General features: G+C 42.2%; 1 protein-coding gene across 2 annotated transcripts; it reads left to right on the top strand.

Moving 5' to 3' along the window:
* Nucleotides 1-51,239: 51,239 nt before the first annotated feature.
* On the top strand, nt 51,240-59,176 carry NRSN1 (neurensin 1). Of its 2 annotated transcripts, none has more exons than XM_042806950.1 (3): nt 51,240-51,696; nt 56,383-56,580; nt 57,599-59,176. In XM_042806950.1, the coding sequence occupies exons 2-3, from the start codon at nt 56,392-56,394 to the stop codon at nt 57,995-57,997; spliced, it is 588 nt and encodes a 195-aa protein (XP_042662884.1). In that variant the 5' UTR covers nt 51,240-51,696; nt 56,383-56,391; the 3' UTR covers nt 57,998-59,176. The 2 variants fall into 2 exon arrangements, with proteins under 2 accessions (XP_042662884.1, XP_042662883.1); XM_042806949.1 differs by having other exon boundaries at nt 51,244-51,621.
* The last annotated feature ends 12,913 nt before the right edge of the window (nt 59,177-72,089 follow it).

Raw genomic sequence — 72,089 nt, 5'->3', positions numbered from 1 at the left:
TTGAAAACCAAAACTTGAAGTTAACTAACGTTCTGAAATCCTTGGTGGAGGAAGTTTCAATGGCTTCTGATCTTTAAATATAGATGAGAAACTTGACAGATATCCATTGTGAATTTTGCTGATTTAACTAAACAAAAGAGGGAATACAGGGTATCTTGGTGTACCTGCAAGTACTCCAGCTGAAGACAGAAGCTATGACCTTTTATGGTCAATAAGGAAATGTTACATTTAATTCTGGCATACTACTCCCTTATGAAGCAAAGAACATCCCCATAGAGGACGTAACTGCAAATCTGAGGAGACACTAGAAATGAGGGATGCACTGCTCCCTCTCCCCAACTCCTATTTTTTCACCTTCATGTTAATATACTCTGTCATGGATATACTGTTCAACAGTTCTTCCCTATGAGATATCACCTCTTGAAACAGCCAAGGTAGCTCAGCGAAACTCTCAACAGCATCTTCATTCCCTTGCTCTTACAGCAGGTTGAAGCTGAGCTTACTTTTCCATATAGGATTGCCATCAGTTGGAGAATGGACTGACTGAGTCAGTTTGCAAGTCCAAATACATTCATTCAGCATTATTTGTTAGAATTCAACCCTAGAGATGTCCATTTGGGACCCCCCTATTCTTGTGTATTAATTTTTCCTTCAGTGTTAAAGAGTCAAATCACGCTTCCACAGGACCCATATAACACATACACTTCTTAGTTAACCAAGATGCCAGGTTTAAAGCTCTCCTCCCAAAGGACTGAGATATAAACATGCATTAAAAATGCTTGGGGTTTTTGGGTATAGACAGATTGATACATTGTCAGGACACACATTAAGCTGCTGACTAAAGGCAAGTAAAACATGTTGTGCCTGGCCTGGCAATTGGCTGGAAATACATTGTTTACCCCTTGCAATTGAAGTTGTTTCTGGACAATTTCTCTTCAGAGTATAGAGTTCAACATTTGAAAACCACACACTCCACAAACACGTAAAGGATAGAAATTAATACAGCTTACTAAATATTGAGATAAATCAAACATGATAATGTACAAGAAAACTGGCATTATGGGGATTCAGGCAAGCGTGAAGCATAGTTTGCTGAAATACAATTGTGTATTCCTGATCTTTTCAAGGTGGAGAGTTGTGCAATTTGTCTATTAAAACTGGTGATAAAATAAAATCAATGAGGTCAAGAGTTAGAAAATTTCAGATAAATTATATAACCATCTAATCCCAATAAGAATACAGAAAACTACATTCAAGGGGCAGGGGGGAGGGGGAGTATGCATATTATTCAGGGGATAAGTCAACTTCTGAAAAAAATCTAGAAAAAAAATCAGATTATTTCTCATAATTGCCTGTATTTAATTCCACTAAAGCATCAGTCATTATCAGAAATAACATAATCTGAAATTTTAACGCAATTTCTATGTTCACACATGCCAGCCTCCCTCTAGCAGAGCCCACAGAGCAAAAGTAGAATAATATGTAGTCATGCAGAATGAGAGCAGCAAGTGTCAGCATTTACATTAGTAATAATCCCTTAGAAGACAACTACTGCTTAGAGACAAAATACAACAGCTCACCAATTGGACAGCATGTGCAAGCTGACTTTGATACATCACATGGTTCCATATTCTAGGTGCTGAATTTTTTAGGTTTCTAAATAGTTTTCACTAATTTTGAAGCTTGTAAGTACATTAAGATAGAAGTTTATTACTTTCTGTTTAATCTAGATAATATTAAGTACATGAAACACTGAAAAAGGAAGGCTCACTCAGATTATCAAAAGTTGTTGACTGAAGCAGCACCAAAAAAGGCCAGTAGGTTAACAGGAAAAAAAAAAAAAAAAAATAAAAAAAAACAAAACAAAACAGAAGTTAGGAAAAACCTAAGCAAGAAGAGGAAAACAAGTGAAAGTCACTGTGGTGACATTCAGATTGCAGAAGGTATCTTCTACTTCAATTGTTATGACTAGGAGTGAAGGTGTACTACCCACCACCTGAGTGGAAAACAAAAAAAAACAAACCAACAACAACAAAACAAAACAAAAACAAAACAAAAAAAAAAAAAAAAACACAAAAAACACCCACCAAACACCCACCCACCTGCAAATAAAAAACCATCACACAAAATCAGAAACATTGGCCCCATGAACAGGGCTTGGACACACAGGTCCAGAAACAATTGGATCCACTCAGAAGAGGAGTAAAAGCACTTCTGGGGCTGACCAGGTTTGGAGAGATAGTCAACACAGGGAAAAAAAAGATGGGAATAATTTCACAGAGAAACTTGGGCTCATTTTTCCTCATTTCTCTATGGATTTGGCCCACAGAGGAGGAAAAAAAAAAAAAAAAAAAAAGACACCCTCATCACTTCAGAAAAATAAGCAAGAAGTAATAATGGAAGATGGAGCAGGAAAGAGAAAACAAGAGTTCATTTTCCTACTAAGTTTCGGTGAGGTTGTTTAATATACTTTTGAACCTTACATGGGAAAAATACTTGGCATAATTGAATTCACTTTGAGCTTGTAAGCCTCGGGAAAGTACCTAATTCCCTAATTGATTATAATGGGAAATTGACTGGTCTGTGCCTGGGTTTTTGCTTGTTTTGATATCCACTCTGAGGGAAGGAAAAACAGATTTTACTTTAAAGCCAAATACTCATTTCAAGTCAGTGGAAATATGTAATACTTGTTAACCATTTTCCTTTGTGCGTGACTGAAAGGTGATTACATATGCTATGCTATTAAAGGCAATACGTGGCAATAAAGAAATATCCTGAATTTGAAGAAAGAAAAAAAAAGTTTTCAGCTACCTTCAGCTCTGGAATTAATCAAAACACATTCTCAAGATTTTCTGACTACTGCCCCCCGTTACAGTTCATTAAACCTGCCCTTTGGAAATGCTGTGGCAGCTGAAGCAAGAGGCAAGGCAGAGAAGATAAAACACAACTTGCTCTCTACCCGGCTCCAGGCTGCCCAGCCAGCTCCTCTGACAGCATCTGCTGCCAGACCCAGACGGGAAGGGTCAGGCACACTAATGATCGGAAGGGGCATGTGTACAGGGAGATTCAGACACTGTTTGGATGCAAAGCCATTTGACCCGGGCATTTATACATACAGCCCAGATTTCAGAAAGACTGAGGCGTTGTTTTTAGTTTCTCCGAACATGTAGGTGTTCTACATTTGTAAGGGTGTCACATTTAGAAAGGCACAAGCTACCTTCACCCTCCCTCTGAATAGAATATTGCTTATTTACTGATCCTCTGAGACAGGAAAACTTAAAGAAAAGCAACTATGGTGCAGAATTCCCCCAAAAACACCTGCCACATTTGGATACAGCTAGAAATGCCCTCATTGGTACTCTTATTTGCTCTCAGTATGAAGCAGCTGTCAAAGAAGATGTAAATGAAAAATGTCACTCCCTTCACAGCCGTTTTGGTGCCACACTACAGCACTGATGGAAAACTACTTTAAATACATAGCACTGCGAAAAGCTTGACAACATTGGAGATCACGGCAAACATGCTGCTGCACAAGTCTCTGAGAACAGGTGCAAGGAAAAAAGGCCAAAGAAAACAAGATGAGGAATTCCAGTAGCAAAGCCATATGAAATATGTCATTTTTGCACATGCTGACCAACAGGCCATCACCATCACCCTCCTGCTTCTTCCTCAGTGCTCCTCATCCTTGACCTTCTGGCTAGGTTACATTTACAGTCTCAAACACCACTAGGGCAAAAAAAAAGCCCCACAGAATTCAGCCTTCAAAGCCACCATCCTTATTCCTAGGCCTATCAACATACTGATGGAGACCTGCTCGGTCCCCACACCCCGAGGGCCTCTAGGAGACCCTACAACCTCCTCCAGTCTTCTCACTCTCGCCTCTCTGACCTTCTCTCCAGCTAGGACACAAACTCTGGTCCTGACTAGCAGACAGAGGTAATTAAAGGAGCGAGAGCAAGCAAGAGAGCATGTACATACACATGCTCAAAGCAGCTGCCTCCATAAAGATGCTCAGAAGCAGCAGACTGGGAAGACTGGAGTGGGAACAGTCAACAGCATTAATTACCTGCAGAGTAAGGATTGAGGTTTTGTGTTTCTTGGAAAAGAAAAACGAATTGGGGATTGTGCAATAGGGTAAGTCTGAGATATAATCAAGCAAAACATGATGTAAATGGAGGGTCCTTGAAATCACACACATAGTAAGTTTTACAGAAGGAATACTGATTTTAAATATGACACTTGGAGCATTATGGCAAGCAATGACACATAGCTCTTTGTAAGTCACTGCAGTAATGTTTCACTATATTGTCTGCTAATAAGTGATCCTTGTCTGGATTTTCGGCAACTACTTACTCACATGTATCATGACCATGAAACATCAAGCTTACATTGGTTCAAAGGTATTAATGGTCAACTTCTCCCTACAATTAAATCAGTTTAAGAGAAGCAGTTCTGGGATCTTTCTCCAGCAACCTGGATGGTCAGTGATAGAGTGAAGGAACCAGCCCCTTTGACAGCACAACCTTCTTCATGGTAGACAGCAGTGTTTTGGGAGATTTGAGAGGGAAAGCAAATGTTGGAGTCCATTTTCCACAGCTCCACTTCATGTTTCTATCTTGAGACATGCCTAGCAGTAGAAATCAGCAGACAGGATGTTTTCAGCAAGTGTCCCAGGAACAATTTTTTTGCTATGACATTTCATGGCATTTGGTGATTCACTGGAAATACTTGATTATGCACATTTTTATGAGCTTTTGTCACAGTGCAAGCTTGAGAGAAAAAGCACACACGTAGAAGATAAATCGCTCCTCTTGCTCTTTGACAATATTGTCCTAACTTTCCCAAGTCACTCCATTAATTTGGGGAACATCAGTTTTGATTATTGTTTTTCAGCTTCTCCCAAATGTAAATAGCTCTTAGGTTCAGTAGCATAAGTTGCAGGTGGGTTTGAGGAGGGGGAAAGAGTAAGATTTACTCTATGTGAAAAATCCTCCCAGCATCAATCCAACATCAGATTTAGGAAGTCAAGCTCCTAGTGTCACAACTCAAGAGATAAGGCTGAAATCACTTACAGCATCCACTAACATAGCACAACATCCAGGAGCACCCCTGGCAAAGCCTGTCTGAAGTTGTGAAGTTGCTGGAGAGTGTGGAGACTTCTCCCTTTAGGAGCAGGCTGTGGGGTACATACAAAATTGTTTCAAAGGCATTAGCATTACTAATTTACAGTTCATATATCTTCATATTTCAAATCCATCAGTCACGCACCACTATTTAGACATCTCTAAGTCTCAGGGTACTATAAAATCCTCCAGACTGTTTCTTTTCTACAAACACCCATAGGCAGCAAATGCAAAGTATCAGTTTAATACTACATAATGGGAACTGAATTCGGTCCCAAATACAGGGCCAAAACTAAGAAACAACTGCCTGATGGCTGAGTTACCTCCTAGTCATCTTGGATGCAGTAAAAAATAAGCTAGACCCAAGTCAGGATTATTTTAATTTCTTTGCCTTTTGTTCCACAGGGTACTGGGGTACTGAAGCTTAGCCTTAGACTGTGTGCCATCCTGAAACTGCGAGAAACATTTTCAGGGACTGTTGCATTTTTGCCTGCCATAAGTCTTACTATCAGTTGACAGACTAAAATATTTGAGAGAGATGCAAGAAATAATGTAAAAACAGTCCTGTTACAGACACTAGACCATGTTTCTGAAGAGCTAACTGTAATGCCAAGATCTGACACAGACTGGGTATCATGATTTGAGCAGAATGCTCCCCATTTTCTCAGAGTAGGATTAAGCTTCCACCTATTTTACACAAGAAATGCTCTGTTAAAAGTGGAAGTATATAGAAAAAGAGCTGCAGATAAAGAAGACAGGGAAAAGTATTACACACACTTCCCTGCAGATATGGATCCCACTTCAGGGGACCTTGGCTTGCACGAATTTTCTTGGCAAAAGAATATTGTCTGCAGCTGCTAATATCAACTTATTGCCTTTCATGTACCCTGTAGAAGGACTCACTGCATCCAAAGAAACAGAGTACTGTTTATTCTAACTGCATCAGTTAGCTAAATAAAAGGGTAGCACTTCTATAAACCTGTCCTCAAACACATCATGACTATACTGTAAAATCGCTACCAAAATAGAAGAAAAAAAAAATCCCATTTGCCCCTCAAAAATTGCAGATCATAATAGTACCTAGACAAGAGGATAGAAAAGAGAGTGCACCCTTTGATCTCATTTAATTTCTAATTACAAAATGACACGTGAACAGAAATCCAGTGAGTCGTAGCCGAGGAACACTATTTTGCACAGCAGCAGGGAAGAATTATTAAGGAAACCAAGCCACCATAATACCCAAAGCAAAAATTTACATGTGGATGAATTTAGGTCCTTTCAACTGCAACAGCAAGCATTGCTGTTTGGCTAATTAATCATTAGAGAGAAAGAATGAGCACAGAATACTAAATTAGAAATAGTCTCTTAAATGCTCAGATAGCAATTGCTCTAGATGAAATGTCCTTGTTTACAACCTTTATTTGAATATTTTTAATGATGTTGCAAGAGAGGCAAAGCACACCTTTCCACAGCAATTTTTCACCCAGACTTAATGATCTCCACAGACCAGCAATGCTCAAAACTTGGGAAATAAATAATTGATGATTTTACACAGTCTGAGCTGGCTGAGTCATCTCCAATAGACTATTAAAACAGCATCATGAGCCCAGCTGGTATGAAATGCCTAGAAATCCCCAGTTCTTCCTGCAACCAGAGCCTTTATTCCACTTAAGCTGAGACACTGAGAAAACAAACAATTTAAGGAAAATCTGATGGGGGGTGGGGCTTTTTTTTTCCCCTCCCCCTCTCTTTTCCATAAAGTTCCTTCTCTAGTTTGCACAGCTTGAGTCACAACTTTCTCTGCACGCTGTGAGAAACAAGCTCAGGTATATTAAAAAAAAAATACAAATGTTTTATTCGGGGACAAAGTCAGTGGAGCAAAGAACACAGCGCTGGGCAGGATGGCACACACCCCGCCCCAGCTGGGGCTTCTTTTGATAGAGCAACCAGGACATTTCATTGGTTAAGCGAAAATGGTGGGTTTTCTCCTCTTTACACCTGCGCAGCTCCTTTTTCTTTGTTTCTCCGAGGCTGTCTCTCTCAGTACTTTGCCACTGCCCTCGGAGGGGGGGTTGGGATGGAGGGTGGTTGGGCTGGGGGCAGCGAAGTCGAGGTTCCTCTCCATCTTCGCTTCCCTTTCTGCTGGCTTCCCTTCTTCCCCAGCCCCCCATCCAGGTTCCCCTGTATGTGACACCTAACCACAGACCTCCCCCCCCATCCTATTGCTTGCCCAATTCCACACAATGCCCAGCCATATGCCTGATTTGTGATCAAAAAAGGCTTGCTTAACTTTTACAATTTCAACAACACTAATTTAATAACACCTTTAGCCTAACTCAGTAAAAGTAATTGTTTAATTACTTTTAGTGAAAGCAAAATTCTTCTGTTATTTTTAACAACACCTACAGCTCTCATGCAGGTGAGGAAAACAGAGCTGTTCCAACAGGAGAGGCAGGCTCCCAGCTCACGACCACAAAGCCCATAGCATTGCCTCTGGGACATGCTGCAGTTACAGATCATGGCACGGTAGCTAAGAGTTCCCCTCTCCATTTGTGAGCATAAATACCATACTGGGGGGAGCTCTACTCCCCATGTTGTAAATGGCTTTAACAACTAAAAAAAAAAAAAAAAAAAAATCTCACTTGCATCTTTGGAGAGGGAGGGAAGAACTAGCAGACCTCCTGACACAGGACTTTAGGGATGCACTGTACCTTTTATTAGCAGGAAATTGAGCTATCTGGCATTTCAGACCTTGTCCAAGTACAAGGTTTTAATGCTAAGAAATAAAGCGCACAGAGGTGGAAACGATTTATCAAACAATGTCTGCAAAATGGCCCAAATAGATGCTTTTTTTTGCAGAACAATAGGTTTACATACAAAGATCTTTACTGGTTGAACCCTAAGAGAATCTAACAACAGAAGTCTACTAGCAAACGTTTTCTGGTGTAGACCTGGACTTAAGTGAGACTAGATCTGACAATTTCAGAAATCTACTAGATCAGTCAATGTTATGGGCCTGATTATTTGCAGAAAAATAATTTTATCCACATGTGTATTGTAACTTGCCTTGGTGGCTTCAAGGAAGACTGACATCTGGTTGTCCCATAGCCTGCAGCTTATCATACTATTCTGGATACACACATCCCTAATGAGTCTTCATTGCAGGAATTGTACGAGGATAAAACTGACATTGTAAAAAAATAAAAAATAAAAATAGCCTGCCTTTCAGCTCCAAGGTCAGTTCTTCAATTTGTGATCTTCTTGGAGCACTGTGTGTAGAAACTGCTAAGAGACAGAGGACGGAGGAAACACCAAGTTAAGAAACCGAGAGGTTAAATGCAACTTTCACATCTTGATGAAGCACTCTGAGCTAAGCCTTTCAAGAGCAGTTTTACCTCTACCTAAGACAGTCTAGCAGCAAGGTGCCACCAAAAGGGGCCCTGGTCCCATCCTCCATCCCTGGCCACAGCTTCTCCTGATCTCCTTTCTACAGGCCGGAAGCTAAATGGCAAATACTCCTTACACATACAAATATAAATTTTCACTGGTTTAGCAGGCACGTTGCACCCAGTTTGGTGTAAACAAACCAGAGAAACCACCCTTTTTGTTGCAGTTAGATGCTGGATTGGCTTTGCCACACTACAAAACCCCATCTTCAGAGGTACCCTGGGAGCAAGTTGGTACGTCTATATGACACGGCACAGCAAGGAGCAGAATTTCTAGCTCAGATCACAAAAGCAGATCACTAGCTGCCCCGCACCCAGGTGTGCTAGTCTCTACTCAACTAGACCTAACAGCAGTAGTGATTTTACTTTCATGACTGGTCAGACAGCCTGATGCTGACAACCAAACGGATTATTCCCAAGGGAGTGAAAATAAGATACCAACGACGATTTTGCACTGTCATGCTTGGCTCTCCAATTCTGGTTTTCCATTTTCTCTATTTCCTACTTAAACATCCAGAAATTAGAGCCAGACAAATTAAAGTCAGGAAACAAAATACTATATTTGAATTTCTTCAGTGCAATTCTGCATTTGAAGAATTAACAGTTTCTATGACAGAAACTGAAAAATAATTATAAAAAGACTAGCACCCCAATTGATGAGGTTTTCACCCTTCTACCTGGGAAAGGTAAAAACTCTGGAAAATTCAATCACAAGGAAAAAAATTGTCTTTAAAAAACAAAACACAGACATTTTACATTTGAATGGAAAAGATTAACCAGTTCCACCTAAAGAACTACAGTAAGACATCCAAAATCCAGACAACTAAGCACAGGAGTCATAACATCCTAAACTAAACATTTAGAGACCTGCTTTAAGCCAAGATATACGTCTCCAGTGGTATCATCTACCTATTCAAGGTCTCTCAACAATTATATAAAACACTATTTTTATGCTGTCATTTACAGATTGAGCATGGGAATATTTTATGTTATCCCACAGATCTAGTGATCAAAATTGATTACACTTTCGTTAGTGCAATGATGCTTGCAGATTAGGCTGGGACCAAACAACTGGAACAAGTGGGTACATCTAACAGAAGCCAGTGCTGGCTAATATGCTTAAAAAGATACCATCCAAAAAGATAAATAAGAAAATATTGGTGTCTGTTTATGGCAACTAGTCCTTATCAAATTACTGCAAATTAATGATTTAAAATGAGATGGTACATCCAGATCCCATTTTACTGAACAACATTGTAAGTTTCTCTCCCTGACTCATCTGAACAGAGTACTTAATGAAATTCCTCCCTCCTCAAGAAAAAAAAAAAAAGAAAATCCAATATGCAAAGCCCTCTGAGACAGAGAGAAGATGTAGGGACTTGACAAAAAATGAATCACTTTTGGAAACCTGAATAGTAAAAATACTTTAAAAACAGCAACTTTTTAATGACTGAGAACTCTGTGTAAAGCAGCACATTCAGAAAATACCAAAGTATTGAAGGGAAAGGGGAACTGAAATGGCCAAGATAAAAATCTGGATCGTGAAGATAATACTACCACTGCCTAGGGAAAAAATATTACACTTTTTAAAATTATTTGCCATCTTCCAAACAATCTTTTCCTATGTCCTGATAGTTTCTCAGTACAAAATGCGCACTGCCAGAATTACTCTGTTTTCTAGTGCTTCTGATAGGAAAAAAAGATATTATGCTATAATGAATCTAACAATCTTGTATCTTCTATTCATAATGGACCCAGAAAGATCCCAAAAATAATTGGACTAGTTTCTCAGCTTAAAGTCTTGTATTATTACTAGTGCTTAGCAGCAAAGAGTATTGAACACTTTACTAAGTAATAATATGAAAACTCAAAGAAAAACTTTACAACATACAATGAAGCTGTTTGGGTTTTTTTTTTTTAATCAGCTGTTGTGTGATTAAAGTTCAGTTCAGACTGTGGTCATCTGAGGCAATATTCTGCACCTGATTTATCAGAGGTAGGTGATATTAACCACTATATATTAAAATACTGTATTGAAAGAGAGCATTGTTGTCTGCCGTAAGACTGAACTAAACTAAATAAATCTCATTAAGGTGATCAGAATTTACATATCTTCCAAAGTTAACTTGTAGATCAAATCCTTCCTAGCGAATGGACTAAGGCTTATTTTTAAGCATAACTGTTACATGGGCAAGGAAAAATGGATCAGCAACATTATCCAAAAATCTAATGTTGAAGTTAAGTCCTAAGTCAGAATTTGTGCAGCTTGACCATACAAAAGTAAACCAAGTCATCTATCTATCTTAACATGAATTAAACTTTAATTAACCCTGAAATAAATATTCACTGTAGATTTCCATTTTGCTGCATTTCCCAAGGGCATTGTCACTCCCCTCAAGCTCTGGTCTTCCTTTGACTAACTGAATGCTTCATACCTTACATCCTACCTAAGCAATTAGAAAATCTACTTCGATGTCATTATTTGCAAGACAATTAAGTCTAATGGGTTTAAATGTTACATAGAAACAACGCTTTCAGGTGTATTTGTTAGTTCCTTAAGCATCTACAGGCATTTCAGGTTTGCATTTTTTCAGAGCTCCTACTACACAATCTGAACTGGCTATGATTTTATGTGTCACACTTAGCTTGTTTGCTATAGCTTTATAAAAGCACTGATGAAAGGCTTATTACAAAAATGTTCCATCTGATTTTTTTTAACCTGGAACAGCTCTAGTAGACAAGATTCTTTACTCACAACTACTCAAACTGCATTCTTCTGCAGCTATACTTGCAAAAACAGTATTCAACTGCACATGATTTCACAGATACATTTCACACAATGAACCTTAAGAGCAGACTTCATTTCTACCATCTCTAAAGAAATAAGGGTTTAGGTCAGCCAGGACTTCTGATGGCAACAATGATTTCCCTTTCATATCACTCATTTGTGACTACATAGTACTTCAAATTCCAATTTCTGTGTCTTAGGACATAATTACTCTACTTTAATCCTCCCATGCTTAAAAAAAAACAAAACCAACAAAAAAAAAAAAAAAAAAACAACAACAAAACAACAAAAACCGCAAAACAAACAAACAAAAAAAAACCAGATGTACTGACAGGTCAAAATCCTGTTTATTCTGAAAGAGTAAAAATGTTCTTTAAGAAGATTTAAGGGCATTTTTTACATAATAGAAAGAAAACAATTAAAAAGATTTCTCTTTTTTGTCTTAGGAGATGCAATTTGCTATTCCTTTCTGAAATAAAATACAAGTCCCTTGGATGCAACAGGAAAATTTCCAAGAACTTATTTGTTCATGAACATATTTGATTGTTTACCAGATGATGCTTGAGCTAATGGAAAAAATAAGTTTGGAGCAGCAAAATTTAATTTAGTAATTAATGATTTTTCATATCTATTCCTTTAAAGATGTTTATGCCTCAACAGAACTTACATACTCAGAAAAGTAAGTCAAATGAAACACACTTTGTAGCATAATTTCGATCCAAAATTTTATAGCATCTTATGTGTCATCCTATTTCTTTCATCAGTAGATACTAAGGTACTTCACAAAAGAGATCGGTCCTATCATACTCAACTTACATGTGGAAAAAGAGATTCTCATTGAAATACACTGGTTTGTCCAACATGATATGATTTGGCCCCTCCCTGCATTAAGGGACTGCCAGTCCATATACCAACTATCACATTGTATTCTTTCCTGGCTATAAACTTGATATAAAATAGAGAAATAGAGTTATTCTATACAGGAACCACGTGGAAGTCAACTGTAATTCGAACTTGTTAGCACATTGGAATTGGAGCTTTATGGACTAAGTTTACTAGGTTTTACAGAAATGGTATACAGTTATCTATCAAGACAATACTAGAAGTTAGAAGAGTGCATATGATCTCTCAAATCTGATAACAAAAAAAAAAAAAAATAATAATCTAATTTTGTCCTGGCAGAAATGTCTTCATTCTTCATACTCAGGCATTGGGTCTAATGCCAAAAGGAAATGCACAGCCTGTGCATCACATCTGTACCTTTGTGTGCTGTCACACAGCCCTTGGGCTCTCTCACCTTTGCCTCTCAGTTGCTGCAGATGTACAGCCATGTATAAACAAATATCAACAGATGTCATCATTCAAAGGGGGCATTCATGCAATTGCTTGCAACATTACAAGGTTTAATGCTCTTGAAAAATGCTTTTACATTGGCTTGAGGTTAGAGAATGAATTAAACGCTATAGAAGGCAATTGCTGAGGAGTATCTAACAATTCTTGCTTGTGTAAATGTGTATTGCCCTCATAAAATGTTTCCAAGTAGAAACATCTTGGCTTCTGTGGGGAAAAAGTTACTGAAGAATGGTCAATAAGCAGGTTTCTCCTTTCTTCTGCCAATCAGAAAAATTTATGTGCACCAGCCAGTTCAGTTGCCAGTCTTTACAGCCACAACAAATACAGTCTTTGTTGGGAGGGCAGGGAGATTAAACAGTGTTCATGATACTTGCCAAGTATTTCATGACAACATACTTCAATGCTGATAATATTTTCTAGTAGAAAACAAAGGTTTAGGGAGTAAAAACGATCATTACATTATCTAAAATGCACCGATTGCAGCTCTGAGAGCCATCAGACATTCTATTTATTTTGGAAAGGACTATTAGGAACCTCTGTTGGAAAACACCTCATTTCATTCAAGTTACTCTGCAAAGCATGTCCCTGATGTTCACAAGCATGAATGAACCCTGACATAGTCTGAGCAAGAGCACTGTGTTCTCAGGCTGGATGTAAAAGGTAGCAACAACAAACTTTCAGCGCTCCTCCTTGGTCTAGGACTCTGAGTGAGACAGCCTCCCCTACCCACCCTCCCCCCCCCCCCAAAAAAAAAGTCCCTGTAATCACTGCCAAGATTGTTTCTAAAATTTAGAACCTGTCTTCTTTGAAATCCTATTCGAAAAAAGAGCAGGGAATTCCTATGGAAATTACAGGTTATCACTCTGTTAAACGCATAAAACACTGATGGTTTCTCTGGCTTGCTGAGACCGCAAGCACTTTCACATCACTAGGACATGAATGCACTACAGCTATTAGCAATCCAAAATTAAAATACTTACTCTGAAAATGGATGGTTTTGCTGTTTCATACTGTCAAATGAACCTGTAGGAGGGCAATGATATTTCACTGGGGGCTGGAGGTGAATGAAAATGAAGCTGAACGCTAAATTTAGCACTATCCAAAGGAACGCAGGGTCTCAAACAAAAACTGATGAATCTTGCAATGACTAAGTATTGGATTAGCAGCCTGAATGCTTCATCAGTTTAATTTTTGTTGTTGTTGTTGTTGTTTTACCAATGTTATATAAGGAAAGTCTCCCCACTCAGTTCCTGCCTGTCAAATAAGTGCTGAATAATCAGCTCCATATCAAGCAGGTTGTGGATGGATAGCAGTGAAATCACCTTATGAATATGACACACAGGTTTTAAGCGTCAAAATATTAATTTAATGTATTATGGGTTTTCTTTAGCAGAAGACTACCTAGCTTGTGGTATATGAGTCATCACCCAATTTTACCTTTTCTGTTGCAGTTATAGGAAAGCAATTTGCTACTGCCACTTCTAACAACCCATCTCCAAATCAGAAATGGATTAATTAACAGAGCTGCAAGGACAGTTAGTTGAATCTTCACCAGTAGTTTCAGCAAAATTAATTGACAGGGTATTTTGAAACCCCCTTTGCCAACCTGACAGCAACACAAGTTGAGACAAGGGACTGTCCTGTTTTCTCTGTGCTCATAAAAATGCCAAATACCATGCTGCACAGAGAGGAGGGAGGCAGCAGAGCTGACAAGATGCTCCCTCCCCAAGCACATCAGGGTGGTACATGGCAATCTTCACCCAGCCACAGACTGAATAGAAAGTCAGTCATGAAAGCCAAAGCAGAAACACCCCAGCAAATGACACTCAGACTGCAAGACAGCCACTTGCAGAGAGCACAGGAACAAGAAGATGTGTTTGCTGGTACCTGGGTACAGCTCATTCACCTAGCAGCAAAACATGTTCAAGGCTCTTAACAGCAGAAATGCAGTAACTCCCACTTTTACCAGGTAATGACTTCCTAAAAGGAAAAAAGTTTTTCTTTTTTTCTTTCTTTTTTTTTTTTCTTTCTTTCATTTTTAAATCCACACCACTTTTTTTTTTTTTTTTTTTCTTTGATGAAAATGTTTTAGAGATCAACATGGGAGATGCCTTACAAGAAGAGAGCTGTTTACAGGATCATTGCTCTGCTAATGGCATCTCTTCCCCAGCAGAGCTCTTTGCTAAAAAAAAAGTGGCTGTGAACAAGCTATATATTTCTACTACACTTTTCCAGATTAGAATTGAATCCAAGTACACTGTCAAAGGAGGGGCAATGACAGGCAACTAACCCATTCCCTATTCCAGGCTGTTTGCTTCCAACAAGCTCATTTCACAGCAGAGTTAACAGAGCCTCTCATGATATGGATGACAACTCAAAGCACTTACGGTGATGTTGTTTTAACACCAAATCTATACTGAGGTTGCTGACAGAAGTAGTGCCTAAGATTTAACATAGACACCTAAGATTTAACATAGTTCCCAAGAAAAAAAAATGGTTTATAAAGGTTACTGGAATAGAACAAGACATGAAACATTATCTCAACATTTCTCTGTTTCTGAAAGCCCAATTACCTATTACAGTCAATCTCTTGATGCTGTGGGTATTTCTCAAACACAATGTTTTCACACAGCACTTTGTTTACAGTAAATATAACTACGCCTGCAGATTAATTTGCTGGATAAAGATTTCACATGTGAGATTAGCTAGTATTCTTCCAATTTTTTTGGTCCTTGCACACCTAGTATATTTAGTGATATTTATGTGGTATAAGATTATTCTACTTTATTTCCTTGCAGGAAAACCACCTGAAAGGGGGAAAACAAATCACTATATCACCAATTCAATGCATATGTCCCGATTTTATGTGCTATATAATTGTTTATATAATGAGTATTTCTAATGCAAGGAAAATAAAGATTATACAAAGCTACTACAGTGAAGATATTTTTAAGCATTAAAGATGAAAATGGAATAGAGCTTGAACAATTCTCCAACATTGAATTTTTCCCTTGTGCTTTCCAAAAGTGCTTGTGACTTGAGGCCATCACATTTGAACTTGTCCTGGCTGTTTCCACAACTATTTCTGAAAATCTCCTCTCTCTTCTGCCATAAAGATCCTTTAATTTTATTACTTCTTGGATCCTTTGAATTCTTTTTTCCAGGTCACAAGGTATCTAAACATAACAGAACACCCATAATGTGTGGTTTGATCCTAATTATCAGAAGTCATAAGTATCGTGATGGCTGATTCATGAACCACATCTCTAACAGCATGAAAAATATTAGCTCAATTAAATTGGTTGTGAGTTCTTTCTGCAGCCTTTATTTTAAGAGATATACACACACAATTCCCTGTCACTTGGTTAATAGTGCATGAGTCACTTGCTGTTACGCTGCTCACACTTTCACCCTCTACTTGCATTAGCAATTAAAAAGTATTAATTGAGCATATGGATTGCACTGACGGTCAAGACCCACTTTAGCTCATACCTAGCTATTTATGAGGAGCAACCACTGAATTGTGCCATCACTATGGTATCTGTATGTCAAGCGAAAACGTACATTATGATTGCTTTTGTCAATACCACCTTGTTGCAACAACTGCCTACAAATTGCATTCTCTGTCACCATGGAAGAGGGACAGGGCAGAAACCTGAAGTGTCAGTGGTGGCTACTGTGTTCCATTTCGAGCACGTGGAGATAAGAACATCTAATCTCAATATAATTATTAGGTTTTGGCAGTTTCCCTGAATTTCGAGAGAACTTTCACAAATTTTCTCAGTCAAACAACATTTGAGCCCCTTCAAGTATAAGGAAGTTTGTCCATGAACAAATTCCCAAATGCTCTCACATATCTAAAATAGCTGTGTACAATAGCCCAATTAGTTTAGTGCCAGATACGTTTTTTTTTTCCCCTCCCCTCTTGTGAACAGTACAGGTGTTGAGTAGAACAAAATGTTTCTGAGTGCCAAATTTGCAAATGCCTCCTGATATTTTTCACATGCAAAAATATAATTCTGGGCATGGTAGTTAGTAGAGGGACACCTGTATTTGTCAGCCAAGCATTCACGCTCTCTGTATTCTGTTTGTAATTGCATTTAACAACATGTTAACTGAGCATACAAACACTGAATCCGTAACATGCAATTCCCTGTGACTGCTGCTCATCTCCGTGATGACCAATAGAAAAGAATGAGAAAACCAGAGGCCTGACCTTGGACCTGTTGTGCTGATTTCTGCCAAAAACATCAAGGCGAGTAAAACAAAAAAGTGGAGGAGGAGGGGGAGGAAAAAAAAAAAGTAAAATGCTTACATGTTGTAAGAGGAAGAATTGGTCATGACAGATGTTCTATATGTATCCAGTTAGATGCAAGTTAGTTAGTCTGTTACACGCAGACAGGGAAGAGAAAAACATGCATACACACTGAATACTTCTACCTTATGCCAGGGTGAAACCCAAACTGTTGAAAGACGTTCAGCACTCACATGAGGTATTGAGAAACAACACTCAAGGGCTTAAAAGACCATACCTTTTTCCTCCTGCACTTCAGATCAAATTGAGGTTACATGCTTACAGAAATCCTGACAGGCAAGTGACATATTAGAGTCCCACTACAACAAAGGAACAGCTTCCAACACTTAGATTGGTGAACCAATGAACTCTTGCATTTTTTAAAAAATTTTATGGCCTCAGTTACATTGGAATATTAAAGTTCTCCATGGCCATCACTCTGAGTTTTTGTCACAGCTACTTCATGGCAATTATGGGAACTGAATCATGAGGCATCTCGGGGAAAGCAGAGTCCCAAAAAAGGCTGTGATTCATTCTACAGCATCCTGTTACTTCAGGGGGGTAAGTACTATTACCAGCACTCATGACAGTGAGCAAGCCTGACTTGTCAACCTGATCTTTTCCAACTCTGAACCCAGAAACCTGCAAGAAGTCTTACTCATGGTTGCAATTGCCGTGGGTTTAGAGACTGGTAGAACTAATAGAGAAACTGTTGGAGTTTTGCAGCAGTGGCCATCAGAATTAAGTGAAGTATGCAATGCATTTATTCTTTAATGAGTTTTCATATTCTCTTGTTAGTTTGGGTCAGTCCTCATTGGAACGTGAGCAACCTTTTGTAACCACTTCAAGAGACTTGATAAAAAGGCCCTTAACTTTTTTTTTTTTTTTTGGAAGGTTCTAAATGAATATAGGCATCAAAACAACTGCTCTGTCCACGCTTCAGTAGTGGTTGACACAGTCATGTTTTCATCTTATACATTGTATTTCTTCAGAGTATATTGAGTTGCCAGACTTCGAGGAAATTAAGAAAAACTATGAGAAGAAAAAAAGCCTTTTCCTGTAAATAGGATAGAGCTTTTCTGATAACTCACCACCATATCACTACTGCCCTTCTTACTGGTATTTTGGTACTGACAATGCAGTGCAAATTAAGAGAAATGCCTTTCTGCAGACAGAAGCATACTTAGAGTTGGACTGAAGTTTTAGCAGGAATCTAAAGAAGCCTCTCTAGAAAATGAAAAAAATAACCAAACAACATATATATAATACACATCTGAAAGGAATAAATTTCCCAGCCAGATCATCTTTCTTCACAAGTCGAGACTGCAAGTGAACTTATGGACATCAGCCATTTGCCACTGCTACCAGCTTTCTGAATTTCTTCTTCAGGAAAGCTGTGAGTGACAGAAAACCCAAACTGCATGTTGTCCTTTTGCACTGGAAAGGGATGTAGGAAGCAGCAGCAACCAGGCCCCTTTCTTCTGCCCACTGGAACAAGTCAAGGCATCACCTTGACCTTGCAAGTTTCCAATGAATACTCAAAAAAAAAAAAAAAAAGTTATATATATACATCCAATCCAAAATATGAAAATGAAGACGGTTTCCAGGCTGTAAAGCTCAAATATCAAGCTCCTCACAGCTGGGCTGAATGGATCTGAGAATCCTTTAGAGTCAGCATCAAGCACCACTGATACACAAGCATAGAAGAGGCTTGTGCCTTGGAACTCATAAAATAGAAAGGACCAGAGAAAGAAATAAAGCTGGTCTGCAGACAAATAGATTCCAACTTACCTGCTTTTTGTACTTCTGTCCATAACTCTGGAAGCTGGTGCTTTTCTGTGACATTGAAACTGTCATTGAATTGATTGCCTCAGTTGCCAAGGAAACCAAAGGTATGATTCTAATGGATACTATGTAGCACATGAAAAGCTTAGAAAATAATATTGTTTGACATGAAAAGCATGGTGTCACAAGTTAGTTAAAAGCTACCTTGAGACTTAGCACAGAAAAGAGAACTAGGTAGGATTTTTTCTTTTTCTTCCCTCTTTTTTTTTTTTTTGTCAGATACTTATAGCTTTATGGTTTGACTACCAGCATCACTTTGTAGTCATTTTTCTAGCTCTATTTCCAAGCACAAGAGTTGCTCAAACACAGAATCACTCTAAATTCTAAGCAGTGGAGTCTAGGCTTTTTTAAAAGCATCACACAACACAAAATGGGATTTGACTTTGGGAATGCTCTCCAGAAGTAAGAATTTTTGAGTCAAAGACATTCGATTTAGGATGCTTCCACCTTTGCCCTCATGAACTGTCAAAGACATTTGATTTAGGATGGTTCCACCTTTGCCCTCATGAACTGTAAGTTATGGAAGATTTTCACAACAGTTGTGGCAGACCTCATAAACCAAACCGACATGTTATAAACTGGATTTTCAGGAACTTATGTTTGTACTAAAAGAAAAAAAAAAAAAAAAAAAAAAACAAAAAAACCAAACCCCCCAAACAACAAGCATCTCATTTAAAAAGAGACAGATTTCCTACAAGCATAAGAAAATATTAGGGAAGTGTAAATTACTTTTTCCACAAGCTATATGTTCACAGCATGAGTCATGTATCAAAAGCAACCACACAAGTCTGAACTTATACCAGTGAAGGATCAAGCTCCAGGCACATATTTATTTACAAAAGGCTTGAGGAGTTATTTCTGCACTGGAGTCACAGATGACCCATAGTCAGACACCTTGTTGCCATGGAAATCTCACACCACCACCCTCTGCCTTGCTCTCATCCAAGATCCTCCCTTGCATCGCTCGTGATCCCTGCTTGCCACAGCTCCTGTGGCTCCCTCATCCTGGGCAGGCTGCTGCTGGCAGAACTGAGCGTTTTCACCTCTGCCGGGCACTTCCAGCCATGGGAAGGTCCAGGAAGTGAATCTTTAGGCTTATGACACTTGACTGAAAGTCTTTTGATATTCTCATGAGCACAGAGGACTCTAAAGTTGTGTCTCATTGCTTAATACATGTTCCAGAAGTAATTACAGAATGTAGTGCCCTTCTGTGACAGATATGGGGCTGGTGAGATAGTAGGAAGCCCTAGCCAAGTCACAAGAATTTGTTCCCAGGGAATGAAAAGAGAAACAATATCTGATGGCTGCTCGTTCGCATGGGAGAGCCATTCAGAAAAGTGAGGGACAAAGCTAATAAGGCACCTTCAAAAAAAACCCAACACAACAATAAAAGCACAAAAAACCCAAAACCACACCAACAAAAAAAAAAAAAAAAGTTGAAAGAGACAAGGAAGCACCACACTCTGCCTGAGCACACAGAATGGAAGGAACCCATAAGGATCTTAGAGTCCAAGTCCCTGCTCCTCCCAGGACTACCTGAAACTAAACCATGTGACTAAGGGCATCATCCAGATGCTCCCTGAACTCTGACAGGCTTGGTGTTGTGACTGCTTCTCTGGGAAGCCTGTTTCAGTGACTGACCACCCTCTCAGTGAAGAGCCTTTTCCTAATAGAATCATCATCATCACTGAATGGTTTGGGTTGGAATGGACTTTTAAAGGTCATCTAGTCCAAGACCCCTGTAATGAACAGGGACATTTCCTACTACATCAGGTTGCTCAGAACTCTGTTCAACCTGACCTTGAGTATTTCCACAGATGGAGCACCTACCACCTCTCCGAGCAACCTGTTCCACCATAAAAAGGATTTCTCCATTATATAGAGTCTGAATCTACCCTCTTTCAGTTTAAAACAATTACCCCTCATCCTATCACTACAAGTCCTACTAAAACATCTGTCCCCACCTTTCTTATAAGCCCTCTTTAAGGATTGAAAGGCCGCAATAAGGTGTCCCTGGAGCTTTCTCTTCCCCAGGCTGTCAAAACTTCAACTCTCTCAGCCTTTCCTCACAGGAGAGGTGATCCATCCTTCTGATCATCTTCATTGCCTCCTCTGGGCCCGCTTCAACAGGTCTATGCCTTTCCTGTGCTGAGGACTCCAGAGCTGGACACAGTATTCCAAGTGGGAGTCTCACAAGAGTGGAGTAGAGGAGGACAATCCCCTCCCTCAACCCACTGGCCACACTTCTTTTGATGCAGCCCAGGATACAGTTGGCTTTCTGGGCTGCAATCGCACATTCACGGGTCATTGTTAACCTTCTCATCAATCAACACCCCCAAGTCCTTCTCCACCAGGTTGCTCTCAATCCATTCATCCCCCAACCTGTAGTGATACCAGGGATTGCCCTGGCCCATGTGCAGGTCCTTGCACTTGGCCATGTTGAACCTCATGAGGTTCACATGGGCCCACTTAAGAAGCGAACCCAATAGGAGGGATGGTTTCCAGATTCCCATTTTCCCAGTATTGGGAACCTTGGAGAGCTGTTTCAACCACCACTGGTCACCATAGCCTACAGCACCTGAACATGCTCACGAGGAAGCTCTGCACCAGAAACAGTCCCACCATGCAGAATCAAGTAGCACAGAGGAGCCTAATATTGCTTCCTATCAGGAGTGCAATTCTATACACCACCATTGCTGGCTGGCTAAGTAGTTCTGATGCATTACTGCAGTTCAAAGCATCAGAAGAATTTTAAATGTTTTTTGCATTGTCTCTGCAGTTGCAAATCTCTGCATAATGGAGAATAATTATTCCTTTTTTTTTTTTTTTTTTACCCTGTTGCACCCATGCCTCTACTTTAGACTCTCTACTCCAGAATCATACATCTATTTACACATGAAAAATGTTGCTCTTTCCTAATATAGCAGATAGTAACAAGGGCCAATAGTGTGAAAACAGAGGATTCAGCAATCTTATTGGAAGAAATGTGGGAGAAAAGTCCATTATACCATCCAAACAGATACAGGACGTTAAAATCACATATAGTGCATTTCCATTGGCATGACCTGCTTGCAGACATTGACCTTTTGTGATATTTCAAAACATCAAAAAAATAATTGAATAATTCTAGTGATTATTCTTTATACAAGCACACAATTTCATTTCCAAAAAAATATCTCAATTTTACTCAGCCCGTGAGCATTAGAACTGTAACCTATCAAGATACATATATTTGCAGAAATTTCAGTACGAGACATCACAGTTTAGGTGAAGGTGGGAGAGGGGAAGTTGTATTTCCAATTCAGCTCTAGGCAAAACGCTTGAAGAAAAAAAACATTCCCACTGCTGCCCACTGCTGCTGTTCACCTTTCAGTCTCCTCTGTGGTCTCCAGAGGAGACGCTAAAAACAGTGTTCCTGACACTTTTACAGCTTGGGAAATTTAAATAGCTCTCTTCCTGGTTGAGACTGAAGGATTTTATTATTATTATTATTATTATTATTATTATTATTATTATTAGTCCCAGCACTGAAAATTAGCCCACTCTAATTAAGGCTTCAACAAGAAGTAATGTCTCCCTTCAGGGAATACACTGACATTTTAAATTAAGAAACATTCCTGCTAACAAGCCTATAAATCTTCCCAATTAACTGTATTCTCCACTAGTTTATGAGTCTTCTATTCAATTTGACAATCCTAATCTCCCAAGGGGTGCAGGGAAGAATGAGACCTCTGTGGAAGCTGCTTTCCATTTCTTGCAGCAGAAGGGGGTAGAGATGCTCTCACTGACCATATTTTCACTTGACACATCTGAGACAAATGGCACCTCAAAGCCCAGGTACTTTTCCCTGCTGTCAGGTGAAAAGGTTTCTCATCAACCAATAGCCCCCATGACACATTTCTCACTCTCCATAAAGCAGCTCTGTGTCAGCACCTCTAGAAACACAGCACCAAGTGACTATCCCACAAGAGCACTTTGCACACTTCCCCTCCATGGATTATTCTTTTTCCTGATCAAAACTCTCAGGGAACACAGTCAGGGTCTGTCCTAGGAAGCAGTGTCATGCAGCAGTGCTTGGTGGTACCAGAAAAGGTATGCTGGAGGAGAAAGCTAGAACAAGCACACCTGTCAGCAATATTAACCTTTCTGTAATACAGATGGGTTTATTCCCTTTTAACATGTTAAAGAAAAATGAAAGAGCATGAAAGGAACAGCTAAATAGAAGGTGGAAAAGAGATATCTGAAATAGTGATAGATAGTGAAGAACACAAGCCAACAGGAAGGAAAAGAACAGAATATATGAAGAGACCCACCTTTTTTGAAAGACAGATGTCAAAAGCTATCATCCCAGCTTGGATGAGGCAAGCAAAGGTACTTCCTGACACGCTGTAAAAACACAGCCAGCTGAAACACTATGCTGGCTAAGGGAGGGTGATAAATCAGAACGTGTAAGATGCAGTCACTACCCTGGGACACAACAATGAGTCCTGGTGTACGATGTTTGGTACAAAATGAAAAGTGTCTCGCGGCTCCCTGGGAAGGTGGTTAGCACAGAAATGGCAGAATGGTCCCCTGCCACAGCATGGCTTGTTACGCTGCTTCTTGGGAAGGAATGATGTTCCCCACCAACATCTTTCCTATGTTCAGATTTTTTTGGGTTTTTTTTGCTTTGTTCAGGTTTTTTGAGTTTTTTTTTTTTTTAGGATTCTGAAAGAAAACAATCCAATAAGCTACTGGTAGGGAAGATCAGTATGAGGGTCAAATCTTTGCCTCCAAGGGCAGTCAAGAGGACAGCACGGTGACACCCTGGGCCCTACACCCAGGGATGCTGCAGGCACTCTTCTGTACATTCATTCATTCAGCTGCAAGTAACAGTATCTCTTGGCAAGGCACAAGCCCTACTGTTTTGTCCAACTCTGTGAGCTTCGCTTTCTGGTTTGTGTCTGGATTTCTTCTACTTGCAGAGAGGCAAAGAGCTGTTGTTCTTCTTCCATGATCAAAGCTCAAGCAATCGACTAACATTTAGACAACTCACGCATGAGTCTTGCTCCTCATGTATAAGATGACCTTAGAGACACTTCTCATCACATACAAACACGTGTACCTTTACACTCCTGCTGTCTCTGGCTGTAACCCATTTTCTCACCCATTTAATCTGAGCTATGCACTGAGGCAGACAATTGCTCTGTGCCACCACACCACACACACTGGCAACAACCATCCTGGGTGAGGAATTAACCACCGAGGCAGAAAAAGCAGAACAGGACAGAAAAGAAACATCGAGTATTTAGAGCGACAGCACAAAAACATGCAACAAGAGAGGCACAGAAAGTAAAGGAAACACAAGCAACAGTGCCTGCCAGTACTGTCAGGATGAAATCAAGATGACAGCATATATAGCTGAAGAGTATCTGTACTTAGAAAATACTGGGCACTAAGTAGTAAACACACACATTAAGATATCTCATGAAAAAAAGCAAAAAACAAAACCCACCAAACCAACTCATTCCACTAACAGAAATGCACTGCCAGCTAAGTGGGTCTGTGTTTACAAAACCTCTAATGGTCAATTAGGTCTGTTTATCACCCTGCATAATTGTTGATCTTAATGCAGCTTCTTCTATTGATCACACTACAGCAACTGCTACTGCTACTGTGTAAAAATCTGTACAGTAATAGAAATCTTTCCACATATGAACCTAAATGGCAATGTTTGCCTCATTAGTCAGGAAACACCATCATGCTCTAATTAATTCAGAAGAGACAGAAAATGGATAACATATGGTTCTACTCTTACAGAATCAGTTAAAAACAAACAAATAAACAAAAAAAAAAAAACAAACAAACAAAAAAAACAAAAAAACAAAAAAACAAAAAAAAAAAAAAAAGAAAACATGTTTCCTTGTATTTCCACTACTAAGAGAACGCCTCTACATGTTTTCTAAACATTTACCACCTCTTCTTGAGACAGAGATAACATCTTTTACAGGTACAGCTCATTCTGATGTTGAACACAATGAAACCTCAGATCCAGAGGCAGACCACCTGTGTGATTGATTCATTGCTAGTTAAAACAACTATGGCCATTATAAATCCGCTCCCCCCCCCCCCCAAAAAAAAAAAAAGAATAATTCAGAATATAGGTTTCTAGTTAATCACTACAATGATTACAATACCAAGAGTTGCTTCATTAACCAAACACAGTGTAAAGATTCAGTAACATTCCAGCACATTTGTCCTTCATAACAACAAACCAAGAAAAACTACATAAGAGATTTAACATCTATATTAAGATGGGTCTGGATACTACTTTTGGGTCAGCGAGTCCTACCTCTTCTTTTTAAGGTTTAAGCCTCTTTAAAAAGTAAATAAAGACAAAAAAAAAAAAAAAGCACTTTCAAAGTAGCTGTGGTCTGGGTTAAGTTTTGCAAGCATAATTTTCAAAACTCTACAATTGTGCCTGAATAGAGAACTCAAGAATCAGAAAATCTGAACAATTGCTCTGTGGGACATTGCCCAACATCCAGGTGCCAGGGTGAATCACAGGCTCCCACGACTCCCCTATGCGACAAGGAGGGAACCACAATACATCAAAGTGCTTTGGACCTGCCTAACAGGGAAGACACATCAGGGGCTTGGCACACCTCCTTCTCAATGGCCAAAGTGCGTGGAAGCTAAATCAGCTTAAAGCCATATCCTTTGAGAAGGTTCTTCCATTTTTCTCTTGTCAGAGGCCTTTACGATTAAAAGGTGATTCCAAAAGCTGCACAGGAAGCAATCTGTTTAAACAATTAAAATTTTCCCACCCCCGAAGTCATCCCAGCAAGTCCTTCCATTCATTGAGAGCTGCAGAGCCTCATCCCAGCAGAGAGGAGAGTGCCCTTGTGGGAGCTGGAAGAAGGACAGAGCAGCCCCTTCCCAGGCAGCCTATTTTTAAAACGTATATAATTTAGATTATATTATATGTTTACTGTTACTGCTTCCCATAGTAAGTTGCAAAACCCTAGGACTAATCTCCAACCTTAATGTGGAAATGGGGTGAACTGCTCAAAGTGATGGGGCAGAACACAAGTATCACAGAGGGTTCCCAGATGTCCGTGGCCTAGGGCCCAAGTGGTTGGGAATGCTCCACACACCACAGATTGACTGATAACCATCTAGCCCATGGAAGCACTCAAAATAAAGAGTGAAAGAGGTGGCACAGCTAGTTCAGACAGTGTAAAACACACAGAACAGTTGTATGGGTGCCAGCACCAAAGGACTCCTCTGCAGTGAACATACTCCCTACCATACCCACCCCTTTGAGACAAGGGGCATCACTGGCTTCCCTCGTTCCCAATCTGGCACCCAAAGTGGAATCCACCCCAGGTTCCCCACAGGTAGGAAGTTTGTATCTGACCATCTGTTACCATCCGCTTCCCTCCAGCTCCACGGGAAGTGTCCCTTCATCCCATGCATTGAAGGGAGTCTCTCTCTGAGAGGATCTTTTGGAGGTGCTGCTGAACTCCTTCAAAACTGAAGAGGTATTCAGATAGACTCAGCCAGCAAACAAACAGTATCAGCTAGCCCACCTCTTCTCCTGCTGCTGTCCCTAGAGGAGTTTTCCTCCCTTTGCTATGGTCACAAGTGGCATAAGTGGCCTGTCCAGTGCAAACTCAGCTACAGTGTTTTTTTCTCTGGCACCATCACATGCCCTTTCCATAGCGTTGTTTCTATTGTGGCAAAAGCTAATTTGAGCAAGTGTCGCAGGGATTGAGGGGTCATGAACTCCCAGTGCATTTGCCCACACGAAGCACTGGGGCACCATCCTCCATCTGCTTATTTACCAGGGTGAAGGGAAAGATTTAGTCCCTCAGCTCTTGCCAAGATGCAGATATAAAAGTGTCTTGGTCTGAAATGGAATCATGAAAATGTCACTTTCTCAATCCTGGCACATGCATTCAGGCACACCTGGGCTCTTTTCTCTTTCCACACATTTTTATGACCATTAAGGACTGCAACTTGATCACAGGATTCATTTTTATACAAGGGATGATGAGCATACATAGCAGGACAATCAAGAAGCAATAAGGCAATAAAAGGTAAAGTAAAAGCAGCAAACCAAAAAGAAACACTTTACATGAGAAGTCTTTAGCTCTCCTGAAAATAATCTTGAAAGTAACTATCCCATCTTACACCAGCAAGTATGAAGCTTGTTACAGTGGCACTTCATACTACTCAAGGCAAAATTATTCACTTTCCCCAATTTCCCTTAGACTGAAATGTAGCAAAATATACCTTCTTTGTCCCAATGTGCAGACAGAACTATACTTACATGTTTAACAAAAAGGAGCACTAAAGCTTATTATTTATTGCAAAAACCCAGACAAGAAATGTAAATATGAATGATATTTTGATCTCTTTTGGCCTATTAAGATGCCACTATAAAGTTTCCCACTAGAAGAGCAATCTCCTCTCCTCCTCCCTTTCCTCTTTCCTCAAAACAAATTAGAGAAAAAGCTGTGAAAGGAAGTACTAACTTGATTTCATCAGAAAAGCACTGCACTTGTCCACACTGACTAGCTCCTGATATTGGAAATTTTAATAAGGGCAGTAAGTCACAAATACTTCTTGTCAAGAGAGAAAAAAAAAATAAACAAAAAGAAGCTACACTGAAGGGTGCTAAAGTTGTTCTGAGACTTCACATTAAAACCGTAAACTTTCAGATTAAAACAATATTTCTTAAAGCAGAAGTGCTGTATCATTATTAAAGCCTCTGAAATCAATTCACCATTGGCCTGGGGCTTGTTTATTATGTTACAGAAGTGCAAGATGGATATAAAACATTATTATAAGGTCTTATATGAATTTGCATAGAAACCAAAGTACCACAAGGAATCAGGTGAGGCATAAGTGACATGACAAACAGATTTTAGGGCTCCTTAAAATGGACGAAAGAAAGCTTAACTTAGGGAGGAGAGCAAGGGGAGGAAAGGAAGCTCATGAATATAGTCTGCTTACGACTTAGTTTAAGGATGGGAATAGTGAATATAAAGAAAAAAAAAAAAAAAAGAGAGAGTCTTTTCTCTGTATACACACACTTTTTCTTGATATTTAAAGAGCTATACAATTTGTTTTCTTACTTTCACATTTCTGTGCTTCCCTTTCTAGGGAAGGAGAAGTACTGGTAGCCTAGGGAAGCAATTTTGACACATCCAGAAAGAGCTTGGAAAACTACAACTCCAAGTCTTACAAGATTACTTTTTAGACCACTTTGAATCATTTAATCATTTTTACCCACAACCTTTCATCAGGCCGTTGGCAGTAGGTCAACTGCCACTCATGAAAAGCCAGAAGAGAGAGTCAGGTGCTCAAGTAGTCACAATAAAAAAGGTCCCCTTTGCTCACACAGTGAGGTTTATAAGCTGCTCAAAAGGAAAACAGGAGTCAAGAAACCGCTCAGGTTTCTTCACTGTGAACAAAAGGAAGGTGGCTGAAGAATGAAAATGCCCAAGGAAAAGGAAGGATTGCCATCTGCCACCTCTCCCCCACGCAACATACTTTTCAAAATCCTCCCAATATATAGTGTCTGAATCTCATCCCAGCTTTTCCTTACATATAACTCCCACACTGGCAGATGCTTCCAGTGTTCTCTGCTGGATAGCTCGTGTTCTTCACAGCAACTCAACTCAAGGGTGCTCAAGAAGGAAACTTTAACATTAGCTCTCATTCCTGGCACATTGCGAGAGAGTGGACTGCTTTTGAGTCAGGAAACAAAGATGACATCAGGGGAAAAGCTGAAGGCAGAAGAGATGCTGGCTATGAAAGGCAGGGGCAGTTTGGAACCGAAACTTGGTAATACGAACTTCTACCCTTGAAAATGAGCACATCAGAAGTCATAGTCAGTGGCCTTGATCCTCTCAATACACCCAGTCACACGAGGATCATTTATGCCTAAGAGAATCCCCAAGGTTCATGGCCATAAGGTTTCTACATCTTTTCATTCCAAATACTAGCAGAACTATGTGGGATTTAAATTATATTGGAAAAATCTACACTGCACAGCAGCACCAGGATCAAAGAAATATGCAAGAAGCTTGATTTGGTTTGCTTGGTGGGTTTTTTTGTTTGGTTTTTGTTTGTTTGTTTGGGAGGGGGTTTTGGGGGGAGGATGGAGTAGGTCTTTTTTTAATCTTCTTCCTGAGATATACTGTCCTCATTTCAGCCAAGACAGTTTCTCACATCAATGAAGCTGCCTGGGTGTTGTACTTCCAAGATGACGTACTCCACACTGCACACAAATGTGATATTTTTTATACGTACATATATATATATATATATATATATATATATATATATAGGCAGCATGCTCCTAAAGGAGGGAATTAGGGACACACACTCACTTAATATTGTCTACAGAGAGTGACAGGGTGTGTTGTATGTTTTTTATTCTAGCACTGTAAGCTTAAGAGTCACAGCTCCTAGATGATTAGGATGACAGCCATGGATTTGCCCTTGGGCTGGAAGCATTTATTTCCTCCTACCCTCCATAGCTGCATCACATATACACTGAATATTTCTGTACCATGTGACACCATTACAGCTTCACAGCTCTCCCACAGTTACAAAACCATCTTGACCCCTAACACAATTATTGCTGTCCCTCCTTTTCTGCCTCCTGCCTTTTTTCCATGATTGTTTTCAGTTCGATATGAATTTCCTTCCATCAGTGCCCATGGTAACATCCGTAGCAATAGCAGAAGGCTAGACAGTGACCATGAACAGCTCCCTAACCATGGAAACCTGCCAACGTTTATCAGAAATATGATAAGATGTGCCACAGAAGCAAACAGCATAACAGCACTTCTTATACTCTCTTGCACTTTCCTGACACACTGTGGTAGCCAGAGCAATTTGTGAACACAGTGAACTGCCTGTCTGGCCTTTTTACATTTCTAAGCATATGGATGCACCTTAATGGTATGTTCAAAGATTCTAGGACTATAAATTCATTTAAATAGATATCTTCACGTGAGCCATCAAATAATATTCGATTGCCATGCTGTCAAAAATGCTATTGTGATAAAGATGTACAACACACGGTCTGCTTCATGCTGAAAGAAACACTGAACCTGCTTTACATTGAAACATTCTGAATACAAGCACTGAACATATAAAATTCTAAGCAATTAGGTATATGAGGTTTGGGTATGGGGGGGGGTTGGTTGGATTTCTTTTTAAGTAACTTCTGTTATGAGATTTTGATGGGGGGTTGACATGACCATATCCCAAAGAATTAACAATGATAGCCTGGGGTCCTACAGTGATTCCTTTTAAAACAATCACCCATTGCCTTGCAGAGTGTGTGTTTACTGAGAACATCAAATTATTAAGTTTGCAGTGGTGAATCGGAATGACTAGCAGACCCAGGTTTATTTGGAAAGCAAACAAACTATATTTAGAGCAGATGATATTGAATGCAATAAAACACAGATATGCACGCCATTAGAAGGTTCCACAGAGGGCCAGAAAAACTTCCAGTGTGAGGCAGAGAAGTGGTCCATCTAGATCTGCGTGGGAATCAAGTCCAGGTCTATAGGCACTTTAGAGAAAGGCACAAGAAAGTCCATGCCTGGATGCCATGTGATGCTCAGCTACTTAGTTTTTCCATTTCTTTAATCAATTTAAGATAGTTTATTCCCCAGAGCAGAGGTTCACATTCTTTATATAACAATCAAGTTTAGATCTTCAGCTGCTGTTTAACAGCCCTTGTCTTTAGGTTACACATTTTCATCTGAATGCTTTCTGCTATTACTTGGAATGCTTGATTACCTATAAAAATGCTTCTTCTTTCCAAATCCCTGTCAATTTACAGGCCACAAGCCTGTGGATGCACCAGGCCTTGCACAAAAGTTTCTACCATAGAGACTTGCTACTGGCTGTATTTCAGCATTTCTGTATACGGGACTGCTTACCAGGATAAGGAGATTACCATAATTGATAATACCATTAATAATTACAAGGCTTTCTTTTCAACTCCTCAACACGTGCAAGATTTAATGTGTTCTGTATAATCCAAGGTATGAATTTAAACTAGTGTACTATAGCAGTTTAATAGCTGCACATGTGCACACGCACTTAAACCAACACTATCCCATCAGAGCATCCTCACACAGAGTTGTATGGATCTACCTACATCTATACAACTATACCCATGTGACAAACAGCAGTACTTCTTTTCGAGGGGGATTCAGTCCTTCACTTCCAACATCCCAAATTATTAATTTCTTTCCAAGTCCCACTCTGAACTCCTGAAGCTGCCTATTCCTTCTCTCACATATCCAGTTAAGGGACAGGTAAACTCAGCCTATCTAAAGCAGGGCAGCGCTGCCAGCATCCAACCTGCGCTTTGTCATGTCAGCCTCCTGACCCCTCCCTCAGGTTCACAGGGCCAAGGAAAAGGCCCCCAGGCAGAACTGAATGAATACACAACGGTGGGGATCCCAGTGTCTAAAGAGATGTAGCGAGAACAGCAAGTCCCCGCTCAGGCTGCGGTGGGAATGGGGGGACTTTGTCACAGAAGCGACATGCCATCATTTAGCCAATCCACAGCATCTCCTCTCACTCCAAGAGATAAACTCACTCATTCTCTGTGCTTTTAGTGACATGTGTAACTTTTAATTTGGGCGCAAAAAACTAACACGCCACCTCACAAAGTTGGTGTGCTCCCTACCCGACTAACGTACAAGCAGAGTTCAGCATGAAAGTCAACTGACAGAGAGGACTGCAAGAGCAGAACCGTAGTTTCACTTGTATTATTAGTCCTGCGACAGAGTCAGTCAGCCTTTATATTCCTGTAAAATCACAAGACTATTGTGCTTGGTCAGCCATTCAATATTCTCAGGTATTTTTCCTCCAAGTCATTCCTAAAGGCCTCCAACTCATTAAGCCGGACTAAAAACAACTTCTCCTTCCTTCACCATTACTACAACTGTGTGAGGAAAAGCAAGAAGAGCCTAAGCACATGGGTCCTTAACCATACCAGCCCCTCAACTCGCAAGCTTAACTTAAGCCACACTGATTTCCTCTAAATGCCCAATGAGTTACACATCACCAATCTAGAAACAGTTGTAGAATCAGTAATATCAAATGAGCTGCAAAAAGTTGTACGTCTGTAGTTTCCAGCACTTCACTAATTACTGTCTGGGTAACAGAGCTGAACCTTTTCACACAGCTTGATGTTACTGCAGCAATTTGACTGATGTAGCCTAAAGACTTAAAGAACATGTTTCTTTAGGAGTGTAAGGGGGAACTAAGTACAATTTAAAGGATATAATTAAAATATCACTTTCATGCTTTTCTAAGAAACTAGTCTCTGAGGACTTTGAAGAGCAGAACCTAGCCAGGCAGATGAGAGAGATTTTCCCTAAGTAACAAAGCCAGAACATCAAGACAGAATTAATTCTGTACAGTACCATCCCCAATAAAGGAAAGTAGCAACAAATGGAAACTGTGAATGTCATTGTAGGGCTTGAGGGAGAAGACCTTATGATCATACTTTTCAAAACTAGCAATGGAATTGAAAATTATCCTAATGATTTAGTATCCCAAAAAGATACAGAAAAAGCACTGTTCTCTCTGGGTTCCTGTAAAAACAGCATCCTTGGACTGAGACTCAGTGGTTATGGAAGATTCCTCCTTGATATTCCTTCTCAAAAGTAGTTGAGAATTCAATACAACTCCTAAAATAATACAAGCAAACACAAACCAGGTAGTACTTGTTGTCCATCTGGACTTGGACTTTATGTATTTCATGTAAACCAAGTAAATTAGAAGTTCTTGAAAGGACAAGTTGCAAGCTACACATATATATCATCAAGTTTAGGCTGCATGTATTTGTTTTAATTTTAAAAAGTTGCCCACTTAACTTTGAACCCAAGAAGCAGATATCACATGGATAATTGCTCTTGGTTACTTCCTTCACTTTCTTTCTAGTGAATGCAGTAGGAGCATGTGTCCCTTTGACTTTCAAAATACAAAATTCCAAGTTAATACCTTTCCTGTTTCTGCCCTTTCCTTAACACCTTTTCCATTTAAAGCACCCCTGATATAAATGGTCAGGGGTTGAGGCTGACTCAGGTAAGCATAAGACTGATTAATCACCAAGAACACAGAGGCTACTGGCACAAATTACTTTGATAGAAGATGTGCACATTTCTTACAGTGCAGTTGAACCGTGCTGCAAACTGCCGGTAACCAAAACAGCAGGGCTTATGCTATGGAAAGTGAGAATATTGCTGTAAGAGAGAAAGCTTAAACTCAGCCCCAAAGCAGTTCAGACTAAGCTGTGGCTACTATTTCCGTGGCCTCTGGAACAACATTTTAACCTGAATTACTCACAGCATCTACCATCACTGCAATAACCATCATTTGTTTTTTTGTCATCTTTTATCCCAAAGGCTTCCTAGCTGTAGAACACCTGCGTGCTCACAAAAGCAATGCCTTACATTTCTTTTGCTGAGGAAAACTACATTCTCACCTCAGTTTTAAAGCTTGCCTCTTAAAGTTGTCTTCACAGCGATTGAGGCAGTGCACTGCCAGATGCTGGTACCAATCTTAGAAAGGGCATAGTTCTATATCCACTTGCACTTACTAAAATTCCTGTCCTCCTCCTATTATCTTTGAAAAGTGGGAAGGCAGTTGCACATAGCACATAAAGCAGATGAGCAAGCATGGCTTTTGAGGGGACTGGTGGTATACAGCCTTCTGCCAGTGGTTTTGTTCAAAGCTGCTTCCAATTTTTATTTATTTTGTTCTAGGTGTCTCACAGATAAGGACCAAAGCGAGGTACAACTCTGCTTCACAGGGCCTCACTGTGCGAGAGGTCAGAGTGCTCTCAGAGCATCATCCATCCTTCTCCAGGTCCAGTGAGCACCGAAAGCCTCACACATTATACAGTTAAGCTGTGCCTGATTCCTGCCTCAAAGCCTGCCCAGCCTCACTGGAAGGAGATGTGCAAAGACAGACACTGCAAGGGGTAGGAAGAGCAGAGATTTTTGGAAGATAACCTTCCCCTAAGGAGAATATGTACTTCTAAGAAATTAATGCAAGGAAGGAATTAAGGTCAACCCCTCTCCCGTGGGAAGATCTGGGAAAAAGGATAGAAGCCTTGCTAGCCTGCTTCACATTCTTCTCAAGCCCTCTCCTCACAGCAAGAAGTTTGCAGAACTGGAAACCATTCATTCTGTATTGGAAATAAGTAATCTTCTGATGCAGAGGGACTTTACATGGAAGTGGTGAGCAAGTTGTATACACATAGTGAAATGCAGAGGGTATGTTGTATTAGGAGGGCATTGGTGATATTGATTACAGCTGTTAATGAGGCAATGGGTAAACAAGAGAAGCAAAAGTCACAAGCTTTAAATATTAACATGCTTGAATATCAATCAACTCAAGAAAAATCTTAGTAGTGAGCAGAGAAATGATCTCAGTTCAGGAGAGATGTTTCTTAAAGCTGACTAACCAGCAGAGCAGGATGATCATCTCAGGGCAAACTGGGTATTTTCAAAACCAGCCCAGTTGGAACAGGAGCTGTTGCATCCTTGACAGATCTGCTAACATCCACTGCAACAAGCACCTGAGAAACTATTTTCAGAAGGCACCTATGAGGTGTAAGAATCAATGGATGTTAATATTTATACATGCCATGGTTTATACATCAGTTTAGGCTAGTACGTGGGACTGAGAACCTCAGATCAGACATTTTTAGGCACCTATACCATAGGAAGGACAGTGTCCAAGGAGGTGGAGCTGGATCTCAAGGGGCTAGAACAGCCTGTTGAGATACTCAGCACTCTATGAATTCTGTTTTCAGAAAACACAGGAATAATTTATGCTGAATTTCAGGGCTCTTCAGCCACTGCTTTAAAACCTTGGAAGGCCTCATACTCAGATTTCTCAGGGGTATTTTAAGTATTTAAATCCTATTATTATGTAGAGGTTTTCACAGATCAGCACCTCAGCATGTAATTCAGGGGATTTTTCCAAGTATGCCTTTCTCCCATTGGCTCCCATGAGAGCTGGCCATAAAAAAAAAAAAAAAAAAAAAGTAGGACAGGACTAATTACAGCGTAAAACCTAACAGAGGTGGTCTATCTTAAGGAATTTATTTGGAATAACAATTTTAAGAACAACTATATTTAACTGGATAGCTGTACTCACAGTTAAAAAAACAGTCCCTATTATTCAAGACAAACTCTTGCTGTGCAGTGTGTCTTTTCTCTGCAGTGTTATCGGACAGCTTATTATCCCCATTTTTGTAGCAGTCTTGAAATCCTATGCCCCAACCTCAGTTACTTTTTTAACCAGAGCACAATTCCTGCATACTTCCTTTGAAGGACGTATTTCTGAAAGCTTTAGTTTTACTACCACTGAATCTCCAACACAGTCTTTCTGGACATTTCGAGACTAAACACAAGAATTCAGCAATGCTTCAACATTGCCAAGAGGAACATGACCTTATACACAACTGTCCTGTTTAGAAGTTTTAGAATGGTATCTCCCTCGTGCAAGAGCATCATACTGATGATTAAGTTTGTCGTCTCTGTTAGCTTTTTTCCAGGTGCTCTATTTCTATTCCCCCTTCAGCTTTCTTCAACCATTGTTAAAATCGGGCCTTATGCTTACCCATTTCCTGTTCTCTGAGATGACATCCATGCTCTAATAGTCCTTGTGAGGTAGCTATCACTGGTACCAGACCTGCTTTGTCTCACTCTTTGACCACCCCAGAGTGAACATGCGCCCATTTGAAGGAATTTAATTTAGCCTTTTGAAAAACACCCTTATAAAAAATACTGCTTAGAACAGTTATTCAATGGTAGATGCCCCGTTGTAATCTGAAGATGTGACTGCAACTCATGCAGATCTGCTCAAGCCAGACTTAACCCTGGTTATCTGGCTCAGTTTCTATGTTCTTACCAAGGCTCATCAGTACCTGCTTCATGGCTCTGAAACTAGGTCCTAAGTGACCACGGCTACACATGCCTCCTGGTGCACAAACACTAGAGTATTTAGCTCCCAGATTCTCCAGCAGATATCTCCTGAACCATTGGAAATGGGATCTTCCATGTTAGCCCAGGTGAGATCTGTAGCAACATCTGAACACCACAAAACATTAATAGGAGAAGCACTAGTTCACAGTGTTTTTATATTCTCCCCTCATGTATCTAGGGGAGAAAAAAGTTAATACAAGATACTATATGTGTTTTCAAAAGAACCCCACATTTATTGCTTGTCATTATAAATGGGTATGCCTGTAAATGTATTTGCCCACATCACTGAAAATTCAAGCGCACAGAACAGAGACCAAAGACAGAGGAAAGCATTAAGAAATGCCATGTTGTGACCTTACCACCTCAGGAAGGTGTTAATGCCAAACAGAAAACATCTCTGTGGTAAACCAGTTAGCTCTTAAAATACAATTATAACTTCACAGCAGCCTGGACCAGATAATTTACAACTTCAATACTTCCAGAACTCAGGAAGAATCTTGGTGCAATTAAGCAATTTATTTCTCAATTAGTAATTAATTTAACAAGTACAGGGGACATGGAAGAAAATATAAAAGTGTAAGCTTTTGAAATGTAAGTCAATGAAAGAGTTAATTATTTTATTAATTTATGTAGCAAGTTGCTCTCAGCTCTACTGAGTCAGACCAGGAGCCCTTTGCAAGTATCTTAAGGAGGGAAAAGTGACCCCCTCTGTACAACTGGTAAAGAAGTCAAACATACCAAGGCCTCAGGTGACAAATAATCCTCTGGCTACATATAGCCAATACTTCAAACACGAAATGGGGTTGGAGCCCTTCAAGGTTACTTCCAATGCACTCTGACCATGAAGGCTACTTTCTCCAGTCACAGCTGACTGGTAAGCTCTTTTAGGCTCAGAGCTGAAAGTAAGTCAAGTTGCTTCAGATTTAGGCAGAAGATGTGGATGTGAACACAGAAGCAGAAGAAGAGGGATGTCACTGAATAAATGACTTTGGAGCATAAACACTGAATTTTGTTACCATCCCCCATGGCCGTGCCTATACTAGTGAAGCTGCCAGGATGCAGGTATGAGCACTGTCCCGTGACACTGCTTGTCGTCACACTGCCCTACCCCATTTTGGCCCATGTCACCCAGGTAATGCAAGTCCTCATATGCAGCATGGATGGTGGGGAAAAAGTGGGGACAGACATGCGTGTAACCCTACAGACAGAAACCATGCCAGGCCAAGTATCCCTCAAGACCACAGTAAAGGACCTGGCCTGTTTTATTTACTGATAGACATGTACCTTATAGAAGTACTGGGAATTGCAGAGACAATTGCTTCTGTTTCTAAGAGATGCCAAGTACTATAAAATTATAACAGTTTCCTTGGTCTAAAAAAAGCATAACATTCCTTTTATTTTTGGTGTGGATGAGTCAGCAGATAGGAAAGGCAGTTCCCAAATATAGCACCCTACACCAGAGGACAGAGCAAGAAGAAAATTTGGTCAGGCCTCCTCCCTTACACTGATCACAGCAATACATCACTCTTAATGAGCCTCATCAGCCAAACCTCATTGCCCATTACCAGCCTGTCCTTAAAAGGTCCCTGTAATATTCCAACAGTGAGCAAAAGAAAACAGTATTTTGCTTGATATGAGATGAGGAGATGGCTTCCACAGTGGGTAGTTGGGAGCTTTCTGACACAGTTAAGACTACTAGGGGTACTCAGTTGGAACTCGAACAAACAGGGACCAAATAGATAGCTATCTGTATTGTCACACCCTACCCAATTTTAGGTAGGTCTCTTACTAACAGCATCTTCTTTGATCTTTCCCTGGCAAAGTTTTCTTGGACAGGCACTCCAGATAAGGTACTTGTTATTTATATGCAGCTCATCAACACCATGTGATGTGTAATTTTGTAAAACTACAGATCTGTTCCAATTGTTGGCTGTATTTCAGTGTTGTGAGACATAAAAATCCCATAGCAGTCCAACAGACAGTCCCTAGCTTGCCACCTTACTCAGAAAATCCAGACACCTTGAAACAAGAGCCTTTCTGCAAGATGAAGAGTATTGTAATGTGATTCAAATATCAGAGAATTTCTGGCTTTATGGCCACAGGTCCCAGAAGACAAAATTCATCACAGTTTTACCAACTCCAAGCACAGTTATATCAATTTACTCCACAGAGGGATATGATACAAATTAGTATTTTTGGAGCCCTCCCTGATGAAATATCCACAAAAGGACTATGATGTTTGTAACAGTTAGCAACAAAGATTCTGAGATCGAATTTTCTTTTTCTTTCATTTGCCCAGAAATCATAACTAACAGAGTTTTTGAGACATCATTATCTAACCTGTTTGGTATTCTTGCTTATTTCTCTTTAAAAACACAAAGATTAAATTACCTTCACTAACATTTGAGAGCAATTTTTGTGTGAGAGTTATACAGGGTAGGCAGTTTCCTCTTTTGCAAAGTGTCTGCATACCAGGAAAGGGAATATTCTTATGAATACAAAAATGCAACCATCAGACCCTGGAACTTGTATTGTAGAACTGCTTTTTGAACACAAATATCAGATCAATTGTGTAAATCATAGTGTAAAGTGAACCTCATTTCTGAGTGCACCACAAATACTTTGTAAACTGCTGTGTGTCACTGGAATACAGCAACAAATTTGGATAGAAGTGTGATTTACCAAAATTTCCTGTAACATTTATTGTCAGTACTCAAGAGAAAATAATTTGATTTTAGGAGAATTTAATAAGCCTATATAATGCTGAACATAAATCATGCCATCTACAATAACCACCACCACAGGTAACCTTGATGAAACTGTCATCCATATTCTACTCCCTAACTCATTGCGTGGCCTAAGAAAATAAAAATATTGAAATATTTCCATGAATTTCAAAAGGATTTGAGCCTTCAGTTTTGGCCATTGTTTCTCATGCCTTCAGGATAAAATTTATAATTTTCCATAAAGCTGTACAGTTGCTAGTAATGTAATGCTAATATGAGAAATCACTATGGTATACAAGGGCAAACAAACAGATAATTTAACAAATTACAGGTTGATTCAGGCCTCCAAATCCATGGATATTAAACCACTTAGTCCTGTTTCTATTGCTACCTCTCTATTCATTTCCAGTCTTATCTAACTCAAAATATACCAGACACTGAGCATACTTACATGCCAAATGATTGTGCCGTAGAAGGATGGAATGGATTTTTGAAAGATGTGTGCTAAGATACCCAAAGGGCTAAAAAGAAGGCCTGCATAGATGCATCTTTTCCCAGTTTGCACTCCCAAGTCACTGAGCACATTACCTGTAGCTATTTGTTGAGCTAATGGTCTACTGAGGTATGAACGCATTGTTGGCAAGACATCTTCCTTCTTGGGAAGTACATTAATTACCTCAGTGCCACCAAGGGTTTATGAGAACCTGCTACCTTGAAAACATGCCCTTAGTAAATGAAGCAATCAAAGCAGTCATCAGACCAAAACGCAAGAGCAACAGGTTCTCTTTTCCCCACAGTTTCAGAGCACAACACCCAGTATCTCTTGCAAAATGCATTTAAGGCCCGTTGAGTAAAAGATACAAAACAACAGGTAATATGCTCCAGAGAGAGAAGACACCAGAAGCCTATAAAATATCTGGTCCAATTAAACAATAACTGACAGCAAAATCCAATTTGGCTTGGCACTAATGGATTTCAGTATAGTTTTTTCCTAATTTGGCTTATAGTTTCCAAGATCAGGGTCACAGAGAAACATGCAAAAAGTATAATATATGAATGCCCACACATTACTAAAGCAAATAGATACATATAACAAAGAGCAAGTTCCTTGCTGGCCTTTCTATATTAATTTTTTCCTCATCAGTAACAGCACAGCATGAATGTAACTAACATGCAAGGGGAATATGTGTCAAAACAAACTGGATCTCAAGAGAGGAAAACATAGCAGCAGCAGATGGAGGCAGCAGTAAACATTAAGGACGCTGGCAAGACCCAGTTCTCTCCTCTGGCATTTCTGAGGATGTATTTGTTCAAAGTTAAGAATATGTACATAATGGTCAACTTACAATGCAAGCATTATGGCTTGAGGGGTGCACAAACTCAGTGCAGAAGTACATGAAATTATAGCCAACTCACCCAACTAGTGGATGAGTTTTTGTCATGGTTTGAGCCTGGTCAGCAGCCAACCACCACGCAGCCACTCTCTCCCTTCTCTTCCAGCAATAAGGGACAGAGAGCCAGGTGTGAGGTTTGAGATAGGATTGGGATGGGGAAAAAAATCCCACTTTATGGTCACAAGCAAAAGGCAGACTCATTAGGAGAAGAAAAAAAAAAAAGAACATACATTTATTAAAGACACTAACAACACATAACAGAGTAGGACAGTGAGCAGCATTGCCCCATCTTGAGAACACCTTCCCCCCACCCCTCCCTTCTTCCCGGGCTCAGCTCTGCTCCCGATATCTCTACCTCCTCCCCCAGTGGCGCAGGGGCAGGGAATGGGGGGTGCAGTCAGTGCTGCCACTGCCTTCATGTTCGGTGAGGGGAGTGTCCAGAACTTGTTCCTCCTGCTCCATCGTGGTCCCCCTCTCACAGGAGACAGTCCTCCACAAATTTTCTCCAATATGAGTTCCTCCCATGGGCTGCAGCGTTCCCCACACTGCTCCATCGTGGGTCACTAACTTCCTCCGACTGGATTCCCTCCCACGGCTGCAGCCCTTCCCGAGCTGCTCTGGCGTGGGACTCCCCCGCGTGCTGCAATCCTCCCAGCGCTGAATTACAGCAGCGGGGGCTGCTTCTTCCCACACAACCCCGGCCTTCTTTGGGCAAAGCACCCTAATTATCCAGGCGAAATACTTCACAGGCCATAAATCAGTATCTGCTCCACTGTAGATCTCCATGGGTGGCAGGGGGGGCCGCCCTGCCATCTCCCCACAGGATACAGGGGGGTCTCTGCTCCGGCACACCTCCCCCCTCCTTTCTTCCTCCATTCCTCCACTGACCTTGGTGTTCATGCAGCTGCAGCAACTCCTCCTCACCAGTCCCACTGCTCGTCACCACGTCCCTTCTTAAATACGTTATCACAGAGGCGCAGCTGATGGGCTCAGTTTTGGTGCAGAGGTGGAGCTGACCTGGAGCTGGGGGAGCTTCGAGAAGCTTCTCACAGGGGCCACCCCTATAGCCCCCTCCCCTGCTACCAAAAAACCCCACCACTCACTCAAACCCAGGACAGTTTTATTCCATCTAGTGCTCTTTGGGACAAAGCTTGTTCTTGAAAGTAACTTTATTTTTATTTTGCAGCATGTAATTTAAGCCAAGGCTTGAGAAACTAATTAGTAGCCATTACACACACTAAGGACCAAAGAACAAAAATAGCTGGTACCAGCTGTCTCACACTCACCACTTTGCAGGTCTATAGCCCTTCTACTGACTTTATCAGCTTCTCCTCCCCTTATTAGCCCAGGCAACATATGTGAGTGAACTTTATTATGATTCACTCCTGAGGCTGGTCTTAGATAGGGTAATAGATTAGATACCTATTAACTGGAAGTCAAAGGGCACAAGAGTGTTAATCATTCATTCTGGAGGCCCTTGAGCCCTCCTGGCAGCAGGTTTTAATTGGGTTTTTTGTCAAGGCAATTCCTCCTTTGTGATTTATCATGAAGAAACAAAACAGTCTTACTTTTAACTCATAATTCATTATCTAGCATAAGCATAATTTAAAAAAAAAAAAAAAAAAAAAAACAAAAAAAAAAACAAACAAACACAACACTGAAACCCTACTCTGGAAAACACAAAAGGTCTGAAGAAACTACCTAACCTCTCTGCCAAAGAAAGTCTGGAAGGCCTCCTCACACCACTTAATCTCTGTGTAGTAATGTTAAATGCTTTATGGTAAAATGCCTCAGTATAGTAGGTACTAAAGGCATTTGAAAATGTCCCTGGCCTAAGGCCTGAGGGAATCTGAGACTGAGGAGTGCTACAAGGCTATTCTTCCATATAACTGCATTGAAATTGCAGCTGGATGCCACTGCTGTAAGTCAGGCCTGAAGTGATACATCTTCGCAAAACACTTTTATTCCCCCCTTCCCCCCCTCCATACAATTAAGGTTCAGACAAGGAGAGCCTCAGGTTTTATTCCACGCAGTCAACTAAAATGAGAAAGCAATTAGTGCTGAGTCACTAGTAAAATGTGTATTCTACTGACATTATGGGGTATTTTGCCATTGACTTTAATGGAGCTACACTATTGCCCAATAGGTAATAAGAGGTGTTAATCTCTTTTAAGATAATACTGAAAACCACAAAAGTGCCTTCTCATCTTCTGCATAATTCAGACTGTATGATTTCAGACAACTTCTGAATGAAGCCTGTTATTTCCTGTGGACCAAGGCATCTTCCAAAACGATTGCCAATCTTGATTAAGAAATAGAATGGAGAAGGACCCAGCAAACTCCTAGACAAATTGTTAAAACAATTAGTTAGCCTTAAGATTAGAAAAATGTTCCTCATTTCTAGCCTGCATTAGCCTTGCATTAGTTTTGAACCCCTTTATCACAATACCTTATTTTCTCTTAGATTACAGTCATCAACTACCAGAAATTGCCTCTACTACAATAGCCAGAGTACTGATTACAGTAATGTAAATGCTATAAATCAACTAAAAAGCCTCCCCTATAAAAGCCATAGTCTAGTTCAATGTCATTAAACAGATTATGACCAAGGTGCACCTTTACAACAGCAGGACCTTTTATCCACTGGAATAAGTAACCAAGAAAGTCATTGCCCCCACTGTGGCTGGAGAAACAAAGGGTTGGTTGGTTTCACTGCAAAACACAAACATTTACTTTGGACTGACACAAAATGAGAGGCTTTGTTTTGTTTTGGGACTATTCCATTTCTTGTCTCACCTTTTCTCTCTCTGTCCTTGTCCATTTTTTAAACAAAACCAAACCCCCACTTTACATGGAAAACTCAAAGGATTAAGTTTCAATATATAAATATTTTGACATTTCAGATGTCACTTGAAATATTTAATTCTGAATAGTGCTTTATCAGAATGCTTTTTCAAAATCTTTCCTTTCTCATTTTTTGTTTTCTCCACTGAACCAAATGAAAAAAGATATCTCCTTTTCCCAGCCCTCTAGAAATTCTTTTTTTTGTTAATGAATTTACAATCTGTCAAAATAAAATTATGTGTTCATTTATGTAATAGGTAAGAATAATTCCAAAGGTTGGAGAACATAAATACTGCCTTTGGTTATGAGAGATGTTGAATAGAAAAGTATAACGGTATCTTTCAGCCTTGAAATTGATAACATAAGGAAAGAGAATTAGGGATTCTTCTTTGAATGCCAGGTGTTTCAATCATGAATGGAAGATGCTAGTTTTTCCACTTCTGGCTGTAGAGCATTTGGATTGCATTCAAAACCCCTAAAGCTAGCTAACTAAAAATGTGTTGCTAGTAACCCAATGAAAGTTCCAAGCTATGTCAGTACGGACCAAACTGTAACAGTGACATCACGATCATCTTATCACTAAGCAAAAAATGATGGACATTAATGCACTGTAGAGTGTGAAGTGGTAAAAAAAAAAAAAAAATACATGTATTACTTTCCTCAGAAGAAAAAAAAAAAAATAAAACCCACTGGATTGTATTATTTAGGCAACTACACCTCATTTGTTTTCAAAGGCTTAGCTCTCTTCAGTGAGATACCATTGCCTGAATAAGTAGATCCCAAAGCAGATTTGAAGCCTTCAATCTTTTCTGCACAAAACACCTGGAGCAAGCAGTTGTCCTGAGCATACTATTAAGCAAGGGCATAGAATGAAAAAGTGACTTACCTTCCAGTTAAAAATTCATTCTGCAGAGATACCTGGAATGTGATTCCCTTTCACAGTGAATTAAGACCACAACCCACTACAGCAGTTGCCAAAAAACAGAAGCTGATTCAAAAAGCAGTGGGATTCCTAAATTCACAAGGGAAGGTTCATTAGTGGCCATTAAACACAGAGGTGGCTATGACTTCCCCTAGCCCATAAATCCCCAGGCTGCATGCTGACAGAATCTAAGAGTCTAGAAAACCTGCTGTGATTGCCCTGATTTTATAATTTTTCCACATGCACCTGCAACTGACCACCATCAGACACAGGTGGCTAGAGGGGCACAGGATTGCTCAGTACTCTTAACTGATCCCTGATGTCAAAGGAATGACTCCTCTTTCAACCCTTAGGCAGCTAGCACATAATAGCATATAACACCAAGCAAGTAAACAGCAGGAAGGAGACAGTGAAACAGATTTTGTTATGGAACACGTGTGCTATTTCCTCACGGAGTCTGCACACAACTGTTATTCTACTCTGTTCAAATAAACAAGTGATTATTATGCTCTCTTTGTAAGCGAAACAATATCAGTGAGGATAAGTGCAGGTAATTCATCCTTGGGAAACAACAAAAAAGCAAATAATTTTTTTGGTAGCAATGCAGAAAATTACTTTAAAAAAGGTCCTCTGCTCTATTAGCTCTACCAAGCGCAGAGCACCGCACTCCTGGTGAAATACAGTTATAGAAATCAAAAGGGTTTAAAAATCTATAGGCACAAGCAGAAGATTTACATCAACCAATTTGTCCTTGTGACATCTTCACAAAGGCAGCAATGTTTTAAATATACCACATGCAAGTCCAAGGATAATGTCAAAAGGACGATATTTGTACTGGAGCCTTGATGGTTTATACATCAGAGCACTTAGTTACTCTTCGCACTCTCAGGTGTCCACAGGAGTGGAACTGGGCTGCCTACGATTGATGCCTATTTACATCTGAACATCATAAATTAATTAAGGTGGACAATGTAACCACAGAAGTTAAACTACTTTTAGTTCAGAAATAATAGATTGTGTTCTGCCTTTGACCCCGATGCACTTTTGGAGGGCATGGGACCAGTGGGATTACAGGCAGGTATGCTTGAGAGAGCAGAACACAATCTACTTATTCAAAGGCAGAACCCAATTTTTACTGGACCTGCTAAAAAGATAACATTTCCCTCATGTCTCTACTCAAACACCTTGGACAGTGTCCTGGGTTGAGTGAATGGTGGAGTTTTTTTGGTAGCAGGGGAGGGGGCTATCGGGGCAGCCCCCTGTGAGAAACTTCTCGAAGCTCCCACAGCTCCACGTCAGCTCCACTTCTGTTTGGAAAATTGAGCCCATCAGCTGCGCCTCTGCGATAACGTATTTAAGAAGGGACGTGGTGATGAGCAGTGGGACTGGTGAGGAGGAGTTGCTGCAGCTGCATGAACAGCAAGGTCAGTGGAGGAACGGAGGAAGAAAGGAGGGGGGAGGTGTGCCGGAGCAGAGACCCCCCTGTATCCTGTGGTGAGACGGCAGGGCGGCCCCCCCTGCCACCCATGGAGATCTACGGTGGAGCAGACACTGATTTATGGCCTGTGGCTTCGGCTTGGATGATCAAGGTTCTGTGCCTGAAGAAGGCCAGGGTCTTGTAGGAAAAGGCAGCCCCACTGCTGTAATTCAGCACTGAGAGGATTGCAGCATGCGGGGGTGTCCCACGCCGGAGCAGCTCGGGAAGGGCTGCAGCCGTGGGAGGGAATCCAGTCGGAGAAAGTTGGTGACCCACAACGGAGCAGTGTGGGGAACGCTGCGGCCCATGGGAGGAATTCATATTGGAGAAAATTTGTGGAGGACTGTCTCCTGTGAGAGGGGGACCACGATGGAGCAGGAGGAACAAGTTCCGGACACTCCCCTCACCGAAGCTGAAAGAAGTGGCAGCGCTGACTGCACCCCCCATTCCCTGCCCCTGCGCCACTGGGGGAGGAGGTAGAGATATCGGGAGCAGAGCTGAGCCTGGGAAGAAGGGAGGGGTGGGGGGAAGGTGTTCTCAAGATGTGGCAATGCTTCTCACTGTCCTACTCTGTTAGGTGTTGTTAGTGTCTGTAATAAATGTATATTCTTTTTTTTCTTCCCCTAACGAGTCTGCCACTTGCTCGTGAACATAAAGGGGGATTTTTCCCCCTCCCAGTCCTATCTTAAACCCCAAGCCTGGCTCTCTGTCCCTTCTCATTGCCGGAGGGGAAGGGAGAGAGAGCTGCTGCATTATGGTTGGCTGCCAACCAGGCCTAAACCACAACAGACAGATTTGACACATTTATATTGTCATAACATCTATAAAACATGTGAACAATCAGTGCGTGCTTGCCTCAGTTTGGGGTTTTTCTTTCTAAATAGATGTTAAAAGTTCCAGAGAGCCTTGTAGGAACAGAGGCAGTCTTTGGGTTGCAATTGGATACAGGTTCTCTTGAAAGTAAATATATAGTTGGTCACAAAAGCTGGGACAGCATTCATCTAATCCTTCTCACCACTCTCAGGGAAGTGATTGTTTGGAGAGAGACTTTCATTGTTAAAATCCAGCAGTGTTTTCTGTACAAGAAATATAGATTAACAGACAATCAGTGACAGTTTGGCAACTGGCACTTGATACAGTGGCTAATTACATTAGAAATACAGTGTGATTACACTGTTCTAGATAACAAAAACAAATAATTCCTTGAACCAGAAGATTCCTTTCCACAGAGGTTTGTACAGCATCCTCCAGACAACAGAGTTCCTGCCTGATAACTGCCACTTGCAGACCTTGCCAGCATACATGGGTAATAACAACATCACAGTGTTGTCCTCCCATCTTCAGCCTTATAATCAAAACATACCTTGAAACTCTGCTGACATCAATTACACTGTATTTGTGTACTACCTTCACTCTGCCGTGTTGTTAACATTTGGATTATACATAAAGGTATATGAGAGACCAACATCAGACCAACTGCATTATAAACTTACAATGGCTGCTTTATAAAAGTCATCCAGTTTATCAAACGCTGATAGGAAGCAGTATAATGACTTCTGGGATAGCGACCAGACAGATAAAATGTTAAGACTCCGGGGCGTTTGAGAGCTGTTATTAACGTTACCCTCATGACCCTCAGCATTCACAGTAGAGGTCAAGTTTTCAGATGCTCCATTTCCAAGCGGGCACCGAAACACAGAAGAACTTGGCACGTGGCATGTGGAGTATCTTCAGCAACCTCACCTATGGGAACAGAAAGCACGGGCATGCAAGGGTTACCACAAGGCGCTTTGGTTCACACCGGCTTCCCTACAGGCGCGGGTGGCAGGAATAGAGCAGGGAGAGAAACTCGTCTGACGTGGCCTAACCCACCCAAGCACAGTAACTCACGTGCGTGGCAGCCACAGCTCAGCACGCCCAGACGCTCGGCCCCAGCTGGCTGTCCCACTGGGGACCGAGCGCTCGTGGAAATCTGCTCTTGACAGGGGTGCTCCGCACTTGGATATACCTTACACCACGCCTCCTCTTAAGAAAACTGACTTTCTTAGGCTGGTGCTGAATAGTTTCCCTCCATCTGCCCTTGATTTTGAATTACATTTCCCTTGAGAAAATAAATTTTATAAATTAACCCAAGCTCCTAGGCACCAATCTTCATAGGCAGTGTATTTTAAAACAACACAGCCGTCTAGCGGTAGTAATAGCTGCTGCAAATACAATACTCACTGCCGCACACACTTGCTGTCCAGTGCTTGACAATTCTAGAAAATGGTGGGTTTGACATTTTGACATTTCGTTTAGATCTAAATGAAGGCTTTTTGTCTCTAAACCCTGCAGACACGCTGCATCTGCAAAGCTTTTTTGGAAACAACCGGGCCTAAGAGGAAGCAAGTTTCTTACTGAACTCTGGAAACTCAAACATGATGAATGGAGGCAGCCTCTGAGTGAAGATGGGTCACTGAAATGCTTCTAATTCCTCCTGCCTATCCCTCTTTGCCCAGCATCCCCACACAGGTAAATGCCCACACCCTCATACGAACACCTGGTTGTTGCCATGTCTTCAAGCATGTGTCTGTATGTGGTTTGGATTAGGTAGCTCCCAAATATTCCCTGGTATCATAATATTCAAATTGACCAGCACCAACTAGAATGAAAAAGAGAACTAACGATTCCTAGCCCATGTATTTTCAGGTTAACATAGAAAAAAGCACATAGATTTATGATTCCGATTGTGAAGAAAGCATCTTCAGTATTTCTGGCTCAGGGGACAAGAACAAATCTATATACAAATATGGTGATAGCAGAATATGACAAATTATCACAATTGGTCATTTTTGCTAGCTAGAACATTCTGGAAAGCACCGGGAAATGCAGCAATATTTGAAAAACAAGTAGCCAAGTACAGCTTTCTAGACAGTATCAACAGGCAAAACACCTCAGATAAAACAGGAATGAAGCAGCTGGCAGCATGTCTGGAGTCTGAAAAGAACACCCCTTCCATTCATAAACCACCCTCTGCATCAGAAGTTTTGAAAAATAAAATACCCTTTATAATATACCCTCTCTGGCTACCTGATTCCAGCCAGTATGCAGAGCGAATGGCAATGGCTGCCTCCCCCAGGGCCAGCCTGTCTCACCAGCTATCTCTCCAAAAGCAGCTGGAAGAGGACACTGATGTCATTTCAGGCAGAAGAAAGGCAGGCAGGAACCCTACATGTTCTCAAAGATACTCATGTATTTTAAGCTAGCACATTGAATCTGTACTTGTGACAGCTACGGGTTTGTCCTCCTGGTTCTGCTATTAGAAAACAGTGTGGGTACCTAAGAGGAGCATCTGCTCTGAATGTCACGTGGGACAGGATGAGAAACTGCCACCTTTCCCCTCACTGCCTCCTCTAGTCATTCTGAACTGCCAAAGTGGCACCAGAAAGAGCACCAGAAAACCTCTGACTTTCTGCCCCGTTCTTCCCTGGTATTTCTGCCCACTTAGAGGCACCACCTGAATGGCAGCAACAGCTCCTGGAGGAGACTCGAAGCCAGAAGCAGGGCAGATGACAGCTGTTAGCTCCTCATGGCCCCCTTCAGCAGTGGAAGGAGCTCTCCCACCTCTCTTCTGCTGCCCTTTAAAGTGTGGAGGATGGGTGGGATCCCCTTCAGATGCCCAAGCTGCTCCTCGTGGTTCTGTGTCGACTGAAATTTTTCCAGGAAGCGAGAGAGTTATGGGCCTTGCTCTCCAGGTGAAGATGAGCCAGGAAGGAAAGGACAGCCAACAGTGTCAATAATGTCACCACAACAGAACTCTTCAGGCCACAGCCTTCCACAACACGTGAAGCAGAAGACGACCCTCTGGAAGCTTGACATCACCATTAAGCAAATAGAGAAAGACATCTGCATGTCAATGGAGCATGAGTCTCATACTAATTGCTGTATTTTGCTACAAGAGAATCATGTTCTCCCAGACACTGTAATTTCTCCTATTCAGCACAGGCTCCCAGAAGCTAAGCTGTATTCACCAAACTGGCTAATATAATCACTTCACCTCTCAGTTAGAGAGAAGCCTGTAAACTCTATGGCAACCAACACCACCACCTACAGAAGATCTTGACAACACAGGGTATTTTTCCTCGACGTGCTCACTACTGTCCATCACAAATTTTTAGCAGAGCAGGTGGAAGACAAGGAAAGCACTAGGCTTGGGTTCCTGCTCCACAAGGGCGAGGAAAAAAAACAAGTTAACATCTACAGCTTGAGGTAGAATATTACATTTGCTTTCCATGCCACTCCCAGCTGAAGCCCTCAGGATAAACACAGCCTAAATTTTGTGAGAGCTGAGAACTGCGGGAAAACTTAAAGTTGGAAATTCCTTCATGTAACAGCATCTCACATTCTGAGTCACACCACAACCTATAGGTCCTGGTATTCTAAAATATCTTTACATTGATGTTACTGATTTCAAGGCGAAACAGGGCATTTACCCTCTTCTGTTCAATACCTCATAACCAAGCTCAGCTATATTTCAAGAACAGCTCTGATCTCAGACTGAGTTTACAGCTTTCCTAACGCATGAAAACTGCACAAAAAGCAATTTCTGAGCTTATCAATGGTTAAACTTCAGCGTTGTTAATTTGGAGCTCACAGATTGTTTTTAGTGTTACTGTAAATGTCCCCATTGCTACAATACTAGCTTGTCTTGGTTCACTGAGCATATCACTTCTGTGTCAGGAAACAAAATTGTATTTGGCCAACACAGGTATTTCATATTCCTTTTATTTATTCCCTTTGTCGGTAGATAAGTAATCAAAAGAAACTAGCTTTGTGAATAGAGAGAGGACAGCTCATGTAGATTAATTGCTTTTTCTATTGAAGACATCTTGCAAATCTGAGATGAAGCAGCATTCAGTCCTAACTGTGATACTACATGTGAATCTGGTGTTAGTCTTACAGGACAATCAATCAGTAAATATCTTTTAAGACTGATAGTCCTTTTCACTCATCTATCACTTCACTGTATTTTCCCATTTTTTCACAAGCAATTGTCAGTTTATTTACCTTATTATTTGCCTCTGGCTTGGGTATGCTAGTGCAACTCACTGAACAGCAGGCTGCTGTGGACGTAGCTCTGCTCAGGTCAGGGGAACCACTTTTGGCATTATTCACTTGAAACAAGAAAGGCATAACAGCTTTGGACAGACGGGATGAAACCAGCATTTCTTCCTCCAAATGTAATCCTTTACTTGTTCTTCTTTGCAGCTATGCTTATGATTCCAAGTCTGCAATTGCCCAAACTTACTGTTGTCACCAAATGCAGGGTTTTTTCAATGGAGCTTGGACATTGTTATTAATGAAACCACCATTAATCTCACCTTCTTCTTCATGTACGATAGCAATTTAAGCACTTTAAAAAGACCTTGTTTTTCTTTTGGCTAAGACTACCCCATTTTGCTTTAATGCACTTCCATCTCTTCTACATTCAACAATACTCTTATTTTTGTCCTATTTCAGTACAGAGCATTGAAATGACTGTTAGCACTCTTGCCCTTTATGTTCTCATTATTTTTTTCAGACGGACTACATATTGCCTTTTAGTGGAACACCTTTGAGCATCTCCAGCTCCCAGCGCCTCACCATGCTAACTAACTCTTCCCTCACTAGCTTAATCCCCCCAAACTCGCATACTCAAAATCTTTTCCCACCAACCAACCAACCTGTAGTTATCAGGGCAGACCTGAACACTAATGCTTGGCCCTCAGCCTCACTCCGTTTCTCTTGTTGGATCTCCCGCTGACCAATTTATTTCCTCCCCCGCTCCAGATCTCACTGCCTTATTCTTTGTAGCTCATAGATCACTTTCTGCGGTGCCTATCCACTCGTCTGGACAAAGAACGGGGCGTCGATTCTCTGTGTGTTTCACTGATTAAAAGGGCGGCGGTTTGAGCCCCGGCCCAAGGCCGCGGCTGTTCCCGCCACCCAGGGGGGTGACACCTCAGCGGGCACCCGCTCCCTGCGGCCCGGGGGACGGCCCCGCCCGCGCCGCGGCCAGAGGGACCCTCCTCACCCCTCACCCCACCCGGCTGCCCGGGAGGGGACGGGGGGGAACGACACGACCCCCAGCCCCGGCGCGTCCCGTCCCCCCCCCCCGCCTCCGCCGCCGCCCCGGGGAACCACCCGCGGGTGGGGGCGCGGCGAGGCGAGGGCGGCCCGGCGGCGGCTCAGTGCGCAGGCACGGGAGCGGGAGCGAGCGGCGCTCCGGGCCCCGTCCATCATACGTGGTGTCTGGGGGCCGGCGCGGCGCAGAGCGGAGATGGGGCCGCGTTGGGAGAGCCGCAGCTAGCGTCGCCGCGGTTGCTCGGCCGGCCTGGAGGGGAGCGGCAAGGAGGGCCAGGTAACCCCGCCGCTCCCGGCGAACTTGGGCTTCGGCGGCGGGGGGCGGCGGGCGCCGCGCCGCCCAGGAGCGCCGGTACGCGGGGGCCGGGGTCGGGGCTGAAGGCCGGCGGTCGGTCGCGGAGGGTCGAGATGTCCGCCGGGGTGAAGGCGCTGCGGGGAGAATTCCGCTGCGCCCGATAAAAAGGGCGATCGGGAGCGTCTCCTGGCCGGCCGGCCGGCGGGGCATCCCGCACCGGCCTGTGCGGCCGGAGGGGCCGGCGGGAAGCGGGGAAGGGAGGCCCCTGGGCTGTGCTCCCCGCCGCGGGGCCTTGCCCCCCCACACCCCAACCTGCCGTGTGGGAGAAGGCCCCGGAAAGCAGCCGGGCCCCCCGGGGGAAGGGCGGGCGCTGACCGTCCCGAGAAGGTGCCGAGCACCGGCATCACAGGTAGCCGAGGCATCAGAAAGGCCGTCTCGGAGGCTGCCGTCAGAGACGGGTTGTTTATTCCAGTATTCGCTCTTCACGAGGGTCTCGCTTTCTGTAGGTAAGGGCTGGAAGCACGGCCCTCTGAACAGAAGGGTGGAAGGGTGTAAATCTGGAGAAGGGAGAGGGGGGACTTCACCTGGGTGAGCCCAGCAGCATTTGTGGCTTCCATTGAGTGGCCGTGTGGTGTTGCGGAGCAATGGCACGTCCTTACTTGCTTTGTCCTGCCTTTCAGATGCCAGATCCTTAGATTTTTTCAAACGTGTCCAACCCTTCAATAAGAAAGCAAGTAGTTGAAAAATTTATTGGGTAATTTTTCTTGGAGCTTGCTCATCTTTTAATCTGCCTGTTCACCAATCCAGTCACATCTCCCCAGATCAGTGGAGAATAGTAAAGCTCAAAGTAAATAGAGCTGCTTTTGCCATGGAAACAAAAGTTGCTAGGGTATGGATTGAAGTGGTGTGCTCTGAAGCTGTGATCATACATCCCACGTATTCCTAGGCACCTCAGGTTTAGGCACTGAAAAACTTTTAATGATTAAACCACCTCCCGAGGCCTGGATGCGTGTTCTAAGCTCATGCGTAACACAGATCTGGGTAACAGCAACTCTCTTTTTAGCAAAAGTTTCCCAGCACCTCAGCATTTAATTTCCCAGCCATGAAGGTGAGACCTGAAGGTGACACATCAACACTCAGGAGATCATAGCTACTGCAGTATTTATTCATCCAGGGTAAATTGACAGTGTGACATGCGTTTCCTCCTTATTTATGGAGAACTGTTTTCTCCCACTATACTCTGACTGTTTCAGTTCCTCTGCCCCATCTGTAAGTAGCCAGAACAACAACATTATGTTTATATTACAGATGGCCAAATTAGCAGGCTGCTTCAATGAGTCATATAGGGCTGGGAAGCCTTCTTTTCTCTCTTAAGGCACAAAATATTCTGAAAAAGAGATTACTTATGAGTGGAAGGGTCTGAGCATAAAGAAAATGTTCAATAGGACTAATATGCAGTGCTTGAAAAGAGTTAATGATGCTGGCAGTCCTTTTTTTTTTTTTTTCCTTCCATTTTAAAAGGTCATACTACTTGATATTATCACAACTCTTTCAAACAAAAGATCATTCTTTTGTTTTCTATTCCACCTCGCAGCTATTATTTATCATTTTGTTCATACGCCTGACCAAACCCAACTATTAGCATTTTAGATTGCTGAAGAAAAACAATCTATGTATAATATTAAGTGATTCCAGTCTGTGTGGTTCTTAAAGTCAATTCTTCAGCAAGGTGGTAGAAACACTACACCCTCCTCTTGACTAAACCTATAGACAGTGCAGTGTATGCAAGATAATGTTTATACGGATTTATTACATTACACTAAGTTTTCTTAAATTAATTGCAATAACTACAGTTGCCAGTTCAGACTCAGCAGCGTGCTTCACCTGGTTTCTGAATTCTGGAGAAACCAAGAAGGTCTGAAATTGTCTCCTGGTGGCAGCTGGAGTAATGCAATTGAGCTGTGGCAGGCTAACGTGACATTACCTGCTCATGTTAGGTCTGGTCCTTCCCTGTGTTGACCTTATGGGGTCACTTAGCCTCCCTTTCTGGTCATTATGTGGTGTTAAATACACTTACCTGAATGACTTGGCAAGGAGTTAAGCGTGGTTTACCTAAGGAGGTAGGGTTGATGGGAGAATAAAGACCTAAGTAAGGAGCCAAGAAAATGAGTCTCTGCAGAGCTTTGGTTGGCTTCTTGATTGTCTTTCTGATGTGGGAGCTGGAGTGCTTGCTTACTCGTAACCAAAAGACATGGTGAGGGATATGGACATAAACTGTTCTGATCCATTGGGGAAAGGCTGTGTGACCCTGTCTGTGGGAGCTGGAGCAGCTGTGGGAAAACATGCCATTGCTTCATCCTCTCACCCTAAGGTATTTTTGTGAGGTGAACAGAACTCTGGTTTTATGAGAGCTCTTCAGTGCTTGTCCTGTGTGAGGTGGCAGCTAGCTGTTGAGGAAGTGGTGGCAGTGAGAAAAGAGGACTTGTTTTCTCTTTTCAGGTAGGGAACAAACAGCAGAAGGAAGGACTCCCAAGGGAAACAAAAAGAACTCGTTTGCAAAAGAACAAACAAGCTCCAAGAGTAGCTTTCAGCATTTCTCTGCAAGAGTTCAGATTATCTACTTATATCCATACCACTATTTGGGGGGGGGGGGGGCTGTACCTCAGAAATTACTAGTGTTCAAAAGCTCATAGCATTCTAAAAGAACACAACAAACTGTTTTTTTTTCAATATATTAACTGTAGTGGGAATCGTCAGTGTTGGCAACATACGACTTGAGAGGGGATGGCCTGGGTGCCAGGCTCTCCCCGCTCACCCGGTGAGCAGCCGGTGCTGCCCAGGAGTTTCCTGCTGTCTCAGGGTCTCCATCCACCCTGCCTCGTCTCCCTCCCTTGCCCGGGAAGCCCAGCACCTTGAGCGCGCTCCGGAGGGCACCGATGCTGTACCGTCGGCGGAGGGCGAGCCCATCCACAGAGTCGGAGAGCACTTCTTTGATTTCCTAACACTTTATGGTGGCTGAAGGGGAGAAAAGGGAAACCTGCAGGGGATGCAAAGGCAGTTCTGGGTTTAAAGAAGGGGATCCTGCCAGAAGCTGTGCCTGGTGCTATCCCTGATGCTCTGCAAAGTTCAGCCACCAGCGCTGTCCTCCCCCTCTCCTGGAGGAAGCTCTGGCCCTCGCTAGGGCCCCCAACATCCTGTGGGCCTCCTCTCCCGCTTGGTCATGGCTTCTGAGAGAGCATTGAAGCCTCATCACAAGTTGCAAGAGTGATACTTGCAATTAGAAGAAGCTGAGATCATGAGATCCCAAACTAAATACATATTAAATATAAAAAATAAAACCCAGTAAGCTTGGGTTTGATTTATAAAAAGGAAAAAGCAAACCACTCTTTATCCCTAAGCCAATAATGCAACCAGATTCCAAAAAGCTGGAAGATTACTGTTATACCAGACGTGTTTTCAGAGCCAGCCAAGAGCTTCATTCAGGTTGTTGCCATTCCCTATTGACACTTTCTGGTTTCTGCTTAGCATAAATGCAGCAGCGTTTGTTTCTCTTGCATACTTGGGTGTTTCATTCCCAGTGAGATCACCCATTCCTCAATGGGCTGTAGGGCTGCAAAATTGGGACCTGGCTGCAAAATTGGGACCTAGCTGCCATGAGCATGTCAAACCTGCCTTCCCCCTCTAAGTAAAATTGCTGTGGCAGTCAGATTAACTGCTTGAAGCTGATATAAATTGAGCTGTGACATTCAGATGCAAGTACTGATTAACAGTTCCCTTTGGACTAAGATGTTTTGAACTTCTTTAAAAGAGAAGTCAGTCAGCTCAGGCAACATTGACCTGTCGCTCAAGTTTTTTAGGGGCTTGTACTACTTCAATGAATTCAGTAGCATTGCACCTGTGCGAGCAAGTTCAGGCCTGGGACCTGCATAGTTCAATACAGATCTTGTGTGTTAGGAGAACTTCCATGTAGTGGAAAGAGTAGGGAACACTGTTGATAGTTTTCATAGCAGGCAAAATTCTGTTTTTTTTTTTTTAAAGTCAGCAAGAGCTTGGGCATTGACTATTCCAAAGGAGCAGTGGTTTGCCACAAGTTTAGTATTTTCATTTCACTCTCTTCAGTGAGCAGATTGATCCTGTTATGACATTCCATCTTTTTCATTTTTTATTATCCATATTTTTGAATACAGGATATATACATTTTCAATCTGTCTAGGAGTTATTTTGCCTTTGTTTCTCATGGCTATGAATGTTACATCAATGCTTAATCCTGCACTTCATAAGCTTGGGCAAAAACATTAAAAAAACCCCTTACCCAGCAGTTTGAAAAATTCCTGAGGTTGCAAATTTTAGTTAACTGAGAGAAACAGTCTGGATAAGAGGCAACATGAGCCTTTGAGGGATGCTAGCTTTTGTTACCTGATATATTCTGCTTTTTTCAATCTCCACAGAAATGCAGTGGCACTCTAATGCGAAAGATGGGGAGCAGGCACCCTGCATGTGGGAGGAAATGTTCCCTGCAGCACCTTTGGGCTGTGCTGCGCCAAGACGCCGAGTGCCTGGGGTTCATTTGAGCTGAGTCACTGCACGCAACTCTACCAGGCTTGTTTTTTGTTTGGAGGAAAAAGTGAAGGGAAGGTCTTTCCTGGGCTGCTCTTCTTCATGTCTTCTGGAGGGTGTTGTAGGCAGCTTTTCCCTCCTGCCACATCAATAACGAACTGCTTTGCATGAAACCTCTCGTTACAGGGAGGAAGGATGAGCTCCTATGCTGACATCTGCGGGTCCAAGCATGTGCAGGGCAGCACTGAGGGAGGGTACCAACGCTACGGGGTCCGGTCCTACCTGCATCAGTTTTATGAGGACTGCACAGCTTCAATTTGGGAGTATGAGGATGATTTTCAGATCCAGAGATCGCCTAGCAGGTGGAGCAACATGTTCTGGAAGGTACTGCCCATTGCTGTTTGCTGGAGAGAGAAACTCTCATTTCAAGACTTTCCCATGTAACTAAAGCTTTTAGGTATTCATCCAGAAAGGCCTTCTGGTGCTCAGTTTTCTCTGAGGTGAATGAATAACCATCTGCCTGAAACCAGGGCACTCTTACCAATATACATCAGTTTTCAAGGGAGTTCTGGGATCTTTGGATCCTCTGATTTCTCTGTCACAAGGAGCCATGTCACTGAAACATCAAAGTCTTACCTGGGAAACCCCACCCATATCTTGAAAGTGTAGTTTAGCTCCGCTCTGCACCCACAATAGTCCTGCCAGATTATTGGGAATAGGACTGGTAGGTTAACAGCAGTAACTCTGGGACTGTGTGACCTAGGGATGGAGGAAACTGCAAGATCTCCATTAAGGTCAGGGAACTTGATAGAATTGGAGAACACCAGAGGTTGGCAGGGGCCTGCGAGGCCATCTAACATCCAATCCCTCTGCTTTGATAGTAGAGCCATTCTATGTGAACCAAATTATGCACTTGCACTTGAAATGTGCTAAAAATATTCTCTGATCTGTTCACAGCAGTAGCAACTTCCTTCTAACCCCTGCAGAGGAATGACATTTCATGGAGTAAAAGGGAGTGGTGGATATAACACAGACTATCAGTCAGGACTGAACTCATGGTGCTAACCACCATCTAAAAGCTAAAGAAATAAATCAGTCACACAACACAAGGGTTAAACTATGATCCCCTCTGTGATGGAGCCTTTGGATGTGAAATGCTATTTAGACGTATAGATTCATATTCCAGTATTTCCAGAAATGTCAATACTGAATTATATAAATACGAGTCATAAAAAGACAGTTTTTCCATATTTTCTAGTTCTAGGAGGGCCACATATGACCTACAAGAAAAATGTCAGCCTTCTCCTAGAAGAAAAAGCTGTACCTTCAAGACACTGTGAAAACTAAATGCCAACTAAGAAATGGAAAGGCATATTAATTGGGCTCTTTGTTTCTTTTCCAGGTTGGACTCATCTCTGGGACGGCTTTTATGCTGATAGGTTTAACAGTTCTTGTAGTGGGTTTTCTTGTGCCACCGAAAATCGAAGCTCTTGGGAAAGATGATTTTGTTGTGGTGGATACCCGTGCCATTCAGTTTAATGGGTCCCTTGATATATGCAAGCTGGCAGGAGCAATCTTGTTTTGTGTTGGGGGGTCCACTGTGGCAGCGTGCCTGCTGATGTCTGCTTTTGCTAAAAGTTACTCCAAAGAAGAAAAGTACCTCCAGCAAAGATTTAAAGAGAGGATAGCTGATATAAAAGCCCATGCAAACCCAGTCAAAAAAGCACCAGAACCAGGAGAATCAAAGATACCTGTCACTTTGTCCAAAGTTCAAAATGTCCAGCCTTTATCTGAAACCTGACCCTTTCCTTAGGTTTTGTTTCTCACTTGTAGGTCACTTTAACTGGAAAATACCAGCTGTTGTTGGCATACGTGCTAGTCGATTACAACATGGAGTGCTCTGCTGTGCAAACACACAGCTGATGGGGAAGCTGCTCCAACACAAATTTATGTTTGGGAAAAGGGAAATTATGTGATTAGACCTGTGACCAATATATTCAGTGTATTCAAATATTTTAATCTGTGTTGAACCAATAAGTCCTTGCAACAACGATTAGGTGTTTAGCTTATCAGATTGCATCCCTGGAAAACATGGGGTGCATTTATGACAGCTGTACCAGGAACACCCTACATCTCACTATTTAAAATTTAGACAAGTTGGATTTTTGTTTCAGTTTCTTCTTGCCTTTAAAATAACTGTTTAGTCTTACTTTTACTGCCTGGTTCTGCTCTCTGGGAAGCCAAGATTCCGCCCTTGTGATTTGCACTTGTCCTCCTGTCACATGCTACAGTGTGTATCAAAGTAATACTGCACAGGCAAAACACACATGACAGTGAGTGCCCTTAATTTAATGCTGGCTCATGTCACTTCCCAGCAATGTTACTTTCTGGGAAAGGCAAGTTATACTTGATCCCGAGTTACAATTAGCCTGTGCAAAAATGCTACTTTTGTCTTATCGTTGCCATCTTAACAAAATATACAAATTAAAGATAAGGTATTCATATGGGAGGAGGAACATCATATTTGTGTATCTTTAGTTTGATATTGTTTCTTTCATTATATTACGTTTGAAGCTCATACTAAATGTTTTCGTTTTGGCTGGGTATGGATTACTAAATGTGGTTTGACATGCCCAGGCCCTGTATTCTGTCAGTTCGTTAATGCCATGTTAAATGACCTTAACATAACTATCTAAAGGCATTTTGAAATGCTGTTTATATTTTTATAGAGGATAGAAAAAGTTATGCTTAACCAGATACATTTGTGTAAATGTTTACCTGAAGACTTGTCCTTTCTTAGAAGACCCATAATTATTTTCCCACCGAGGGCAATTATTTCACTGTCTTAATCTATGGATTTAAATTAAACTGTATAAAGAAAGATGTGACATTTGTACTCTCTGACGATATGTGCCACCTTATAGTTCTGTCTATTTTTTGAATGGATTGAATAAAAGTCTAGGCGTGAGCCAACCATGGATTTTGTAGAAAATCTCTTTCTAGTCAAACAGGTTCCTCTATACATTATTTCTGTTTGAAAGGAGAAATTGGCAGTTGAAACTCAGCGGTCTCTTAATGCACTCTATATTTTCAGCTTTCAGAGGTGAGGAAGTCATTTTGGTCATTTGGAATCAAGAAGATTCCAGCACGCTCACGACAGGTACGTGGTAACAGCTGTGCTCTTTCCCTTGCTGATGAAACATTCTGTGGTCTGTGACTCAGTTCATACTTCCACAACTTAAATAAGACAGAACATATGTGTTTGGCAGTTTCAGCTGAACTTGCAGTAATTATTGTGGCTGACAACAGCAGCAGAAGTAAAATTTTCCTTTGCAAAGGAAGTGCCTATTTTAGCAACATTATTGCAGTGTCCAAACATCAGCACTGAAAAGATGGACAGTCAAGAGCTCGTCACATACGTGGTTGCAGAGAATGAAACGAAGTAGGTTTTGGTGCATCTGACAACCTACATCTCGCTGGCACCCGAACATCGGAAGTGAAAAAGCACATTGCACTCAGTGCTTAAAAATAAGATTGTAATCTTGGGGGAGAAGCAGATGAAGGAGTGCTAAAGAGGAAAAGATGAGAAGGCTGGTAAGGTGAGAAGCTGTATATTATTTATAAAGAAAGCCTGGAAGAATGGGGGTGATGGTTAGCAATTACAAGGCACAGAGCATGATGGGGACACCGGGACAGGCTGTCACCGCCACCGTTTGTTCATTAGTCCAGGTAGAGAGGGTCCTCGGTGCTTGGTTTTCAGGTTGGGAGGAGCTTTGTTTACTGCCCTTGGCTTTCACTGTTGTCAGGCTATCGGTGTGTGGGCAGCAGGTAGTCAAGCTGTCCTGACCTTTTCAGGGGGGAGGTTTTAATTAAAAATTGTGCGTGGAGGAAATATGACATTTTAAGTTTTACAGAGAAGTTCACTGAAGGAGATGAGAACAAGGGGTCCTGTAGCTATTACTGAGTCCCTTCTCTCCACCTACTCTTTGTTAACACTGTATTGGAAGTTTCACTGACAATCCAGCTGGAAAAGAAAGCACAGATTGGACTTGTTTACTTGAAGTAGCTGGTTGTGCTTTGAGCCTGGTCAGCAGCCAACCACCCCAACAGCTGCTCACCCACCCTCCCCCCTGACCTGGGAATGGGGGAGGGAATTGGAGGGGTAAAGGGAGACTCGCAGGTTGAGATAGAAACAGCTTAATAATGGTAATAAAATGAGAACAATGACAGTAATAGAAAATATAAACAGGCAATGCACAGTGTAATTGCTCACCACCCGCTGACCAACACCCAGCCCGGTCCCGGCCAGCGACCCCGAAATACCAAGATCCCGCAATCACAATCCTGGAAGCAAGAGAAAGAGACAGAGCCCCTTCCTGCCCACCCCTCCTCTATACAGTGAGCATGACGTCCCATGATATGGAATATTTCACTGGCCAGTTTGGGTCTGGTGCTCTGGCCGTGCTCCCTCCCTGCTCCCTGTGCCCTTGCACACGGGCAGGACAGGGGGAGTCGGAGAGTCCTTGAAGTCTCAGCAGCAGCTGAAAACATCAGTGTGCTATCAGCATTCTTCTCATACCAAACCCAAAGCTGAATCCAAAACACGGCACTATTCTAGTTACCAAAAAGGAACATTATTTCATCCCAAACCAGGACATAGCTACAGGGCCATACAGTTCTCTTTGAAACACACCCCATGTGTGGATGCACCCATGCAAGTGTTGCTAAAGTTTTGTCCAGGGGACAGCTGACCCAACAGGGAATGATGGAGCTGATCCAAGCACCAGGCACTTGGTCACGCTGTGCATCGCTTCTGCAGAACTGAACATGCTTTGACTGTACGAGAGAAGGTGGGTCATGCCAGGCATCACCCAGGTATTGGGGGGGTGGAAGAAAAACCCTTGAGGATCTTGCTGGGATAGGAAATGCATTTGGGATTTAGCAGCAGCAGCAAAGCTGGTAATGCTGTCATGGCTGAGGTTGCCACACAGATTTCATCTCCTTAAACCCTTGCTTCAGTTGCTCAGAACTTTTCCAGAATTGAGACCTCTGTAGACTGCCATCCTTCACAGCAGAGAATCAGCGTCATGCAGGGCTTTTGTAGAAACACTGAGCAGAAAATTACTCTTAAGAAAAATAAAAGGTTAAAACATGTTAGAAACATTTTCAAGTTCCATTTCCTTGTAATGTTTTAACACATTCATTTTCCGGAGCAGGAACTGAAGCATCAGCAAAAGAGTGGTGGAGATGCGCTTTTTGCTGTTCTTATGGAAAATGCCTGTGATGTGGCTTCCATCTGGGCACAGGGAGGGGCAGCCAGGCTCCCTGGGAACGTTCCAGTGAGGCTGAGAGCAATCTGTCCCTCCGCATATAGATCTTTTTTCCCTTTTGCCATCCTCACCAAATTGCAGTGCACACTCCACTCCAGGACAGTATGGGACCCCCTCCCAGCACTGGCTGCCATCACCTTTCCACAGGACACATTAACAGGCACCGTAGTACAAATAAAATATGGCTTAAGCAACCAAGCTCTTATTTTTCCAACCCTCTTGACCTCCCGCTTAAGAGGCTTCTTTCAGTTTCTTCATGCTCACCTTATTTCTTGCCCCTTTTCTCATTTGGCTTGAAATTACAATGGAATTCCTCTTAGCCCAACACCATTTTCTCTGCAATCGTGGTGAAAGAAATATTTTTCAGTCAGACTGGTAGTCACTGACTTCATTTTGTTTAATATGTGCTCTCCTGAAGGTTAGGTCTGCTTCCCCTACTATACTGTGCAGAAAAGATTTCTCTTTAGCATCTGCTCTGTCCTCCCCGCCCCAGGCTGTCTTGACCCCTTTATTTTCCATTTGTTCCCAGTACACAGTGAATCACAGGCAAAGGCGGAGACGTAGAGATGTCCCCTCCTCCAGAGCTGCCTGTAACCAATTCCCAGTTTCGGCTGGAGCCTCAGACTGACATTTCCAAGCATGAGATTTTTAATCATGCGCAAGTGCCAGAAACAGCACTTCAGGAAAGCAGCGGCAGCACGGGGACAGTGCAGCATCCTGACCAGAGGCCAGCGGAGCAAGGTCGGGCGGCGGGACAGCAGCAGCAGAACCTACATGCTGGGTAGGCTGTTTCGGCCCCCAAGGATGTGAAATCCAAGGGAGACAGCAAAAGACTACAAGAACCTTATTTGGATGCAATTTGCCAGCAGCTTTCTAGCAAAGGCCTAATAGCAGAACAACGATTTTGGTAAAATAAAGGGATTAGAGCTTCAGCTCATTCAGAACTGACTGATCACCCTGCCTTTAGGCAGCATGCTGCCCTCTCAGCTCACCCCATGTCAGAGGTGGTGAGATAATCTGCTGCTCCCTGAGCAGGTTTTGGAGGCACTGTTAACAGAAAGCAATAATTAATTCACTCTCTAAGGCACAATTTTGGAGTTTTAGAAAGCAGGCATTCTTTATTACAGTGCTGGACACACAGGGGAGAGCTCCTCCTAATATGTGTGTGTGAAAACAAAATCAACAAACATTTATGTTACCTTAATCACATGTATTAATTATATTTTTTATCACATTCATAACATTTCCAGGAACTCATTAGCATACATTAATGTCTCTTGTGCATGCCCGTTGGAGTCTTCAGGTGGTCGTCAGGGGTCTTTAGAAGAAGGCTCATAGTCTTCTTCACTGTGTCTACCAGCTGACCCTTACTTGTTCACAAACTCAGTCCTATATCTTGTCCTTCAAGGCTGGCCTGGTCTGGTTTTGTTGCTAATTTGGAGCTTCCTTATCTTTACATTTCTTTGCACCTGATAATATGAGGCCGAACCATCTTAGGTAAGATTATTTATGAGTTCCTTACCCTGCAGTTATTCTAACTATTCCTGAAGAGATTAGCATTTGATTGGTCCCACCTGCAGCACAATGGTTAAATGGTTAAAACAGCTTAAATTGATCTTAATAATTCTATTCTCCATTTTCTTATCATTTTAGTTCATGGGCATCAATCCCTCATTTTCTTTTGAGGGTTGTAGCTTTCTGGCTACAATCCTCACTCTATATATATACACTCATTACTTTTTAAGCAAAGGTTAGTACAGCAATTGAAGCATGGAATCACGATGCACACCAGGATACGAACACAGACTATTAGAATCACCATCATGAGTAGGTTCTTTAGCCATATCCAATTTGGTAGCCACAAAGGGAATTTGTGCCATAATTCCTCAAAACCCCACAAGGTATCACCCTTAGTTACCTGATGCAAAATCTTTGTTTGCTCCCAAATTTCTGCCAGGTCTGTGGATATTCTACCACTTTGGTCCACGTAGGTACAACTTGCATTAATCACTGTGCAAACACCTCCCTGTGTGGCTAACAATAGATCAAGGGCCATACTCTTTGTAATACTACTCGGGACAGACTAGAGACTTCAATTTGCAATGCCTGCACGGCATCCATAGTCCTATTCTCCATATTCTCAACTATGGCAGACATATTGATGGTTGTCTTTTCCAATTCACTTACCCCTAGCCAGGTGAGAAACCATCTGGCAAAACTATGGAATGCACTAGGTGTATCAGCTATGGCATCAGAGGTTCTTTTAGTCCATCTCAGGAAAGTTCTTACCCATCCACCTTGTCCATCCAGTTTATCAACAACTATTATATTAGGAAGAAGGGCGCCCAATGTACAAGGCTCTTTCCACCCTAAGGGTAATCCTTTTCTAGCTCTATCCAATACCATCCCTTTCCATAGGGTGCTGGCCACCCCATAACTGTATGGTTTCCTCTCCTGGTTTGATTAATAGCACATGTATTTGCTCCACCGTAGGTAGCACAAAACTCGTGCAATTCTTGTCACTTCCTACTAATTTAGCTTGTCCACACTCACGATCTGTGTTTTTTCCCCCCTGTATTGATGGTAGTTTTATTAAGAAAACATCTTTGGAAATAGGTGGCATTTGAATATTGAAACCCTGGAGGGATCTCTAATTCCCATTCAACTTCCATTTTGGTCGATTAGAGGTGGAGGAGTTGGCTTGGCTGAGTTGTATCAGTGATTCATTAAAGGGTATTGGCATTCCCACCACAGGGAGACCTTTATCCAAATGTTCTGGAAGATGGGTACAAATCCAGCAGTTGGTCCTGTTAAGTACTCCTGTGAGGCTTTGGAGCAACATGAAGTGTAAACTTTGGTTCCAATAAGCTTGTCCAAATTGATTCATGGCTACTATAATCATCAAAGCCAAAACATAAAACCTAATCATGATTTCCCACTCAAGCGCAGGCTATTTCGGGATCTGATAAAGTCTCCAGACAATAATTCATATGGACTTAACCGATGTTTTCCTCTGGGCTGAACTCTTAACAGAGTAAGTGGAAGTGCATGTATCCAAACCATTGAGGTCTCCTGGCAAATTTTGCTTAACTGCAATTTTCGGGTTTGATACATGCCCTCTACCCATCCAATAGACTGTGGACAGTACAGGGCATGCAATTCCCACATTATTTGCAATACTCTACTTACTTGTTGAACAACTTCTGCAACAAGATGTGGTCCCCTCTCAGAGGAGATCTCTACTGGAACACCAAATAGCGGTATTATTTCTTTAAGTAAAATTTTAACTCCTTCCCTGGCTTTGTTGGTGCAACATGGGAAAGCTTCAGGCCACCTCATAAAAGTATCTACCAACACTAGTAGATATCTCATCCCTCCTCTTCTTGGCAGTTCAGTGAAATCCATTTGCCAGTGTTCACCTGGGGAATTTCCTGGTTTTGTGGCTCTGAACTGGACTTCATCCTGTGTTTTTGGATTGTTTCTAAGACAGATTTCACACTTTTCAGTTACAGATCTTACAGTTTCTACCATGTTGTGACTTACTACTCATTTCTGTAAATGTTTTAATAAATTCTCAGTTCCCCAATGAACACTATTATGTTCTTTCTTTACTAGTTCATGTATTAGGAGTGGAGTTAGGACCACTTGTCCTGTGGGGGTGACAGCCCACCCATTTTCCTGTATCTCAGCTTTTAAGGTTTCAATTACATTTGTATCCTGATTACTTTAGTTAGGAGAATGTTTCATTTCTATCTCTTCTATGGGTATTATTTCCAATATTTCTTTACCCTTTTCTGAAACTTTTCAAGCTGTTAGATCAGCTAATCTACTGCCTGTTTCCTGTGGGGATCGTCCGGTTTGGTGGGCTTTACTATGCATAACAGCAATTTCTTTTGGTTTTTGCACATTCTCCATCAGCTTCAAAATTTGTCCTGCGTGTTTATTCCAGTTCCCTGAGATGACAACAGTCCTCTTTCTTTCCAAATGGCTCCATGTGCACGTAGTACTCCAAATGCATATTTAGAATCAGTCCTATATTTACTTGCTTTCCCTCGCTCAGCTCCAAGGCTCTTGTTAATGCCATCAGTTCTGCTTTTTGAGCAGAGGTGTTTGAGGGAAAAGCTTTTGCTTCCACAACTGCATCTTCAGTAGTTACTGCATATCCTGACAGCTGGATTCCTGTTTTTACAAATGTACTCCCATCAGACTATAACTCCCACCCTGGCTTTTCCAAGGGGATGTCCTTTAAATCAGGTTGACTGGAATACACTTCCTCGATAGCCTGCAGTCAGTCCTGCGTAGGTTTTTTTTTCTCTGTCTCAAGTTGTAGATAGGACAGGAAGGCTGCCAGGTTTACAGTTGCAGTTGTTTTTAAGATAGCACCATCTTGTTCAACTAATGCTACGTGGTATTTCAACATTCGGCTCGGGGATGGCCAATGTCCGCCTTTCTGATTTAGCACTGTCCTGGTTTGGGCTGGAATAGAGTTTAGGTTCGTTTTTGGTAGCTGGAGGAGTGCTGATGGCACACGGAGATTTCAGGGACTCTCCAACTCCCCGTGCCCTGCCTGTGCACCGGCGCACAAGAAGCCGGGAAGGAACACGGCTGGAGCACCGGGCCCGGATTGGCCGATATTCCATGTCATGTGACATTACGCTCACCATATAAAGGAGGGATGGGCAGGAAGGGGCGCGCTCTCACTTCTGGGATTGCTGCCGCGTTGTCTTTGTGTTGCAGGATCACCAGCCGGGAGCGGGCGGGGGTGTCGGTCGGTGGGTGGTGAGCAATTGCATTGTACATTACCTGTTTATACTGTCACCGTATTATTTTATTACTCTTATTAAACTGTTTTTATCTCAACACACAAGTCTCTCTTTGCCCCTCCAATTCCCTCCCCACTCCCAGGTGGGGAAGGGTGGGCGAGTGGCTGAGTGGCGTTTGGCTGCCAACCAGGCTCAAACCACAACAGACTGTGATCACCATATGTGGAACGTAAACGGTTATTTTCCGTCCTGAAGTCAGCTTCCGAGTTTCTTGAATTAATAATACAGTAGCTGCTACAGCTCTCAGGCATCCTGGCCAACCTCTGCTGGTGTTATTTAGCTACTTGGAGAAATAGGCCATAGCACATCTGTTTCCTCCCAACATCTGAGACAGCACTCCCAAAGCCATCGCCTGTCATGGTCAAACAGCTCCAAAGTCTTAGTCAGATCAGGAAGTCACAGAGCTGGTGCTTTCATTAGAGTCCTTTTCACTTGCTTGAAAGCATTTCTGGTACTATTATCCCATTCCAGACATCCAAGTGGTGAGCATTTTAGCAGTTCATACAATGGTTTCACAATAAGTCCATAGTTTGCAATCCACAGTCTGCACCATCCCACCATTCTGAGAAACAGTCATAGCTCATCATCATTCCGAGGTTCCGGTATTTGGCAGATAGCTTCTTTCCTCTCTGTGTTCAACCTTCTTTGTCGTTTCAGAATTTCGAACACTAGATACTTTACAGATTCTTGAACCACTTGCGCTTTCTCTCTCAAACCTCAATCACCACTCATTCCCAGAAAGTTCGCAAGATCCATATTTAGTTGCAAGCATTCCATCTGAGTCTCAGTTGCAATTAGGATATCATCCACATACTGTAATAAAATTCCTGTCTTATGTTTCCTTTTCCAGGCTTCCAATTCTTTGGCTAGTTGATTTCCAAAGTTTGTGGGACTAATTTTAAATCCCTGTGGTAGTACTGTCCGTGTATATTGTGATTTATGTCCCATTTCCAGGTTTTACCATTCAACAGCAAATACATTCTGACTTTCTTGCTTGAGAGGTATGCAGAGAAGGGCATCTTTTAGATCTATAGCTGTAAACCATTCTTGCCTTTCATCTACAGCTGTGAAGCAGGGTATATGGATTTGCCACTCCTGGGTGAATGTATTCAATGACCTGATTAATAGCTCTTAAAACTTGGAATAATATATAACTTCTCCCGTCTGCCTCTCTCACTGGCAAGATGAGAGTGTTATATTCTGACTCACACTCTCTTAACAAGCGGTGCTCTTTGAATATCTCAACAATTGGCATCAATCCAACTCTAGCTTCCAATTTTAAGGGATATTAGTTTTGCCTTACTGGTCTGGCATCTGCTTTCAGCTCAATTTTTACCTGCTCAGCATTCTTGGCTTTCACCAGTACTTCTCCAGCCCACACAATGGGTATTACTTCATTTGCCACTTCTACTGGAATGTCAGACCGCAAAATCTTATCTTCCTGTAATAAGAATGCAGTTGCTTGTACAAGTTTAGATTCAGTAATTAATACATCAACCGCTCTGTCTTTAAATTTATTTTGGCTTCTAATTTCTCTAACAGTTCGCGTCCCAGAAAAGGCTTTGGAGCTCCGGTTAAATACAAAAACTGGTGTGTCACCCACTGTTTTCCAATTCTGAATGTTAGAGGTTTAAAGAATGGTCTAGTTTCAGCATTACCAGTCGCACTGACAACTCTAGCTATTTTCTTGCCAAATTCGAAATCTTTTTTGTTTAAAACTGAATAAGCAGCTCCAGTATCTACTGAAAATTCTACTTCTGTTTGAGCTTCCCCCAGCCTTATTTTAATCAGAGGTTCTGCTGGGGAAGACTCCTCCAGTCCCCCTCATTCCTCAGTGTCAATTGTGTTTATTGTTGACAGAGAAGAGCTGGCCCCTTCTATTCCCTGCTGGGAGGGACAATTTGGTTTCCAGTGTCCTTCTTTCATACAATAAGCACATTGATTTTTCCCTATGGTGGGAAAACCCCTGGCTTGTCCTCTCTCTCGAATTCCATCTCTATTTGCTTGAAAACCTCCTCTTCCTCTGTCAGTACTGTTCCCCAGTGGGCTCCGGGAGACACCTGGTCCTCCTGTGATGCGCAAGGCAGCCAGCATAGTGGTGGCAATTGTTCTGCCCAGTACCTTCTCCTGATTATCCCTATTCCTGCACACTTGCCAAGCCATCTCCAGTGATTTCTCTAAATTCCTCATGTCTGGCCCTCGCAAGTTCTGTATTTTATTTCCTAATATCATCCGTTGACTGTCCCAAAAACAGGAATATCAACCGATCCTTTGCCACCTGTGAGGATAGATCTAAGGGGGTATAATTTTGCATCCCCCTTTTAATTGATTCAAAAAATCAGTAGGGGTTTCCTTTTTATCTTGTTTGATGTCATATAATTTAGACCAATTCACTGCTTTGGGACAGCATTTCTTACTCCATAGGCAATCCATTCTCTGTACCAGATCAATAAACCCCAGTTCCTTGCATCATTGGGATGCCAGACAGGATTAGTAATCCATACATGATGATCACCTGTTCCTGGCAGTGTTCCAGCCAAAATCTGAGCCTGCATCTGGGCTCTGGCTGCTTTTCCAATCATTTGCTTTTCTGACTCACTAAACGCTTCATCCATCCCTGTGTCCACATCCTCCCAATCTGGGTCCTGGGTTTTGACAATCAATTTGAACCCTTTAGCAACCTTTTGGGGATCATCTCGATAATTCCCCTGTCGTGGTTTGAGCCTGGTCAGCAGCTAAACACCCCGCAGCCGCTCACCCACCCTCCCCCCACTGGGGAGTGGGGAGGGAATCGGAGGGGCAAAGGGAGACTCGTGGGTTGAGATAAAAACAGTTTAATAACAGTGACAGAACAATACACTGACAGCAGTATCAGCAGGTGATGTACCGTACAGCTGCTCACCACCCACCGACCCACACCCGCCTGCTCCCAGCCAGCGATCCCCAACACCAAGGCCCCACAGCCACACTCCCAGAAGTGGCAGCCCCTCCTGGCCCACTCCTGCCTTTATATAGTGAGCACAGTGTCACGTGACATGGACTATCGGCCAATCGGGGCCCAGCCCTCCAGCTGTGCTCCCCCCGCCCCCGCACACAGGTGAGGGCACTGGGCCCTGGGGAGCCCCTGGGGTCTCAGGGGGCTGCAGCTCCTCCCGCTGCCAGACCAAAGGGGGGTTTTGGCCAGCCCCTACCAGGACACCCTTCAGTCAGTCTCCACCCATCTAGGCCTGCAAAGGGGAAAGGCACTTTAAACCTAGCTGGTCCCCCCGCTCCCATTGCCTGTCTTAGTGGAGCATGTAGAACAGGTCGCATCTTACTTCGAGTTCCAGTGGTAATGGGAGAGAATTCAGTACCAGCTTCTTCCAGTTTTCTCACCTGTGATACTTCAATACCAGTGCCTTGTGGTGGAGGCCAATAATCCTCCAATCTCTCATTTTGCGAACCAATCTTTAAACACCTCTGCCTGATACTACAAGACAAGCAACATCTTTTTAATTTTCCATCTCGCTTATCATTCTCTTTTTCTAACACCAGGATTATAGGGTCCTGGGGTGATAAATTGATTCCACATTCTTTCTGCCATTCAGGGTGATTCCACAAAGATTCTGAAAAACATACCTGCACAAAGCACCTCATCCCACTTTCCTTCTCAGCACAGAAATAATGAGTTGCAACCCGGTGTCATATTTTAAAGTTCCATTAGGGGGCCACTTTTCTCCATCATCTAGCTCATATAGAGGCCACCACTGATTGCAATATTTCATTAACTTCTTACAGTCCAGACTTCCCCCAGGTGGTTCCCCAGTATCTTTCCAGTGGGCTAAATGACAGCCCAAAGGACTCTTTTTCAGAACTGTGCTCTGCTCATTACCCATTTAGACTTAGAATTTACACAGCACAGAGACAGGGGATAGGTCATGAACACTGCACACAACTAACAGTTACCAACACAAATACAAAAACATATAATAACAATAATAATTACAACCCTGGGTAGCAAAAGCCGACTTTAAGGAAATCAAGACAGAGTTCAGAGGTTCCAACTCCCCTTGTTTTCTAACTTTCCTCACCAAAGCGAGCGGCTAGGTGCAGCTGGGGAAGGAGTCTGATGTAGAATCAGAAATTTTAAGATAGGCGTAGATCAGTCATATGCCTGTAACATACTCACATATAAAATCAGAATCAGATACTGAATCAGATACAAATACACCAACAGGTGACAGTAATGACCAAATGATCAATACATATCATACGTGCAATTCTATGCCACCCCACAGGTTTTTACAAACTGAGACTTATGGGCAGCTTCAGAATGACCGGTCTCAGAACAGAAGAATAAAAGAATGCCTTGTCCTTACAAGAGGTCCTTGCCTGTGCCCATGAGGATCTGCTGAATCAGTGAGTCCCCCCAGAGAACTTCTCTGGGGCCAGCCTAGGGAGTTGCTGACTCAGAGGTTCCAGCAGCTGGACAGAGAGCGTCCTATCTGAGTCACCAAAATCTGTTACCAGAAAGTGATAATTAATTCATTCTCTAAGACTCGATTTTGGAGTTTTAGAAAGCAGGCATTCTTTATTACAGCGCCGGACACACAGGGGAGAGCTCCTCCTCATGTGTGTGTGTGAAAATGAAATCAACAAGTGATTTATAATACCTTATTCATGCACATTCATTACATTTCCAAGAATTGTTTATCATCTTCAAACCTGTTCTGGGGATTACTTAGCATATGTTGATGTCTCTTGCACATGTCTGTTGGAGTCTTTGGGTGGTCGTCGGGAGTCTTTAGATGAAGGCTCGTAGTCTTCTTCACTGTGTCTACCAGCTGACCCTTACTTGTTCACAAACTCAGTCCTATATCTTGTCCTTCAAGGCTGGCCTGGTCTGGTTTTGTTGCTAGTTTGTGGCTTCCTCTTCTTTATGTTTCTTTGCACCACTACTACTATGTGTGCCTCAAGGGGACTTAATGTTAGGTGAAAATAGCCAATAAACTGTATTAGATTAATCACCACACAACCCTATCAATACTTTGCTACGGTTGACACATATTAGGCCAATGTTCATGAAGGAACACATGAACTTGGATAAAGTCAGGACTGGATTCAGCAACTGATGCCCAGCAACTGCCGCAGACTCTGAATGCAGACAGCGTCAGATGCATCAGCCACCAGCTCCAACTGTAACAGGGACTGCATGCCATCCTCCTGCCACGTCCAAGGTCACCTGTGCCCCACGGACTGAGCCCTAAGGGACGATTATGACAGATGGAACCTGAACCTATGGACCAAATGAACTCACAATACATTCTGCAGTGATGGCCCATGGACTGAGGGAATGATATCTGTGTGCACATGTCTAAGACCAGGGAAGAGGATAGTAATTAATTAGAATGGTTTAGAAATACGGAACCTGAGCATAATGTAAATTATATGGAATAAGGGGTGGATAGAGTCCTGGTTTGGGCTGGAATAGAGTTCATGTTCGTTCCTGGTAGCTAGAAGAATGCTGATGGCACACAGAGATTTCAGGGACTCTCCAACTCCCCGTGCCCTGCCTGTGCACCGGCTCACAAGAAGCCGGGAAGGAACACGGCTGGAGCACCGGGCCCGGATTGGTTGATATTCCATGTCATGTGACATTACGCTCACCATATAAAGGAGGGGTGGGCTGGAAGGGGCGCACTCTCACTTCAGGGATTGCCATTGCAGCCTCTTTGTGTTTCAGGATCGCTGGCCGGGAGCG

Source organism: Tyto alba, unplaced genomic scaffold (assembly GCF_018691265.1).
Source record: "Tyto alba isolate M040663 unplaced genomic scaffold, T.alba_DEE_v4.0 Super-Scaffold_48, whole genome shotgun sequence".
Classification (NCBI taxonomy): domain Eukaryota; kingdom Metazoa; phylum Chordata; class Aves; order Strigiformes; family Tytonidae; genus Tyto; species Tyto alba.
The sequence above is the reverse complement of the archived record's forward strand: the minus strand, read 5'-3'. Positions and strand labels throughout refer to the sequence as shown.

Bases quoted from the DNA above. Each gene is read 5' to 3' on its own strand.
- NRSN1 (XM_042806950.1), top strand. From the start codon at position 56,392: ATGAGCTCCTATGCTGACATCTGCGGGTCCAAGCATGTGCAGGGCAGC. The intron at 56,581-57,598 runs GTACTGCCCATT...TTTCTTTTCCAG, and splicing joins GGAGCAACATGTTCTGGAAG to GTTGGACTCATCTCTGGGAC.